The sequence below is a fragment of the Notamacropus eugenii genome, chromosome 6 (assembly GCF_028372415.1).
Source record: "Notamacropus eugenii isolate mMacEug1 chromosome 6, mMacEug1.pri_v2, whole genome shotgun sequence".
Classification (NCBI taxonomy): Eukaryota; Metazoa; Chordata; class Mammalia; order Diprotodontia; family Macropodidae; genus Notamacropus; species Notamacropus eugenii.
Window position 1 is genome coordinate 349929754 of NC_092877.1, and position 72089 is coordinate 350001842.

Here is a 72089-nt window from a genome sequence, read left to right on the forward strand (position 1 = left end):
GACAACAGAGACACCCCCCCCCCCCCAAAGGGGCAAATCTACCAACTATCCCTGGCCCCTAGGGGAAAAAAGTCACATGATGTTTTAAGTTACTCCAACTTTAGGGCCTGGGTCCTACTGAGTTCCTCCAGTCTTTCTTCTGGTGGCTCACTGAATGACGGGATGGCTTTTCAAAGCCAGGTGGCTATTACCTTGCATTTTGGACTGAAGTGAGTACAACAGAACCATGCCCAGCAGTAACACTGGGTAGAAGACATTGTGATCTAAGCTGTATAAACAAACCAGTGCCTAGGGCAGCATCACACCCTGAGTTCTTTAAGGTTTCTGGAGAGACCCTACAATTTTCTTGTTAAGATTGTCTCACCTGATATTCAGTCCTAATAACCAAACTCATTCCTGTAGGGGTAATTGTTTCGGCCTTCCTAAATCCTCTCATAGCTTTAAAAAATGGTCTTTTTCTTCATTTCTTTTCTCAGGGTAATGTCAGACAGACTCCATTTCATTCCAAGGACAAGGTAACTTTTAGTTATAGGGGTACTAAAAGCTGTATATGAACATTTGTACAAATGTGAATGTATATAAGAGTATGCACACATGTGCCCCTTAATATTAATAATGGTATTAGTAATAATGAGAACAGTAATAGCTTTATTTAGTACAGTGTTTTAGAAATATACTCATTTGATCTCCACAATGATCCTGGGAGGTAGATGCTGTCATCTGCCTTATTTTACAGATGAGTAAAGTGAGGTAGACAATTACTTGTCCAGGGTCACACAACCAGAAAGCGTCTTGCTAATTCCAGGTCCAGAGCTCTATCTATCACGCCTTGTACCTGCCTGTTTTATATCAGATTCCCATCAGCTTAACAGAAGGGACCTATATGATAGTTCTGACTTCACACTATTCTACAATATTAATGATGGCTGACTGGTTGTAATTCAGGTATTATCACCTTGACCATCAAAGAACCAAAGCTGAGAATTACCCCCAAAAGGAGCAGATGTTCACGGTGAGCATGTGCAGACTGTGACAAGCAGCTAATGAAGGATGGTTAAAGGAAGGCTGAAGAACAGATGTCATCAGGGAGATGTGGACAGGTGTGCTGGGCCCTTAGGGAAATGGAGGCATGGTCAGTGATTTGGAAGGTCAGTAGAACAGTGGGGGAAGATTTATGGGAAGATATAGGCGAGAGTCATGTAAGATTAGAAGTCAAGGATAGAACACAAGCTACAGCATTAGGGGAAGCATGAACATTAGTGAGATCACAGAACCACCCATGGACTGAAGCTCAGAGATGACCCTCCAGCTATTCTGTACCTGTATGTCATACAAGAACATATATTTTTGCATAGGTGTCTTCCCCAGTAGAATGGTGTATTGTTAATGTATTTTTAATGGAATTAATGTATTTTTAATGGAATGGGAAGATCTTTCCCATCCATTAATAGGCCTATTTGACTTGCTTAAATCACATGGAAGCCTAAGTCATGTGAGTTTGTGTCACATGAAGCCTATGGTGGGAGCATCTTGCTGAATGGATGAAACAAGGAGAGAACTGAGTGTAAGTTGGTCAGACTAGTCAGAGCTAGGAAGGACAGAGGAAGCAGGCAGCTGGCTGTGAGTGAGAGAAGGACATTTTGCCTAGGAGAACCTATTTGTGGGAAGGCCTGATAATGTGTATAGACTTCTTGGTTACTATGATAGATTTCTTTGCTGCTATGATGGATTTGGTTTTCTGGTGTTGGGATTTGGAATTCTGGTGTTTGAATAAATGTTTTGGTTCTATCATCCATATGGAGAGTCTGTTATATTTTGTAATTCAGAACTGTGCTGGCATATTCATGACCACCATCGGTGCTGTGAATATAACATTGTCCCTACAAATGGGAGTTAGCTCCTTCGGACAGGGATGGTGCTTTTGCCTTTCTTGATATCTCTGTCCTTAATACATCAATTGGTTCATAGAAATTAGTTAATCAATGCTTGTTGATTGACTAAGAGGCTATGCAGGTAAATTACAAATTGGTCTTCTGTTTGATTCAAGTAATTGATAAATGCTGATTAAGTACCTACTATACACTAGTCAATGCTGCAACATTAAGAATAAAGTTACAAAACTGAGATATCCCCTGCTTCCAGGGAGCTTATTCTCTTGTGTTAGAAAATACAAGCACACTGTAATTGTAGTTGGTGATTAACATATTCATCACTAGCAATATAATATAGAGAAGACTACAGTGGGTTTGAATAAGAAGATCCAAGTACAGATCCTGGCTCTGGTATTTATTAGCTGTGTGATTATTTGTACTATCTTGAATAAATCACTTTAGTTTCCACATCTACAAAATGAAGACATTGGACTGAATGATCTCTAAAGTCCCTTTCATCTCTAAATTCTATAATCCTATTACCATGAGCAATTCTCTCTGAGTCTCAGTTTCCTTATCTGTCAAATAGGTATAATAAAGTTTTTATTACCTACCTGGTAGGATGTGTGAGCTACTTGAGGTCAAGGGCCACATTTTCCCTTTTGCTTTTCTATTCCCAGCATTGATACCTTAGTGCCTTATACAGAGATTCTCAGTAGATTCTTGTTGAAATTGAAGTCTTGTGAGTAATGTTCTTTGTAAATGTTGAGGTGTTATCTAAGGCTTAGTTGCTATCGTTATTTCTTGATAAGAGATAAAAACTTTCTAGAGAAGTGTAACTATAAATGTAGAGAAATTGATGATATGAAACCAAAACTCAAGACTGAGAGTCTATGAATTCAGTTATGTCTCTTGGAAAAACCTTGGGTATCATAACCAAATGTGCCCTTTGACTTAGACCAAGGAAAATCAGGGTCATCATCATGTACTCTAATTTAATATGGAGAGAGGCAGTCTTATGAACTATAGCAGGCTAGACCTAGAGAGAGAAAGTCTGGCTTAAAATCCCATTTTTGACATTGTGGATCAGTCCCTTCATTTCTCACAATTTCCTCACCTACAAAATGAGCACAGGGATGATACAGTGTCTCCCTCACCAGACAACCGTGAGGCTCGAGTGCCGTATTGGACATAAATTACTTCACAATCTTTGAAGTGCTAGAGAACTATGCATCACTATTATTGTGCCCTCCTCCCCAAGCTGAGCCAGGAGTTTTTGAGTTTATCTGAGAATGTCAGAAATAACTTGAAGTATTTTTTGAAACTGATTAAAAATCAATACGGAAGAGCATCAGGCGGACACTTCCAAGGAGCAGCTTTGGAAAAGTAATTCATTAGGAGCAGTGAGCCTTTGTAGTTGGCCAATTAATGACAGATTCCTTTCTGAGCCAAGGCAGTGGGGATTTTTAAATAGAAGGGCCAACATGAGTGTGCATTAAGACAAATAACAACATAATAAAACAACATAGTTGTGAATGATAAAACAGAAATAGTTTGCAAAAACACAGCTTCCTTCAATTTCCCATGGACAAACCTATCGTATGGAGGAATAACCAATTCTCTCTCTCTCTCTCTCTCTCTCTCTCTCTCTCTCTCTCTCTCTCTCTCTCTCTCTCTCTCTCTCTCTGCCTGTCCATCTATCAGTCTACCAATATGTATCTGTATATATGTAGGTTATAAAAGTGTGTAATATACATTCATATATCCATTCATATATCTGTATGTGTGTGTGTGTGTGTGTGTGTGTGTATGGAGAGAGAGAGAGAGAGAGAGAGAGAGAGAGAGAGAGAGAGAGAGGAAACAGAGAGACAGAGAAAGAGGGGGAAAGAGAGAAAAACAAGGCGAGAGAGAGTGACAGAGACAGATACTGAGAGAGACAGAGAGAGAGAGGAAGAGGAAGAGGGAGAGGGAGAGAGAGGCAGAGACAGACAGAGAAAGGGGGGAAAAGAGAAAGAAACAGAGAGCAATTTCCAGAGACAGATACTGAGAAAGAGAGAGACAGAGAAAGAGAGACAGAGAGAGAAAGATAGAGGGAAAAAGAGAGAGATTGTGGGTAATTGGTCTGCTAGAGAAGTAAGGAAGGATAGATTTGGTCCCAAGTGATCTAGGACATTGAAAGCTTGAGTGACTTCTCCAAGCTCACCTAGCCAGCACATTTCAGAGGTACAACGAAAGCTCCTATCTTCCTGACTGAGACCAGCCCTCTATCTCCTGTCCCACACAGCCTTGCAAATAAGTCAATATGTGTAGAGAACCCTTAGCACAATACCTGGGATGTTGTAAATGCTTAATAAATGCTTGCTCCCTCTCCTCCCCTCCCCTTCTCCTTTCATATGTACATAGATTTGTATTCCATTTATATCTAGCAATACCTGAAAACAACATTTTCTTCTGAGTCAGTGAGCGAGAGGCCCCAAATTCAAGTTCAAATACTGACCCCAAACCTGTTCCTTGTGGCCAAGTCACCTGACCTCTTAGGCCCATTTTTATCCGCAAAATAAATGTATCCAATCACAGGATATTTTTGAGGGCAAATTAGATCACACATATGAAAACATATAAGAGATTTACTTTTAACACTTAAAGCATTTGCAATTATAATGAAATGCATGGATGTGTGGATTTTGTTTTATAACTTGATACCCTTCAGGATATCACTTTATCACTGATATGCTCTAGGATCTACTGATTAAGGAGAAAGTAATCCCTGAAAATTAGAAACTTGGTGCCAAATGTGTGTGTGTGTCTGTATTTGTAAATACACAATACACATATATGTATGTATAAGTATGTATACAGGTATGTGGATATTGTACAAATATATATATAGAACTATATATATACACATGCATATATGTAGTGCTCCAGGTGGGGAGAGTCTTGGGCCAGAATGAGGAAAACCTGACTTGAGTTCAAATGTGACCTCAGTCACTTACTAGCTGGGTGACCTGACCAAGTCCCTTAACCATGTTTGCCTTAGTTTCCTCATCTGTAAAATGAGTTGGAGAAGAAAATAGTAAATCACTTCAGTATATATTCCAGGAAAACCCTAAATGGGGTTGTGAAGAGTCAGACATGAATGAAACTGAGCAATAAGAACCTATGTATGTATCCAGATCCATAAGCATGTATATACATACACAAACACATGTAAATACACATGACCAGACTTTAGAACAAAATAAGGGATAATAGCTTCAAAAATCTTGTTGGGCAGGAAATGCTCACTTTATCAAGGAAGGGATTGAGGCCTGAGAGGTTAGATGATGCAGTGGAACTTGAACTTGGGGTCTGCAACTGACCTTTTCATTCCCTTCTACTGCCCAGATCATTAGTGATAAGTATTGAGGCTAATATCTATATCTCATTTCTAATTCTAGAGTTTCTCACTGTTACATTGTAATTGTATTTAATTCACAAAGAAAAACCAGCAACTATTCTATGTGTCATTGCTACTCAGTCGTGTCTAACTCTTTGTGATACCACTTGAGGTTATCTTGGAAGATAAACCAGAATAGTTTACAGCTCATTTTACAGAGGAGGAAAATGAGGCAAGCAGGGTGAAGTGACTTGCCCAGGGTCACGCAGATAGCAAATGCCTGAGCCAGATTTGAACTCAGGTAGAGGAGTCTTTCTGACTCCAGGCTAAGCACTCTACCCCTAGCACCACCTAATTGCCCATTTTGATGTGTCTAGAGAGGTCAAAACTAGGACCAATTGTTAGGACGTCGAACAAATTAGATTTTAGCTCAAAATTAGAGAGAACGTCTTAAGCGTGAGCACTGGATGAAAATAGAATGTCATTGGACAAGCATGGGCTCTGTAGCTACTTGTTTGGGACAGAATAGTGGGGCTTCATATACCAAGTTAGAGGTTATCAGGTTGATCTCTTGGAACTAGTAATATTCAATGATTCCAAGAGAACCATACTGCAGCAGTTTTAAGAGTATATCTAGTGACCCCTGAGGGTCCCTACTATTCCTTCAGGGGATCTTTGAGGTCAAAAGTGTTTTATGGTAATACTAGGATAGGTAAAGTTCTAATGCAGTGGATATTGATAAATACAACCAACATAAACGACAAAGTTTTTTGAGTATCCACAATAATTTTTAAGAATGTGAATGAGTTTTAAGACCAAAAAATTGCAAGTAGCTAAATCAGAGTCATCGTGCATTCTAGAAAACATCCACGAGCAAGCAGCCTATTTAAAGCAAGAACATGTTAAATGGTCCTTCTGTTAAGTGGAATGGGGCGAGCTCTCTTAAAAGAATGAAAAACCGTGCGTGATAGAAATTTACCACTGAACACATTTGTTAATGGAAGGAAAATGCATTTTTCAACGAAGAGAAAAAGACTGTATGTACAATCCCTTTACTCATGCTCTAGGAGAGACTAATAAAGTAGCTAATTTGTGAAAAATGTGGCCTGACCCGGTTGAAACATAAGGCCTCATTGGGTGAGGCATCAAATAAACTAGCATGAAGCATCTACTTCCAAATATTTATAGCATCCCTGGGAGTTTGGGAATTATTTACACTCTATTCTAAACCTGAATGGGGGGTATGTAAATTAAAGGAAGAGATAATTATTACAACATCAATGGTGTTACTATGAGCTGAGCTGTGGAAGATCTAGCTTGATATCTTTAGTGAATTGTATACAATCTTTTACCCTAAATGGATGGAACATATGCTTGTTAATAAAAGCAGTATTTCCCAAGAATGTGTATTCCTAACAACTTTGAGAAACCAAAAATCACAGAGGCAAGTCAAGTGGGGAAATTTAAACCAAGTTAGAATCCTAGAATCAGATGGAACATTAGCGGCCATCCAATAAGCCCCAAAAAACAAGAATCTCCTCTCGGTCCTCCACCTTACATAGTTGTCTAGCAACTGTTTGAAGACCATCCATTAGGAAAAGCCTATTAATTTCTTAAGGGGCCCATTTTGATTCAAGGTAGCTTTAATGGTTAGAATTGCTTTCCTTCCTTCCTCCTCTCCTCCCCTTCCCTTCCTTCCTCCTCTCTTCCCCTTCCCTTCCGTTCCCTCCCCTCCCCTCTCCTCTCCTTTCCTTTCCTTCCTTCCTTCCTTCCCAGCAAGTTGATAATGTTGAAATGCAGGAATTTCTTGACTCCTGCAATATACCAAAAAAAGTATTAATACATTGACCCAAATACTCATGAAAAGCAGGGAAAAAACAAAATGAGTTTCCTTAACATCACGTTGAAATCTTTTGGCTGATCTTTGTACCATCTAATTTAAAAATAGAGAGGGAAAAAGAAATATAAAGATAGAGATAAGAGCCTCTGGCAAGCTGAAAAGTGTTTCTTTATCAGAGCGGCACCCACCACTGCTGTGCTTCAGTGAAGGAGGTCTGTCACTGTTACTATTATAAACCCCATTACTGGCGATTTATAACACCGCTATAAAAAGTTGCTCTGGGCAAATGTGGGTTCTACAAGGTTTCAGTGAAGAAGCTTAAATTGATATACCTATTTTAAGCAATTGGAGTACAAGAATACAACCCTACCCTAATCAAAGGACCTGGAAGGGCTACTTGGATTTTCTTAACTTTTTTTTTTTCTTTCTCCTGCCATAATCCCATGGAGATGCTTTCTAGAGCTGACACCCATGCAGAACACTGTTCCAGATCTTCCTGCTCTCTATTCAATCAATCAAACCTCAAGCACTTAATAAAACTTGCCAAATTCTGTGCTAAGTGCTAGGGATAAAAAGAAAGCACAGTCAGTCCCTGCCTACAAGGAGCTTATACTCTAATGGGAGAGACAGTCTGTATATAAATAGGCACAAACAAGATGCCTACAGAGAAAATAGAAGGAAGCCTTAGCTGTAAATCCATCTTGAGCATTTAATGGTCCCATGGAAACAGCTCTCTTAGTAATTATCTCAACCACACACCACTGAAACTCTGAAAATGATCTCATGATCTCTATCTCACTGTCTCTTTCTCTATGTCTCTGTGTCTCTGTGTTTGCGGTTATGTGTTTCCCTCCTATCTCCCTCTCCCTCTCTCTCCTTCTGTCTTTCTTTCCTTCCCTCCTTCTTTCTTTACCTTCCCCCTTTTTTCTTCTCTCTTTGTGTATGGTCTATGCCCATATTGTATCTTTTACTATCCTTCACTGTGTGCAAATCTTACCCATCCAATGAAAGGTTTTGCTCCTTGAGTAGCGTGGCAGCTGCCTCTTCACTCTTCTTTCTTGGTTTTTCGATTTTGTATCACTAGCTCTAAGCAAAGTGCCTTGCATAGTTGATAGTATATGATGTGTACTGAATTATCTTCAATTCAAAGCACTGTGCAAACCATCAAGAATGAATTTGTTTTAGGGAATCTCTGTTCATTGCAAAAGCTTACCATTAACACCCCTCCCCCACACCCCCATGCTGCTTGACTTTCTAATTGTCTCTACTGCATCATTTGGAACTACATAATATGTGATATTTTAAGGTACATAATGTTTCCTAATTGTTTTATGTCATCTCTCCAAATGGATTGTTAACTCCTTTTGGGCAAGGGTTATCCCTTATCAGTGTAAGAGGCAAGAAGGAATTTGATATCTCTCCCTACTCCCTTTCACTAAGCACAGGACAGGTAGGAATGTATGGATCTTGGTTTGTATCATTGGCAAAGTAGCTACATCCAGAAGATGCCAGATCCATCACTACAGAATAATTAGGCTCTTGGAGGTGAATGGGGCTATGAAGTCTAACTATATCCCAAAGGGAAATCCCTACTATGACATAGACCTGGAAATGGTCTTGCAGTCTTTGTTTAAGGAACTCCACTGAGGGAGAGTTAGGAGCCATTATCTCCTGAGGCAACCATCTCCATTTTTTCCATACTTACAACTACTGAGTTTTCCTGACATCAAGTCTAAATGTTTGGAAAAGTGGCTCTTCCCCTTAGAAAGTTTTCACAACATCTACTATGTTGTAGCACATGGTTCTTTTGGACCAGAATTATGATTTTTGGTATGGGAAATTCCTAGGGAGCAAATTCTCTGAACCAATACTCATCATCACCTGCTATTGATAACTGGCATTTCTACAGCACTTTTCTATTCACAAAGCTCTTTACAAACATCATCTCCTTTTATTTTCACAACAACCTTGGGAAGGAGGAGCCATTATTATACTATTTTTTCTAGACAAAACAAACAAATCTGAGGCAAGCAGAGGTCAAGTGACTTGCCCAGTGTCTCACAGTTAATAAGTGCCTGAGTCTGGATTTGACTTCAGGTTTTCTTCATTCAAGTCCAACGCTACAACACCTACCTGTTATAATATATGGAAAAGACACCAATCATTTCAGATGGACTCTCAGGAAGGTGTTAGAATGATGGACAAGAGTCACATAGGGAAAGAAGGAATGGGTGGCTTATAATCTGTACTGTTGGAGGGTGTTACCCTATTGAAGAAATCACAATTCCATCACATTATTGAGCTAAGTACAAATCCTATTATCCTAGTAGGATATAAGTTTCTTGTGGCCAGTGATTTTATATATATATATACACATATTTTTTTTCCTCTCTTCATCTCCAGAATTTAGCACAGCTCCTGGTAACAGCTGTGGATACTTACATGGATTTGAAATCTCATTAATGTACTTACTCTCTCCATCAGTGCACATCCCACCCCTTCCACTATTTCTGTATTCATTAGATTCTTCTCCATGTCCTTCCTTATGACCTCTACAAGACTTTGGATCACTTAATGTATTGAATAGTCATATTAGAAATTTCTTGACATTATATGAATGCTAGTGGAGCATATGGATTGCCCACTGATTCTTATCACTTTTTCTCATTATGTTTTTGCTGTTAAGTTATTTTTCAGTCATGTCAGACTCTCTGTGACCCTATTTGGAGTTTTCTTGGCAGAGATACTGAGGTGATTTGTCATTTTCTTTTCCGGTTGATTTTATAGATAAGAAACAGAACCAAACAAGATTAATTGACTTGCCCAAGGTCACAGAGCTAGTTAAGTATCTGAGGCTGGACTTAACTTCATGAAGATGATTCTTCCTGATTCAAAGTCCAGTGCTCTATTGATTGTACCACCTAGCCACCCCTGCACTGTATTGTGTGTTCCTTACACATGCTTGCTGATTTGCATTGATTTATGTTTTTTATTATTAAGGAAAATGCTTTAAAACACATTTTCTTAAAAAATACACTTGTGAGATACGTATATGGATTGAGATTAGATATATGATTTTATTGGTATGGGGAATTCCTGGTTGAGGAAACTCCTTCTTACTGATGTGTGCTGACACCTTCTTTGTAACTTAGTCATATAATATCCTAGAATAGCAATATGTTAAGATACTTGTCTAAGGGTGTATGCCTAGTATGCACAACAAATGGGACCTAAACTCAGGTCTTCTTAATTCTTAGGCCAACAATCTATCCACTCTGCCACATGCCTCTCTCTCTCTGAGTTATTACACATAAAGATAATCCAAATATACATCTGTCTTGACTCATTCCATCTTGAATTGCATACCCTCCAACATCAACGGCACTTGAAAGTGGGAGATTTCCCACTTCCCCTAAAGGAAGCTCTATTGATGGAGACACTATAAAAAGATGTAGGCATAAGCTTGTAAGGAAGGATCAAGATGCAGACTATAACTTGTGATTATTTTTTAGAAGTACAAAAATAGCCTTTGAAAGAACAGAGGTCCAAAAATCAAGGAAAAAAATCTCGGATCCTTCTATCTTTAATCTATAAGATGTGGTAGGCTGATAAATAAAGACTTCCAAATCAATTCAATCTGGCTTTCCGATGTTTGAATTTATCATTTTAATGGAGAAGCTGGAGTCACAAATGACATTTCAGTACCACTTTTCAATACCACTGAAGATGTAAGGCATATTCTGCTTCTACATCAGGGCAGTTAATCAGTGTCATGACCATGCTGCGCAGTGAGCAGAATAGAGGAGCTTCAGCAAATATCACCGAAATGGCATTGTGTCAGGAGAGAGAGATGCGAATTGGAGTGATCATCCTTCAATAATAATATCTCTGCCTTTTCCTGAGCTTATTTAAAGAGCGGAACTGGAGAGTCCAAAGCCTCTCTGTGACTTCTCTAATTAATCTCCATAGTTTCTCCACAAAGGGGAAGTTCAGGCTGGATGATATTTTATTTCCATTTTACAGATGTGGAATTGCAGGCACACTGTGTTTCAATTAATTTCCCTGTTGGTTTTGACCTCCAGGTGTTTGACTACCCTTGTTTTTCCCACTTCTCACTCAGATCATTTGGTGTCAGAATTAAAACTAGAGTCTTCATTTAAGGTAAGAGTTTTTAAACTGAAAAAACTTAAAAAAAACAACTTTATTTTAATATAATTAATTTCCTTTGTAATTCTATTAATTTTATGTTATGCATATTTAAAAAAAATTTGAGGACTGTTTAGGCTTTATGGAATGTGATTGGTATCCATAACACATACACACACACACACACACACACACACACATGCACACACATAGACACAGACACACATTTAAAAGAGTTAGGACCTAAGTATATGATTTCATTGTTATCAAGACCTTCCAGGTGAGGAAAGTCCCTCTACCAATAAAGGTCTGTCCCTTCTCTGAAACATACAGTTTCAGCTCCTCTTATAATCCTCTTACATTCACTCTATGTTTCAGGAATCACAGCAGGTACTAGGGATTCAATGACCTAAAGGAAACAAGTCTGTGCTTTCAAGCATTTGCCATTCCACTGAGACATAAACATGTAAACACGTAGTTACATATCTTCCTCCTGCTGATTATTTCCTATTAACTTGTTTGTATGTACAGTTATCACTTCCCCATTGCAACAGAATTCCCCATGGTGATTTTATTATGTCGAGAGTAGGAATAAGAAATTAAATGGGAAGTTTTGAGGAGTTTTGTGAAACCCTCAGAAGACATGCAAAGGCCAGGAGATGACACAGAAAAGGTTTAGAAACTCAGAAATGCAAGAACATATATGTACAGGTTTGGATAATATCAACATATTTTATTTTTTCATGCTATCATACTTCAGACTTTGTCTCTGGTACCAAGGGAAAGCCAACAAATTTTAGGCGAGTTTTCCAGATCACAGGGGCACTGTGCCTCTACCTACTCAGCAATGGGGAAGGGATAATTATCATTGTTTCCATGCTGTGTCTCCTATTAAACTCTGGTGCTCCTTGAAAAGTGGCACTATTTTTAATTACTTTTCTTCATAGTTTTTGCTCTTATCACAATGCCTGACACATAGTAGGTGCCTAATAAATGTGTATTGACCTACTGGTTGACTAAAGAATATACATGGTAATTTGAAGAGAAGGAGAGTGTGAAGGACCATGGAGTTGAGGAAATGCTTCTTCTAGGAGGTGGCAGCAGAGCTAAGGCTTGAGGGAATCCAGGGAATCAGAGGCTGAACGGAGGAGGGAGAGCCTTACAGACATAGATATGGCTTGTGCAAGGTGATGGGAAATGAGGTGCCTCCTAAGGGAACAACTCATATCCCGTGGATTTAGAGTTGGAAGATACCCAAGAGGCCATCCAGTCTAATCCCCACATTTTAGAGTTGAGGGAAGTGAAGGCCAGAAAAGTGACATAGATAGGCTGCTGGGTCTAGAGTCAGAAAGAGAGGCCTGAGTTCAAATCCGTCCTAAGATACTTAACTGTGTGACTCTGGGCAAATTACTTAATCTCTATTTGACTCAGTTTCTCTTGTGTATATGGATAGAATGCTGGGCCTGGAGTCAGGAAGATGAGTCTTTCTGAATTCAGAATGAACTGTGTGACCCTGGGCAAGTCATTTGACCCTGTTTGCAACATGTCTACATCTGTAAAATGAGCTGGAAAGGAAATGGAAACCAGCCCAGTATCTTTGCCAAGAAAAACCCAAACAGGGTCACGAGGAGTCAGATATGAATGAAAACAACTGAACAACAATTTCATCTATAAAATGGTGCTGATAATAACACCTACTTCACTGGTTGCTGCAAGGATAAAAGGAGATGTTTATAAAGCACTTAGCATAGTTCCTGGCACATGAAAGATACTATATAAATACCTGTTGTTGTGATTGATGACGATGATGATGGTGACGGATGATGGCAGGCTTCACCTCCTAGTTCCACTTATTTTAGAGGCAGATATGTTAGCAACTATCTGCTTACTCCTATTTGCCCATTTTGACAAAGTCTCATTATGATTTTAAAAACTCCTGGAACTCCTGATTACCTTCTTTCTCCTCAAAATATACCTCTTCCCATCTCTGTCCCTTAACAGACTGTATCCCCTTTTCCAACTCCAAATGACCTTCCATTTGTTTATCTCTCTGTCAGAACATGTCAGTTACTGGAGGGCAAGGACATTTTACTTTTTGGCTTAATATCCGCAGTCTCTAGCAGAGTGTCTGGTTCAACAACATCTGGGAACCCATGAAGAGCTTTCAGTAAACTAAAATTTCTTCCTGAACCTAACTAACAAAAGCACCTTTTCATTTCTTATGTGCTTCCAATATTATTCTATAGCTGAGGATACATACCACTGATAACATGGTCATTCTGATGTGGTGGATAGAGCACTGGACTTGGGATTAGGAAGACATGAGTTCAAAGTGTCTTAGACTCAAAGCAGCTGTGCATTCCTGGGAAAGTCACTTGGCCTCTCTCTGGCACATTTTCCTCATCTGTAAAAAATGAGGGCATTCGACTTGATGCCCTCATGCCAGATTAACGTTTCTGACCCCACAGATGCTGAAGGATCAAACCTTTGTCCAAAGGACAATGGAGGATACACAGCAGGTATAAAGACACACATTATCACCATGAACTATATGAGAGAAAACTGTTTTAAATGTTATCTTCAAGGAGATGAGTAGCTGTAAAAGAATCTAGGCTGGTGTAGTGGTAATGAGAGTTAAAAATCTTCCCCCACCCGTTAATAGGCCTCATGTGTAGCCCATTGAGGAAGCTTGATCAGGGGAGGCTTGTTTTGTAGAAAGGCTCACACATTTTGTTAATTGTTAATGAGGCACTGGGTCACAAGGATCGTGCCCTCCAGCTCTGAAAAGTGTGTGTATATTCTGAGGTGAGGTTTTGCTTTGGGGATTTACTCTTTGGAAGAACATTTGCGTGATATGACCAGATGAGACTCTGGGTAGCCATTAAGAACCCCCTCCCCCCACTTTAAAAACCCAGATGCTGGTGCTTCTCTCACTGGTAACTATATATGTATGGAATGTTCAGCCAGTTGGATCTGTCTATTGATCTGTGATGTATGTATTGCTTATGGTCAGACAGTTGGACACCTTGTCTCTTGGTCTTTATTTCCTCTGCTTGTATTTTCTCTGGTGGCGAATGTAATTAAAGAAGATTGTTGACTCCTCCAAAGTTGCTTTCCTTTTAGAAAAGCAGATTTAAGAATCTGTGCAGCAGGTCCTCCTGTGTATGCCAGGGTGCTTGTTAGGGCATGTGGTAGGAACAAGGGAGAGCACATGTAAAGGCTACTCTGGTACCTTCATCATGTTAATAGATGCAGAGGAAGGCCCAGCAGATTAAATGGACTGCTTATAGAGGATTCCAAGGAGAAAATGGAAAAAAAAATATCATACCTGCAAAGGCATAGTTGGGTTGCAATCTGTACCACTGAAGGGTGTACACACATGGAAGAGATCACAGACCCATTAAAATATGGAAGCACATCAAATGCCTAACATAACGCCTTACACATTAGTATATTTGTTTCAAAAATTCTGATTTGAATTGAACCACATATTTAACCATGGAACAGAGATCTCTATTTTTTTTCTACTGGATCTCTGAACTAAAAACCCATAATGAATGTCTAACCTCAAAGAAAGAAAATGGACTTTTTCCATGAAGCATCATATGGTGTTTACTCTAGACAGAACAAAAACATGTAAGTGAAAAGAGTGCATGTGATAGCTCACTAGAAGCTCTGGGATACAAACAAGCCAGGAGAAAACTAGAGGGAAGTGCATCATGGTACCCAATGGACTATACAAGTGAATAACTATAAATTAAGGGAAATTCTCAGTAAGGGGAAGCCAACCCCGCGAACATCTGTAGATTCACATGTTAACAAGCCTGGGGAGAAATACTAGCTATATTTTCAAGGCTAAAAGTTATTAATTGACAGGCATAACTCTATAGACCAGAAAATGTGTAGCATTCAACAGAATTCCTTAAATACATGTCGAAGGTTTGGCATCTATCTATATACACACGCATGCATACACATACATACCAATTTGTCTTGCAGACTGGGCAACTTGTCATAATTTATCATCTTAGAGAGGTGCCTGAGGCACTGAAAGGTTGTTAGCACATCAGCATCAGTCCATTAGTATGTCGGCAGCAAGATTTGAATCTGTGTTCCCCAAAGTCTGTTTGAATGCTTATACACTATAGCAGGTTGTCTTTCCCTCTTTCCCTCTCCATCATGAAATTCCTAGTTCCATTCAAGGCTCAGCTCAAGTACAATATCCGACAGGAGCCATTCCTCCAATTTTTATCCCCTGTTCCAACTCCAAATGGCCTTCTATTTGTTTATCTGTCTGTATGTGGGTGCCTCTAAAATAGAGTGTCAATTAGTGGAGGGCAAACACTTTCTATTTTTTTGGTTTAATATCCCCAGTCTCTAGCAGAGTGCCTGGTACATTGTAGACTCTTTAACAATTGCTTGAGTAACAAGGGTTTATTAAGTACCTACTATATGCTAGTCACTGGAGATACTAGTAGAAACAAGGAAATAATCCCCATTCATAATGATCTTACATTTTAATGGGGAGACGTGTGTGCGTGCGCGCGTGTGTGTGTAGTTAAAGTCCCTATCTCTGAGGGCTGTTGTGAGGATCAAATGAGGTAATATTTGTAAAGCACTTAAAACAATGCCAGGTACATAGTAGGTACTCAAATTCTGTTTCTTTCCTTCTTTCATATACATGCATATGAGTGTATATATATTATATATATGTCCATATATATATATTTACAATAAATGATACTGATTTATTTTTTAAAATCATCACAATTTTCCTCATCATTCCTCTCCTTCTTCCTTCCTAGAGAGCTATCCCATATAACAAATAATAAAAAGAAAAAAAGAGGGAAAAAATCAGCAAAACCTTCAAATGCTTAGAAAAAATTCAAAAATATTGTTCAATGTACCACATTCATGACCTCTCACCTCTGCAAAGGGGCAGGATGGGGTTGTCTATTCATAGATCATCTTTGGAATGATGTTCATTCTTTAGAATTTCACAATATTCACTTTACTTTTTTGTGGATTGTTTCCAATTTATGTCGTTACAGTCATTGTACACCCCCCCCCACACACATACATATGAACACTGATATACTTATATGTATATACACATAGGGATTTTATATATATAATTATCAATACATACATGTATGCAGACTTATACATGTATGTATACGTACATTTTTACCATTTGTTGAATTGAACAACTCAAGTCAAAAAGGATGCAAGAAATCATGATTTTCCTTTATAGATGCCTTGAATTCTCAATTACTTGAGAATTCACCAAACTGATTCTTGAGGGCAGGCCCAACATAACACTGGAAAAAACTGTCTGAAGCTTAAAGGAATGTCTAGACAACTGAGCTTCTAATCATAAATATTCTAATAAGGCACCCCCCCCCCCAAAAAAAAGTTAGGGATTCCAGCTAAGACAAAATAAGAATACAAAAGAGTGATTGTATTTCAATATTTTCTTGCAGGAATCATGCACTTAGCAATCAAGCAACAAAGCCAACCCCATCCTGACAGATGCTGGTCAGATAAAGCATTAATGAAAATGAGGTAGCAGGTGAATCTTGTGGAGTCATGGCTGTCACATGGTAGTCTGGCAATGTGAGCCCTTCTAAGTTCAACATCTGACACAAAAGTTGTTGTGAAATGCATCCAACTATTTGCAGTTTTCTCATAACAGACAGGATTAAAGTTCTCAAAAACTAATTAATTTTTCAAATAGCAGGAGAATATGTACAGAGAAGTTGATGTAGGGAGGAGAATGCTATTAACAGGGGAATTAAACCATAATTATTTTTGAAACAATAGATAAAAGAGCTCATTAGGTTTTCTAATCCCCCAAAAGGACAGTGATAACTACAGACTATTTTCAAAGGTTATTGTTTAAGGGCCTGTTTCCTCTTATGTTTTGATTCACATCTTTTTCCCTTTCTAAATAAGCATGTGGGTTCTATAGATTTAGCAGAAAGGGATAGGCTAAGCTGACCCCTTGCCATCCTTTATGAATTTCTGCATGCAGCCGTACAAATGATTCAGTAAATATGCCCTTTTCATGTATTCATATACACACATACATACAGACACACACACAGAGATACACACACACACACCCCAACTGGTGAACACATCGACTTAAATCAGAATATTACTTTTACTTTGGGAAATTTTTGGCATGCAAGCTTAACTATTGTCTTTTTTGTCTTTTACTCATAGCTTTATTAAGACATACTTCAGATTCTGCTTAGAAGAGTTGGCCATGTGATGAAAGCAAGGGACCACTCATGGACAGCTCATCTATTTGACTGAAGATAGCAAGAGAACTTAAGGAAAATGTTCAACATGCTGAAGGGACCCACAGGGTGAATTTCTGAGAGGACATGGACATGAGTCTTATAGGAAGGGAAGGCATGAATAAGCTACATGGTTGGACGGTGCATGTCCATGACATGAAATATCCACTAGAATAATGGAATATTGGCAGACTTCTTAATTTGGGGCAAACATATTCATTTACTTACTTTTAGTTTGTTAATTGTCCAGGGTTTTCCAAAATTCTTAGTGCATTCTAAGTTATTAAAATTTAAAAACTGCACTAAGACTTTTGTATCACTTTGTATTTCAATGTAATTATTTCCCCTAGAATCTTGTTTTATTTATTTATTTTAAAATTAATAATGAAAACATTCTGAGAAACATCACATGGCTTCACCAGAATGCCAAAGAGGTCTCTCAGAGTATAGGATTTTGTTACCTCTATCAACTGAAAAAAAAAAAAAACCCAAATTGAACAGATCCAATTTTTCTTTATGTTGAGATATATAATCCTCATATTCAATAATGCTACATTACCTGGCAGAAAAAAAAGTCTTAGATTTTGAGAGTACCTTGATTGTATTTCCCCCATACCCTTGTGACCTCTGCTTAGATGTGATCATCCTTTATAGCTTAGAGGCAGCTAGAGAATAGAGTGGACAGAATGCTGGGTCTGGAGTCAAGAGACTTGAGTTCAAAACTGGCCTCAAACACTTGCTAGATGGGTGATCCTGAGTAAGTTGCTTAACCTCTGTTTGCCTCAGTTTCTTCAACTATAAAATGGGGATAATAATAGTACCTACCTTCTGGGTTTGTTGTAAGAATAAAGGAGATAATATTTATAAAGTGTTTAGCTCAGTATCTGGCATAGTAGGCACTATATAAATGCAATGATGATGATGATGAGGATGATTGTGATGAAATTGTATCCTAACCTTTAGGATTCTTAGGAACTCTTTTACTATTTTACTATTACTCTTTTACTATTATCAAACCCTTTGAATATAGATGAACTTGCTAACACAACTCATAATAGTAAAACAAATGGCAGAATCATAGATGTGAAGAGAGAAGTGAACTTAGATGCTACTAGTTCAAGCCCTTGATTTTACAAAGAGGGAAACTAAGGCCAAGTGCAGCCAAGTGATTTGCTTCAGGGTATATCAATAGCAAGAGTCAGAGAGATGGAATTTGAACTGAATTCACCATAATAGACATTAATTAAATGTCATGCACAGTCCTAGACCCAAATCTTCCCGATTCCAGATCCAATTTTGTCCACTACAAATACTGGAACTAAATGGCAGAACCAGAATTAAAACCAAGGTCCTCTGACCATCCTATCAATTCCAAGTTTGTTTTTTTTTCCCCTCAGGCTAAACATGCGCAGTTCCTTATGTATATATGACATTATATATGACAAGACCAAGCAATTTGTCCTCTCTTGGATTGTTTCATTCTTTGTTTTTGAAAGCTTGTTGTTGTTGTTAGGCAGCATACTTATTCCAAAACCCTGTATTTTCTTACTGACATAGACAAAGACCTTCAAAGTACTTCTGTGATCATAGATCCCTAGAAAGAGAACAATCTATAAAAAAGACCCTTCCTTTAGATATAGGCAATGACTCTACTTTGCCATGGTGATGTTTTTTAAAGAGGAAGCATGAGATTTTGTTGAAGATATGCATGTTTATCTGGATACTTGTCTACCTTTTGAGAATCCAAAATTCTTTGATGAGCTTATACAGAGGAATTGTTTTAGACTATCTCCTCCACCTCCTATAAGACACTTCAAGATTGGATTGGTGGGGGAGGGGAGGAAGAATTAAACCTTTTTTTGCACTTAGTCAACTTGAGGTTTAATCAAAATCTTTCTTGAAATATCTCCACAAATGTGATACCACAGGCACTTCCATTTAGGAAATGGAAATGTAACCCTGACTAGCTTTGAATGCAAATAAACAGAAATGTCAAAACAATATGGATGCCATGAGCCCAACTTTGAAGTGAAGAAAGATTTACAGTGAAGGCTGACCCCAGTTTATTTTATAGCTGCCATATGAGATTGTATTTCTGGATGAAAGCTGCATTGATAAAGAGGTTTAATTGTCTGTCAATGTGCCTTATGGTAAAGTTGCTTCTTTTACTTTGAGCTGGAATCTCATTAGCCATTCAATTCTCCAGGCTCTACTTCATCTTGAGGCAGGGGCTTAATTAGTGTAGCCTTGGCAATGCAAACAAACTCAGTCTGCTTTCTCTCACCCCCTTCTCTCAACGAATCTAATAGACTATCGATTTTACATCCTCAAAGAGATCAGCTCCATGTTTGCCATTCAGTCATGATCGGAGCTGTCCATTACCTTGAATTCCCCCATCAGACAACAATCTTAAGACTGTGCAGTCGACCAATCAACACCTAGATCACAACAGCAATTATGTATCTCTTTCAAAAAGTAGGCACAGAATTCTGTTCTTTTTTTTCCCCTTCCTTCCCCAGAAGTTTCTATCACTACCATCATTTTTCCCCTTGTTTAGCATTTGAATACAGCTTTCATTTCCTAACTATGAAATTTGGAAAAAGGTGTTTGCCTTTCAAAGGTTGATTGTGTTATATGCCTGTAAGCCATAATTTTCCTCCAAACTAATATTACCCCTTCCTCACACCTGTAACATTTTGAAAATAATCTGACAGTACAAACATTTAGAATTTGTCTAAGCAAATACATCCCTCCCATTTGAGGGGAGAGTTAATTAATTTCAGCTGTACTGTCCCCTTCCCCTCAAGAAAAATCACGGTGAGAGCTAATTACAGTATTGTATTGAAAACCAAGGAAAAGGTCAATTCCTCCCCACTCCTTCCCTCAACAGCCAACTTTTAATCATAGAAAGAGGGAAGAAAAGCCAGAAGGATGGAATAATATTTTTAATTGTAAGTTGACTGAAGAGGAATGTCTTGCCCAGGAAAGTGTTATCAACTTAAAATCACAGCCAGATTAAGACCGCCTTGTTTAGAAGAATGACTTTCTTCTAAGAATTATATTGTATTATAGAACATTTATAACAAAACATAGATTTTTAAAAACTTTACTTTGTAACATAATATCCATTATGAACTTAGACCTAAGTGGGTGCTAACTCAATTTAACAAATATGTATTAAGCATCAGTCTCTAAATTAAGCACTAGGTCTATGAATATAATACATTCTGGTAATTGGCAAAGTCAAGTTTATTTTTATACTTAAAAATTACTATTTGTAAAAACTCATTTTATGCTAATGTGCTTTGAAAAGAAATGTTCCTTAATGTACTCAAATTAATTGTGGGATCCTGGAGCTCAGCAGCAAGTGAAAACCGTAAGGAGTCAGACTTGAGTTCAACACTGGGAAAATCTTCCTAAGAACCCAAGATCAAAACAAGTAGTACAGTTTCCTATTTGGGTCGAGGACTTCTTAGTGTTGCCAAACCAGATTAAAACATGGAAGATGTTTAGAAAAATAAGTAAAAGTTTAGTAAAACACATTTAACATTACATTGTAAAAGTTAAGACAATAGGCTTTGTGGGAATCCTTAAGTATGATCTGTGATTTCTATTTGAGTTTATAGCACTATATATAACACACAAGTAGAGTGGTTTCCCAGCCTTTATTTGAAGTCCTGGGGGGAGGGTGGGTTGGCAAGAAATGACAAAACTGAAATCCAGTTCTCTTCCAATGACAGTCAGTCCTCTTCCTGCCAATCACAACTCCTAGCTCAGCACCTAAAGTCCTCCTGTGGGCTGATTCTTCTGCTAGAATCTTGACTACATGTTATCTTCTCAAATCATATCCCTTTAACTAATTCTTCCAACTTTACTGAAACTTTCAGTACAGTGGCTTAAATCATACCAACTTGGTCCTAGTTTTTCGCAAATAAGGTAAAGCTTATCAACTCTGCCTTTTTGTTCCTCATGGAATCAACATTCCATATTTAATTGTTCCATAGTTGTAGATAGTTATTTGATTTATCACATTGTGAGTTTTAACTTCTCAAACTTTAAAAAGTCACATGCAAATTAATGGATAGACCACAATGACTTGCAGCCTCCATGGTTTCTCTGTCATCCACTATGTGCTCTTAATTCTCCATTTACTCTAACACTCTGTTTCTCTATCACATTTTACTTGAAAACTAATTCTTTACCTTTGGGTTTTATGAGTTTTTCATATGTAAAAATCTCTTTTTAACTGCCCTCTTTTACAACCAAACTGTTCAGATATGAAAGGGGTCCTTCCCTACCATCCTTTATAAATTGATATAATTATTTTGGTTTATGTAACAATTAATTTCCTACACTAAAAATTCATTTTCTATCCCCATAAATAGCCAAGCAGCTCACATATGAAAGGGGCACTATCTGACAGAAGATAATGTGAATAAAATGGAAGAAGATTCGAAAAGAGAAAATGAAACTTGGTGGTAGGCAGGATCTTGATAAATATTCTCAAATACTGAAAGATTCTCATTTGGAAAAGGGATTTAGTATGTTCCCCTGGCATGTGGAACAGAGGGTACAAACAGTAGCCTCTTGTTTATCCCTTAGGGTACATTGCTTATTGAACTAGGCAAGCTTGTCTGCTCTGTCTATGGTAACTGGTTGACATTTGGTGAGACTGGTTGGCCTTTTTTCAGGATGATGCCTGTAAGAGTTGGGCTAGTGGCATGACTAGTGTTCTCAGGATTGGGGGTGGGTATAGTGGGGGTATTCTTGTGCCTAGATTCTTATTGGTGGCCCTTGATCAACAGTTGCTGTTGATGTTGAAGTGGAAGGTGGGCACCCTCTCTACAGTGATTTCTCCCCTAAATGATAGCTGTGGGGGCTGGGAGAGAAGCATATCTGGAGTTTTGTGGGGAACTGACATTGCCATGACTTTTAGGGTTAGGGCCTGTGCTGATTCCATCAGAGTAAGAGAAGAGGAGGTGGCCAAGGTATGGTTGTGGTTTGACTTGCATGGCATATGTTGTCTCCTGTGTCTCCCTCAGGGTGCCTTGATGCTTTCAATCCCATCTATGCCTGAGATTCTGTGACTTCAGGTTAAATAAGGCTAGTGGGAAGAACTTATGAAATGGTCCTTAAGGGCAAGGAATGTTTTCTGTTTTGTCTTTTCAGCCCAGTGCCTATGTAGGCAGAAGTAGGCACTTCTCTTCCTCCTCTTTCTCCTTCCCTGTGATTTCCTTGGCAGACAGACTTCTAGGGAGAAAGCACCCTCTACCCACACAGAACTTTTCTCTACTCCCCAGTCTTGACAGCTTTTCCTGTTTCAGCAGCATTAGTTGGAGTTGTGTAGTCTGAAGCCATGTGCCGTACAAAGTGCACATGCTTTGTGTTCAGAACCAAGGCTATAGTGAAGTTGCCAATGCAACGTAGACAGGTGCTGCCAGAAACACCTCAGACTCATTGCATCTTTGATTTTAAATCAATTTTTGGTTGTTGTTCATTCAGAAACCTTTTACTGTTGCCAAAACTGTGACCCCATATGGGGTTGTGACCCACAGTTTAAGAAGCATTACAGAAGAAAATGGATAGAATAGGTGCTTAATACATACTTGTTGGATTGGATTGGGTTAGATACCATTGAAAGAACCTATTAAATTCCACAAAAAGTTATAAACTGCATCTTTCCTCTTTCAAACAACCATTGCCATCACTACTCATCCTCTCTTTGTTCCATGAGTTTAAGGCCTCAAACTCAACTGCCTTACATATTTCTCCGCTTTAAAGATGAGGCAGCAGCCGAAGCTGGAGAGGTGCCATGAAGAAGCATGGGTTCAGGAGGCACAAAAGAGCTAGGGGCATCTCATCCTCCTGTGAACACTTAGAACCACACTAAAAACCCAAGAACAAAAGGCCATCCTTCTGAGAATGCCATCTGCAGATCGCATCCTTTAGAGAGCTATGAGTAGATTAACAATGAGCTTTCTTTGGCCTCCACTTTCTTGTCACTCAGGAGCCTACACTCATGCTAGCAAATTCTTCTCAACTTTCTGTTTCTGAGATTGACTGTACAGCAGTCCTCCCTTAGTATGCCCTTAGGGGGCTTTCCACAATGACACACGAAAATCAGAGACTACCTAAAGTAACAGTCTATTCCTATCACTAAATAGACTTAAATCTTCTCCATTTTACATCACAGTTTGACCTGAATAGAGAAAGATATCCTTTTCCTTTAGACCTTACATGCTCAGTGAATGCACTCTGCCTCCAAACAAAGCTGAGCATCTCCATAAATTCTCTCACATTTATTCAGAGGTAGCCTTTGAGATACTTTGGGTGTCTTGGGTCCCAAAGGATTCCTGGAATGCTTTTCTCTCCATCAGCACCCTTCTGTCACAATTGTTTTATTTTTTTTACTTCCCTTACTCCTTACCTCCAAAGAAACAAAACAAACCCTAAGAGAGTCAAAAACCCGTCATGTTGGGATCATCAAAGCTCGGGGGGTGACAGTGGTACACATATGGTTAATCTGGGCCTGGAATCTAAGGTAGATTGACTCCCATTCCTGTTGTTCCCAAAGAACTATCATGTTTCCTATTTATATTTATTTTATCAAGAGTAAGCAGAGGAGACAGTGTGGTCAAATGAATAGAGGTCATTGTTGGAGCCGAGAAGCTCTGGATTCAAAGGCTGCCTCAGACTCTCGCTAGCTCTGAGACTGTCAATGCCCCAAGCAGCTTTCTAAGACTATCTGTAATGAGTGAGTAGAAAGACTTTCCATATCAAGAATCTCTCATACTTATGAAATGGCAGGTCCAAACAAATCACACACACACACACACACACGAGCACATGCACACGTCTCTAGCACGTATAGAACATATATGCCTGTTCACAGAAACATAAATATAAATACATAATGGGTGTGAATAAAGTCAGAACGTTGTATTAGTTAAAACAAATGAAACCCAATTATATGTCTATTTATTTTAAATAAATTTGATACATATGTACATGAACATATGTGTGGATATATATGTATATATGTATGCATATATGTGTACACACATATGTACACATACACTTTATTTTTTTCAAATGATATCTTACTTTGTACCAGATTCATTATAGTCAATGGTAAATTTAGAAAAATAATAATCCATTTTGCATATTATATGTATGTATATATGTATGCACACACACATGCATATATATGTGTACGCACATATATACATAAACATACATGCATGTATACATGCAAATAGAGAGATGACATGAGGGGAAATTAGTCATTATCTCTGGACGTTAGCCCCTGTTTTCAAAACAAAGGATTTCAGTTGTGCTTACAAATGTCATTCAAACAAGAAGTTCAAACGGAAACCTAATTTATTAGATCACAGACTCAGAACTAGAAGGGACTATAGAGGTCATGTATCTCACACATTTCATTTTGGAGGTGAGGGACTTTCTTGGGGTCAAGTTCACAGAGATGATAAGGGACAGGACTTGGAATGTGGTCCTAGCTGCCTGGATCTGAAATCCAGGGACACACACACACATGCATGCACACACACACACACACACACACACACACACACACACACATACACACACTCTTTCTCTCTATTTGATTCTCTCTCTTTCTCTCTGGCTTACTCTTTTTCTCAATGTGTGTGTATGTGTGTGTGTGTGTGTATGTGTGTATGCAACACAACATACATACACCCGATTTTGTTGTGTTGCATACACACATATATTTACTTATATTCTTCACTATTATATGTGGGTAGCTAGATGAAGTGCCAGGCTGAGGGACAGGAAGTCATTTTCCTGAGTTAAAACCTAGTCTCAGACACTTTACTAGCTGTGTGACCCTGAACAAATCATTTAACCTTGTTTGCCTCAGTTTCCTCATCTGTATAGTGAGTTAGAGAAGGAAATAGTGAACCACTCCAGTGTCTTGGTCAAGGAAACCCAACATGGATTCACAAGGAGTTGAACATGATTGAAAAATGACTTAGTAAATGAACAGAACTCTTCTATATACTCTATAAAGATATATATATAAATACAAAGATACATGTAATACAAAACAGCTGTGTGTATATATATATATTCTTAATTCGCATACACACACATATAAACTCTATACATATGCACTTAACTCATATATATATATGTGTGTGTAGTGTATATACATGTATATATGTATACACATATATACATATATATATATGTTTGGTTGGTTGTCCTTTGTTCTTGAAGAAGACCAAAGTGGCATCACTATGATAAATTCAAGTTTCAATGTGTCTGACTGTCGCTGATCAGACCAATATGAGCTCAGAATGCTCTACCACAGGTTGGACACAAATAGCCCATGTGAACATTTGGGGTGGATACTCCAAATTTGCACATCTTATATTTCCTTTGTGCTGTTTCAATTCTGCTTTGCTCTTAGAGCACAGCACCCTTTCTGATGTGGGCACACCATGCTGAGCAGTCCTATGCCAGTGTCTCCCATGTTGCCCAGTCAAATCCAAAGTTCTTGAGAGAGACCTTCAGAATGTTCTTCTATTGCTTCTTCTGACCACCATGTAATCACCTGCCCCATGCGAGTTCTCCATAAAATAGTTTTTGTGGCAAGTGTACATTTTGCATTTGAACAACATGGACAGCCCATCAGAGTTGCACTCTCTGAAGCATAGTTTGAATGCTTGGCAGTTCAGCTTGAGCAAGGACATCAATGTCTGGTACCTTATCCTGCCAGATGATCCTCAGAATCTTCCTAAGATGGTTCATATGGAAGCAATTCAGTTTCCTGTCATGGTGCTGGTAGACTGGTTTGATGAAAATGATGGGGAAATTCAGAAGCTGCCAAATGAAAAATGAGAATTCCACAGGATTTACCAGCAGGATAGTTCATCCACTTCTAAGAAGGCAGCATTTAATTCCATCAAAAGCAAAGTACGAGCAAAGCTTAGAGAGCAACAGGATTCCTGGCTCAGTAAGAAGGCAGATGAAATTCAGTTTTATGCTGATAGTAACAATTCAAAGTGCTTTTATGATTCCCTGAAAGCTATTTATGGACCAAAACCCTATGGTGCATCACAACTACTCAGTGCAGATGGAGCCACATTGATTAGTGATAAGGACATTATCCTGGAGAGATGGGCTGAACACTTCCATAGCATTCTCAACAGATCATCATCAACCAGTGCTGAGGCCATTGAATGTTTACCTCCGGTTGATGTCAATCCCTCTTTAGCTGAACTTCCAACTGAAGAAGAGGTTTTGAGGGCCATTAGGCTCCGTTCATGTGGCAAAGCACCTGGTGCTGATTCTATTCCAGCTGAGATTTACAAGGTAGGGGGACCATTGCTCATACAAAAGCTGACTACAATTTTCCAGGTTATATGGCAAGAGGAGGTTATCCCTCAGGAGTTCAAGGATGCCTCCATTGTCCATCCTCTATGAAGGTAAAGGGAATAGATTGTCCTGCGACAATCACAGGGGTATCTCTCTCTTAGTAATTGCTGGCAAAATTTTTACTAGAGTCCTCCTTAGTAGGCTGATCCTTCACCTGGAAGATGGTCATATACCTGAGAGCCAGTGTGGCTTCAGAAAGGGCTGAGGAACAGTTGATATGGTGTTTGCTGCCCAACAACTCCAGGAAAAATGTCAGGAGCAGAACAGAGGTCTGTACAAAATGTTTATTTATATATATACGTATGTGTGTGTGAGTGTGTATACACAAACTTTATATATGCAATGTATATATAGTATATGTCACATATGCATTATACATATAGAGTATATACATACATAGAATACATATATATTTATCAATTTATTTTTGTTGTATATACTGGGTAGTATGAATTATGCTATTGTGAGGAAGAAGGCAATAAACTGTGATCTCAAGGTTACCTGAATCCTTGTCTCTCATCATACCTCTGATGAAGACTGGTCGAGGCAGATATGTCAGGAACACACAAACACACATGTACACACATACACACACATTCATGTACAACTTTTAGTAATTCATTTTTTCTTTCTTTTTGTTAACTGGAAAAGTTGACTTCCATCTCTCAGTAGTTACACACTTTCATCTCTGTGATTACTATCTGCATTGGTGGATGACAATCTGGGATTTCTGTCTGTATCCTCCTATAAATCCCCCGTAGTCAGTCAGTCAACACACATTTATTAAGCTACTGCTCTATGCCAGGCACTCTTTGTAATGGAATGGAATAGAGATCTTCCTAAAGTTCCTTTAACATTTCATCATGTCAGTTAAGCCCTGGAATGTCCACCTGATTTCCTGTTGTGTTGTCACATGATTGGAGCACCTTCTTTTCTGACCATATATATTCAATTCTTGATGTCTTTTTACTACTTTTTGAAAATGTCATTTTTGGCAGTAAGCAGCAGTAACTTGAATCCATGTTACATTTTCCTTTTGTATGTTGGCACATCTTTCATTCTCATATTGCACCGTGATTTTCAGTCATTTAACATCACCAAGAGAATACTGATTCTAATGAGGGGGTTGTATAGTTCTAAGAACAGTGCACCATTATTAAAACACTTTCCAGTTGCCCAAAATTGATCTTGCCCTATCTCCTCCTCCATTTAATTCTACCCCTGGCTCATTGTCTATCAAAAACGTTTGTCCAAGATAAGAATCTAAAGAATAATTCAGTGGGCTGCCCCCCTGAACTATGTGTTACAAGCTGTTCAGTAAACATTCCTCCTCCACTTGGATTTTACCCATGTGTACTGCTAGGCTAATATCTTTTGAATGGATATAAGTTCAGTGGAGGAATTCTGGAATCTGCCATGTTTTCATGTAGTCAGCTCAGTTTCCTCTGCAAAGAAATTCACCATACTTACACAATCCTCAGTAGAGTTAACATAGCTTCCAAGAGTTAATTATTGGTCCACTGGGCAGTTGAGAATATTTTGAGCAAGGTTACCACAAAATCCTCATGAAGCAAGACAGGTCCCTCCATATATAATTTCATTTTAAACTACACTAACAAATGAGTAGCAATGTTTTATGGTGAAAAGAAGAGCAACCTTGAAGTTGGGAAGTCCTTGGTTCAAGCTTGCCTCTGATTCATACCAGCATTACAATCTCTCAACGACCCAGGTAACTCAATAAAAGCCTAAATTAATAAGTTACAGACAAGTTCTTGATTTGCATCAATGAAGGGGAGTTTCCACACTGGATCTTTATCCATACAATTGGAAGTTAAAACCCCAAAGAGCAACGACATTGAAAAGCCCCTTCCCACTCCCTTCAAAAAAAGGAAATACCACAAATAAGAGTAGTCCTCAATTAAAAAATATACATACACATACATTATCTATCTATCTATCTATCTATCTATCTATCTATCTATCTATCTATCTATGTAAAGATAGGCATTCTAAGCTAATACTTAATGGAAAAACATGTTTGATTCAGCAAATGACAAAATATTGGAGCAATACCTCAGAGGTGTTTGGAGACTTGACTGATCAAGCTGCAAAGCTAGATGCCTGATTCCAGCTACACTAGTTGATGGCAGGCAGCTTTATTGGTGACTGTACATCACTTATCCACTGACAATGAATCATGGCCTTATTAGTCTGAACTAGTATGAAGTGATAATGAGAGAGTACCCTCGCCTTTAATTAAAGCCTTCGCCATACCTCTGAACCACTTCCATCAGCATTTGATCTCTTCATGAAATACTGGAAGGTATTTCAGTGACTCTTTAGAACTCCTTTCTCTGTGAGCCCTGGGCAGGGATTTTCCTTTTCACGCTGTGATTTTACTCCCAGCTGGATGCAGGCCTCCAAAACATGATATAATTGTGCTCTATACTCAAATCAATAGAAATAATTTCTCATTTAATGATTGGCTATTCAGGAGGCTGATCCAGTTACTTCATGAATCTCATCTCTATCACTATGGAATGCTCTTGGTGGAAATGATGTATATGCCAAATTTCAGCCAAAAGTAAACAAATTCCTTTCAGATCTGCATTTACCCAAGAACTTTAAAGGTTCTACTTTGGGGCATGAATTACCCATTGGACTATCTGCATCGAACAAATCAACATGATAATTGCCGACTTTTTAGTGTACACAGCCTAAAGTGACTCACATTTCATTCATTCAATTTTCACTCTGAGGAATAAATACGAATAATTCTTAGGAGGTGAACAGAAGTTCATCTCTCAAGCTCTAAGCAGAGCTATACTTAAAATTGTGAATAGTTACAAAAAGGAAATGATTATGCCTTTGAATTTCCTTGCCATGAATGGAAATTTCCCATCTGCTTATTAAGAAAACATTCAGAAAATTGGATAATAACGATAATTTGTATGTAGCTAGCATCTTTCCTCAATGACATTTATAAGCCCATTATTTCACAAATCCCCTCAGCATACTTGTGGGGAGTGCAAACCTGAGATCCTCCAAATTACCAGTGGTCACACCCATGGTGAATAAGTGATGGGAAATAGAAGGGCAGGTGTCAATCTCTACCATGTTCATTCTAGAATGATACTGCCTAGCTACATGCCCAAGTTGGTGATTTTTCACAATATCATTCATTTTGGAATTCTTTTTTTTTTTTCTCAGAATCACAGAATTTAAGGATCAGAAGGGACTGCAAGTGGCCATCTAGTTCAAACTATATATCTGGAGGAACTCCAACTTTAACACACCAGAAAAATGGTGAACTGGCCTCTGTTTAGAGACTACCAATGAGTAGAAGCTCATCAGTCAAACTGTTGAAAGTTTTTAGAGATATCTTCAAATTCTGCCTCATTTTGATTCCATCCTTGACTCCTGGTTATCTTCTCTAGGTCCAAAAAGAACAAACTAAACTCTTTTCCATATGATAATGTTCCAAGTAATGGAAGTCAGTTGCAAAGCTCCTCCTCTGTGTTCTCATCTTCAGCTGAACATTCCGATTTTCTTCAACCCAAATACTCATCTGGCAAAATTTTAATTTCTTTTCATGTTAAAAGTATTAAGATTTAAGTAAAGATGTTGGAACACATCTCTATAATATCTTTTAAGAATGATCTCCGTTAAAAATCCAAACAAAATCATACCTAGTCAGTAAATTTGTTTGTTTTCTCACGTTTAAAAAATCATACTATATTATAATTCATGTAGTCTTTGTCATGGTCCTTCCTCGGTGATTTGTGTAACTTGTAAATTAAAAATAATGGAGCTTCAGAATGATGCTCCATTCAGTTTCATACTCCTGAAAGAATTTTGCCTGGCAGGTTAGGCATCGTGTTGTGATTAGTGTTACAAAACCATTCCTTCCAAATCATCAAATTCATTGACCTCTCTTGGCATCTAGAATTCTCACCATTAAAACCATTCTTTTTGGTTGAATAATTGCCCCCCAAAGGCCACCATTAAAATATTCACATTGAATCATTGATTTAGAGCTGGAAGGTGTCTCAAAAGTCTAACCCCTTTATTTTATAGATGTGGAAGTTGACTTGCCAAAGGTCATATAGACCATCACAGAAGAGACAGAAATTGAACCCATGTTCTTTGTTTCTAATATCCAATACCTTTTCTAATGTACCTTGTTGAAATTCCCTTATTTCAAAGATTATAGTTTTAAATTCTAAAAGCCTTCAGAAGCTGTCTACTTCAAACCCCTCATTTTATGTATGGGAAACTAGGTCTAGGGAGAATAAATCACATATTAATGTCAGATGTAAGAGCTGAGGTTCACACATAATTCCCCTGATTCCAAATCAAGCCCTATTTCCACAAAACAATGTTGCATCACCTAGAGCATGGAAGGAAACCTGTGAAGTAGGCTCAGAGTTACCAATCTTCCAAGAGCATATGAGACCTTTTACTCATCTCTATGGATTAGTTTGTCACGTTAAATAAATTCACATGGGATAATAGTGTACAATGCTTTGTAAACCTTTATGACTTTTGCTATTATGGAGCAGCTAGGTGGCACAGTGGAGATAGTGCTGGGTTGGTAGTCAGGAGGAGTCAACTTCATAAGTTTAAATCTGGACCTCAGACACTTACTAGCTGTGTGATCATGGGCAAGTCACATAATCCTGTTTGCCTCAGTTTCCTCACCTATAAAATGGCTGGAGAAAGAAATGGTAAACTATTCCAGTATCTTTGCTAAGAAAATCCCCCAAATGGGTTCACAAAGAGTTGATCATGACTAAAATGACTGAACAAATTGCTTTATCATTGTTATCGTTATACTGGCATTTATTATACTAGCATTAGTTTTATTACTAGTTATTATTATTTTATTATTAGTCACTATTATGTTAGCACTCTGGCAATCAGAGATGTTGAAGAAGTAAGGCATAAGAAATGTATATTTATAGAGGAGAAGTGAAGGCAGAGGAGAGACTCAAAATAGCGTTCTCTTGGAGCAGAGTGGGGAAGAAGGTGATCTTGGGGTATGGTTAATTCGCTTAAGATGAATTTGTCATAGCAGTTCACATTTTCCCTAAACCTAGCCAGTATTTTCTTCCTGAACTGAGAGAGAGAGAGAGAGACAGAGAGAGAGAGAGAGAGAGAGAGAGAGAGAGAGAGAGAGAGAGAGAGAGAGAGAGAGAGAGAATTGATCACATAAAATCAATAGTGCATAGAAATAGCATTACTTTGTTTCAAAGTGACTCTGGCATGTGATTTATTACAGATCCTCTTGGCTGACAAAAATCAGAATCCATCTTCCACATTAAGCCCTTTCCCATATTATCATATACTCCTGTAGTTGGGTGTGATTTCTGTACCCTTACTGCAACTAGTTTGCCACTCCTACTGGAAGGAGCACAAAGTAGGAAAAGCGAACACCTGCTTATATCAACTGATGATTCTTTAATGTTCACATCCAGTCATCTCAATTTATACTTAATTCTCTTCTGCATGGAGGAGGTAGTGAGCCAGCAAACACAGTATCTGATTGACTGATGGCATGCTTCTGTGGAAGTGTTAAAAAGGAATTACAGCCAACTTAATGAAATTGGAGCCAGCCACTTGAAGGAAGATACTGGAAAAAATGCTACTGATATAGCAAGAGGGAAGGGAGAAAATACTTGTCAGTATGAGAAGATATTTTCTTCTTCTTTCATAGTCACTTAAAGTCAACTATCAACTACAGCTACCTCTAAAAAGAAGCCACATACATGGTATATGAAGCTTGTGGGAACAATAAGGAAAACCACCACAACAAAGTGATTTTTGCCTCAAGAGGAATCACAGTTGTTCCCTTCCAGTATAGAACAGAGGATATGGCACTGAGCTTGGGGTCAGGATGGCCTAGATTCAAATTCTTGATACTTGCCTGTGATACTTGCCAACTGTCAAGGTAAGTCAACAAGAAATTACAGCCCCCTATGTGCTAGGCACTGTGCTAAGTGCTAGGAATACAAAGAAAGGCAACTGGTTCACTGACCCTGAGACTGTTTCCTCATTTCTAAAACAAGATCACAGATATGGAACTAGTAGGGATTTTAGAGGTCATGTAGCCCAAACCCTTCCTTTTTTATATGAAGAAGCTGAGGCCAAGGGAAGTTAAGCTAAGGGAAGTCATGACCAAAGTCACATAGCTAATTCATGGAGAAGGGAGCATTCAAACCCAGGCCTCTGAATCCAGAAATAGTACTCTCTCCAATGTACCACACCAAAACAGTCCTTAATTCACATAGATACTGTGAGGTTCAAAAGAGATAATATGCATATAATGGGAGGGAGAGCTGATCAGGATTTATCTGAAAACCCAAATTATCTCCAGTCCAACTGAACCACTAAAGATAAGGGAGAGGGAAGAGAGATAACTGGGGGTAAGGATAAATAAGTAAATATAAATATATACACATACATACATACATACATACGTGTGTGTCTTTATAAGGTGGGAGGAAGTGTTCAGATCAAAATTGATGGAATTAAAGGATAGCTCAGTCACTGGATGGCCAAAGAGTAACCATGTTCTCATGGCTGTTTACGAAGTAGGGTTCTCTCTCTAGAGGATAGAGACAACTTTCAAGACAATGACCTTCATGAGACAAGGAGAAAGCCAGCCATAGCTATCAGAGGTTGAGCTGTAAAGAACAGTGTGGGGGGTGGAGTCAAGATGGTGGAGTAGAATGATGAACTTGTAGAAGCTCCCCCACATAACCCATAAAGTACCTGTAAAAAATGACTCTAAACAAATTCTAGAGCTGCAGAAGCCACAAAATGACAGAATGAAGGAGACTTCTAGCCCAGGACATCCTGGGAGGCCAACAGGAAAGGTCTATTGCACTGGTCTCAGAGCAGAGTACAGCCCAGCATGGACCTCATGGCGCATCAGGGGCAGGACCTGGAACAAGCTTCAGGGAGCCTTCAGCAGCACCAGTTCCCAGATTACTCAACCCACAAATGCTACAGGCAGCTTCAAAGGTCAGTGGAAAGGCTCCTTCATTCAGGAGAAGGGAGCACGGTCTGGACCACTGGCAGCAGCCACTGCAGAGGCAGCATCCATTTTTGGATTCCTCTTCCTAAAGCCCCTGGGGAAATTGAGTCCCAGATCTGAATCTCAGCCCTGAGTGCAGCCCTGGGATGAGGAAGATCGCTGGTGTGGTGGAGCTGGAGGCAGTTGTGGAGAGGGAATTCTACTTGCAAATCCTGGGCAGAAAAGTTTTTGGTTGCTCCAAGACCAGTGCACAGGCCAGAAGAGGAGTAAACTCCTCTCCCTTGATTGTGGGAGAGAGGGCACTAATAGGTGGGAGGGAGACTTTATGTAGGAGATTGTGCTTAAGCTGCATCTTAAGAGGAGAGGGACTTAAAAGAAGCAAACTAATGTTCTTATGACAAAAGACTTTGCTTTGAGTAATTGTGCCTACTGTCTGGCCAGTAAAGGTAAGTGCATTGGTGGCATTTCCTAGGGTTTAATTTTAGGAAAGTAGACCCATAGAGGACGTTGGACCAAGCCCAGCTGCCCTCTGGATGACCCATCTAGTGAGTGTGATTGGGAGATGGTCAAAAGGGGACACCAAAGCCACATGCTATAAAATGCCATAGAAAGGTTAGTTGTCATTAATAGAATCGCTGTTAGTCATTAATATCATTTTCTAATTAGTTTTACTTCATGACTTCCCATTTGCTTCACCAACTGTGTCTATTTGTAGATTTCATGAAAAGGCGAGTGATAGGAGGACTCATGTTACTGTCACTCTGACCTTTAAATCATTGACCACAATGAAAAGTTGAGCTAGATGACTTCTTCCAAGGTCTTTTCTAATTCAAGATCTATGATACAGTGATCTTCTTAATTTAATTTTATTTCTATCCAAATATCCAAAATGTGAAGATAAATATCACCCATGACTTCTTCTTTCAACAAGTTATAGAAGAATAGGAAATGAAGAGATGCAGGGGATGCAGGTGATCTTGATCAAGATCAGAGTTTTAAAGATGAGGGATGGAGGTCAATGGAGGCAAAAATGGCTTATTCAAGGTCATGGAAGTAGCAAGCAGAAGAACAAGCAGAACTCTGGTCCTCTTACTCTAAATCTACAACATTATTCAACTCAACAAACATTTCTTGCCTCTTATGTTGACCAACCTTCAATACTCCTCTTCAGTTGTTTAGCATTTAAATTACAGACCATGTTAGGAATCTTCAACTTCTAGCCATCCACACTGTGAGTACAGTGGCCTCTATATGCATTGTGTTACTTGAGAGTATCTTTCGTCAGGTAGCACAAAAAAGGCCCATTTTCTTAAAACCACATCAGATAGTCCAAAGTATTTTCCAACATACTTTTCAAATATGTCTGCCAAAATATTTGTTGAATTGAGAATTATAGTATCTCAGATATGGAAGACTTTAGCGAGCAATGATTCCACATCTATGGATATAGGAATCTCTTCTACAACAAGCAGTGATCTTGATCATGATCCTCACAACGAAATACAATTCATAAGATCAAAGTATCATAGGTCTAGAATTGGAAAAGGCCTTAGTAGGCAAGCTAGCTCACCAACTTCCTCATTTTAAACATAAAGAACGGAGGCCCACAGAGATTAAATGTCTTACTTTGAAATCATGGAAGTAGGAGAAGCAGCAGAGCCATCATATCCCCAAGTGAAAGTTATACTGTGTATCCATGCCACCTTTTTCTGGAGTCAGATTTCCATAAAGGGAAGTCAAAAACCAAATAGTCCATGTACAGAACAATAAATCCACATTGTTGGTGCAGTCTCTCTCCCTAAACATGGAAACATTCATATGTGACATTCTGTCAGGTGCCTTCAGGATCTACCACCTTCAGTGTCAACAGCATGATTATTTTGTGAGTATTCAAGTGCATTCAGGGACAGTTCGCAGAATATCCCATCCGTTGGCTTTATTGGATTGGTACCCAGGATAAGGCACAGAAGAGATGGTGTTCACAAAGACAGAGACTTTGGTGTCTTACTACTGGTAGTACTGGGATGCCACTGGGAGTGATCAAGAGGAATTGTAGGAGGAAACTGGGGAGAACAAAGCTTGAGTGAAGGAGAACTCTCAACCTTACAAAGCAGCTTTGCAAGGACATTTTCCCTTACGTTGACATACAAGTTTCATCTTGACATTGTTTCTATGGGCCAGGAACTTAAGCCATCTTATAAGATTTCTTTTTTAATTGATAACTGGGAAAGAGGATATGGATGATCTGAAACTGTGATCCCATCAATGTGGGAGATTGCTAGAATGGAAATATAAAAAATTCGTAAAGCAAAGAAGAGCTGCAAATTCTTAGTAACTTATAGCACCTCTTGGTCTGGTGAAATCTATGGACCCCTTCTCAGAAAAAAAATATTTTAAATAATTGAAAAAAATGATAAATTTCAGCTAAAATCAGCAAAAATAAAAATTTCGTATTTTTTCCCAATCAAGGTCTCAGACACTTCTTAGCATTCCAAGGACCACAGGCTAAAAAGTCCTAGTTTAGAGAACTGCCTGGGGCACCGAAAGGGAAAATTACTTGCCTCTGTTTGCAACCGGTGAATGTCAGAATCAGCACTTGAACTCAGGTCTCTCTCACTCCAAGCTCAGCCCCTTATCTTCTATATCACTGGGCCTCTCATATAATACTGCTACAATGGGAAACCTCAGACTCCATTTACGTCATGTCAACTTACATTAGCTTTTCTTGAGAAAGAACTCACAATCAGGAAGGCTTTCCATAATTTGATTTACATTGTCTTCTTAAGTCTGAATTTAGATTATTCTCCTTAAATCTGACCTAGATCCATGCCCATTCAACTCGTTCCCTGCCAAGCCTCCTTCATAAGCGTTAATCAGAATTTTCTACAAAAGGTACAGGAAGCATTCGTCTTTTGTCAGACTGTGTTCTAGTGCTTTTAGCACAAGTGTTACTAAATCGTTGTAAGAGTAATATCGTCCTTTGGAGAACTTACAGATCATTGCCTTATTGATCTCCTTGCTCTTCTTTCAAAGCAATGGAAAAGGTGGTATACTGAAACTGAACCATATTCCAAGGCATTTAAAAAATGAAGGAAGGATAAAATTGGATGGGGGTACTTGTCGAAAAGAGCCTTCTCCTGTAAACATGACTTTTTATTCCTTGCCCTTTTTAATTGAATCCAGATCTTTGCATCTGGTTAAATGATTTCCAAAGGAAATATTAGTTTTGTTTTTTTTTCCTGTCTAGAAAAGCATGTGTATGTATGTGTATGTGTGTGTATGTGTGTGTGTGTGTGTGTGTGTGTGTGTGTGTGTGTGTGTGTGTGTAAATAAGGTCTGCTTGTTGACTCAATGCCTGTCTGGATAATGCAAATTAATCAAAGTTTGTATTTCTGGAGATTCCTAATTTGTCATTCAAGGTTAATGCTTTGTTCTTATAAGAAAACTGAGTTTTTAAAAGCTGTTCTAGAGTGTGATTGATTTTTTCTCATTCAGTTTCTTTAGGTAGGGCTCTTGCATCTAGATGCCGCAAGGGAGTATGAATGAGATAGGGAGACTTTCAAGTCTAGAATCCTGGCAAAGTTTCAGCTTACCATGACAATTTCTTTTTTTTTTTTTTTTCCTTTCTATTAATTTTTTTATTTTTTTTAATGTTTAACAATCACTGCCATACAATTGCGATTTTATCCCTCCCCACCCACCCCCCACTACCTCCCTCCCTCCCCACGACTGCATACAATTCTGTATAGATTCTACATAAAGTTTGGCAATTTCTAAGACAATACAAATAAAAATCCAAATTTGAATTGGAAAGCTTCCAAAATTTCTAAATGAATATTAATAAGATTAAGTTCTATCTTGCAATGAAGGAAGTCAGAAATCATCATCATCATTTTCATCATTATGAATTTTCATGCATTTATTGAAAGCATTATGTACATACAATAGATTTAAAGTATGTTAACACATAGTATTTCATTTATTCCTATAAAAATCTACATAGTAGATGAGCTAGTTAGTTTCATTTTTATTTTACAAATGAGAAAACTAAAACTCAAAGAAGGAAAACTTTGCTAAAGAGGATCATTGTTGGGAGGGGTCTTAGAAAAATACATGTATTCATATATATGTATATGTATGTATGTATACATATATATACACACACACACACACAAACATATATTAGAAGGGATACCTCTGTAGGAAAGGGGGAGGGGAGAGACATAAGACATGGCTAGACAATGTACAAACAGGTGATATCAATATAAATCGATTTAATTTAAAAAAAATCATTCCTTCAATAAATTTAATAAGCCAGTCTCTAGAGTCAGGGACTGCCTTTAACCCATACTGGCCGTGTGACTGTAAAATAGCTTCACTTCCCAGGGCCAATACAATTCTGCAAGTCTCTAAATTGCAGAGTGGGTGCCTATCTGCATTGACAGAGTTCTTTCCTGATAAAATCAGAGGCCCAATCAAACAACACCATCAAGAACAAACAAATCGCCGTACAAAGTATGGAGAGATGAACTTATCAAAACTTCTCAGCTTTTGGACCTCTCTGAAAGTTGGATGGGCTTTCTTGAGAAGTAGGGCTTCCATCTTATGAAATGACTACTTGTCAGATTTGTTATACTAAGGATTCCTTTCAAGCACAGCTTGGACTAGATGGGTTTTGAGATGCTTTCCAATCTATAAAATCTTTGATTCAATCCAACTTCCACCTTTATTTGTTATCAGAGATTAGGCTCCAAGATCTGGCCTTCTGATTAATACCAAACTTGTTGTACTTCTCATTACTTAAGACAGCCTCTGCGTTCAGGAAGTATTCTAATGAAGTCACATTCAAACAGATCCTGACTCAGAACATGAAAAAGTCCTCTCCTTTGGCTTCAAGGAAAACACCAAAGGGAACAATTAGGAATAAATATGACTTATTCTCTTAATAGTACTCTTTTGGTTTTAGAATTAATAATGTGACATCCTTGACCAGCATCACATTCATGCCTCTCAGTCCCCAGAAGATAATTTATTTGGACTCATAATAATTTTTATGCAAATTAAACTCAATAGGTAATTATGTTCCATGCTAATAGGGTCCAGGGACAGTGTGGGTAGTTCAAATTTATTGACACTACAAAATTCTCTTTTTGGTTCATAAGCTTCAAGCTCCCACAAAACTTTTCTAAAATTGTTTTAAAAAATGCCTGTCATAAGTAAAAATGTTCCAAATGCTGAATCATAGAATCTCAGGATGGGGAAGGATATCAGAGACTTTCTACTCCAACCAGTATCAGAAAAAGAATCCTTTCCATCTCATAATCCAGATTGTCCTCTCCTTTCTAAGCTCAGAAAACCTAATTAGTATTCTTTGCACACTCTTTCTCCTTTGCGCCATCTCAAACATGCCTTCCCTGTCAACAATGTCCTCCTCATTCCATTTGGCCAACTATAACCTTTCCCATCTTCAGAAGTCCATTCTTATTTCACCTTTTTCATTGAAGCTTTCCCAGTCCATCCCTAACAATGAATTAAGTAACTCTTTAGCTATGAGGGATGTGAGGAAACCTAAGGCTATAGAAGTGGATTGGAAATTTTGACCTGATAAGCTCTTCTTCAGCATTTAAGTCTACCAAGGCACAATAGAAATAGTCAGTTGGTCTCTGATCCTATCCTCTTTAACATTATTTTTTGTCAAGAATTTGGAAGAAGTCAGAGGTAGCTTACCCACTGAATTTTCAGATGACACAAAGCTAGGAGAAGTAGAACACACTGTAGATGACAATTAGCATCTCCAAAAAGCTTAACAGGTTGATTCTAACAAAGAAAACCCCTTGGGCCCTCAGATTTGGTGCAACAATCAAATTCTCACTTCTTACTGAGTGTGATTTTTGTGGCAATAGCCTTTCTCAATTCCTAGACTTGGGATTTCTCAGATAATACCATGAGGAATCCTCATCCTATAGCAAAGATAGGTGTTCTAATTACTCTTCATGAAAATGTCAAATTCAAATCAAATTCAACTGCATCCTGGACCATCTCCAGGTGTTCTGATAGATATGTGCCTACTGGACCCAGATGACTCTGGTGGAGAAAGTGAGGCTGCTGACTTTGCACAGCCTCCCTCACTGAACTCAAAGTCAACTGCAAATCATGTCTTTGAGAACAAAGGACAAAGCACAACTCTTCCTGATCATTTCTCAGTCGCATTTGGGGAGGAAGAGAGGTGTGTTAAAACAATATATGGATAGAAATGTGAATATCTCTGAAGTCTGAAAAAGCTTATGAACATGCATATATATATTTTTTAATGTGTTTATAAAATTTTGATAGGTAAACAACACAAATTTTGTAAAATTCTTTAAATTCATGGCTTGTTAAATTTAAAGCTCATTAAATTCTGAGAGCTACCACTCACTCCATTGTCCAAATGATCCTTTACGTGCCCCACAATTCTGCCCAAATTTTATTAGTTCAATTTCTCAAGGTTCCTTTTTTGCGCTACTCTCAAATAACAGTCATATCTCTCAGTCCTCAAGTGAATTGGCTTCAAGGGTTCTTGGTTTGTTTTAAAACAAATACATCTTTCATGGCACTTCAGACAACAACAAACACTTCTCCTAATTACCGCTACATTTTTCCCCCTAAAAAACTTCCTATAATAAAAAAAAAATGGTTTGAGTTATGCAAATAGAATGAATGCTAATATGAAGATGCCAATGCCTATACACAGGAAAAATATAATGGCTTTTTGTTTGTTTGCTTAGCAAGACAATATCAGCTGTGGTTGGCCCTTTACTATCAATATAATACCCTCAAAAATATGAAGAAAACATTTCAGTTTCCCTCAACTGTAAAGTTTTAAGGTCAATATATCAAAAAATATATCAAAAAACTTTTCTTCATGTAAATATTAACCACATTCTAACTTGCATTATATTACAGATTTCACTCTTCCCAAACCTTAATAGAATATAGCCTACTTTAAAAAGCTCTGTATCGATCATTCTAAGAGCTTAACATGGTTCTCGTACATAGTAGGTATTTAAATTAATGTTGAATAAATAAATGAACGAATGAACAAATGCACAGCTTAGCAGTTTTAATGTAAGCCTTACTAAAATGGATCTTTCTACATCAAATTCCTCTCTCTAGAGATAAAAATTTTTAAAAAATTCATGAAGGTCAGAAAAAATAATCTTCTTCCTTCTCGCCACACACCAACACTTTGTCTAGATTGTAACCTAAGCTTGATGAGAGAAAAACATAACTCAAAATAGAGCCAATGTTGAGTGGAATGGGTCACGTCAGCAGTTCGTGGGCACCCTGTTCCCCCCATTGCTTGAGATCTTTAAGCAAAAGCTAGGTAACCAGATGTCAGGTGTTTTGGGGAGAGGGGACATGGTTTTTGGTTGGAAATTCACTGAAGTTGTTCAGATCTTATATTTTATGATTCTCTTATCTTAAACTCAGAGAACTGTGACTTCCCTCATGTTTTGTAGGGGAAATAAAAGATTGACCAGGTAAGTATTTTGCCCACACTAAATTCATGTGCGGCTCTGCCACTAATATGGACAAATATAATCCAGAAAAGTACTTCTTGGATGTAAATGGATTAAATAATAACTATTAATGTAATTTTACATTTATAACACAAAGCTCCTGGGAAAGACTTATGGGAGTTATTTGTTTGTTTGTTTGTTTGTTTTTCTCTATATATTACTATGTAGATATCTCCACTGGGAGATCTTTTATGCTCAATACAGTAGCAGAAAATTTTGTTTTATGTATGTTGAACGGGTAAAGAATATCAAACTACAGTCCCCTAGTTTCAACAAACTCCAAGGATGGTGTTCTAGCTTCTGAGACAGTTAATAATCATTTATTGAGCACTTTTTGTGTTTCAGACACTGTGATAAGTTTGATTCTTATCCTCAAGGAGCTCTCCCTCTCTTCTAGTAGAGAAGAAACATGAAAATTTATGTTATATCCATACACATGTGTGTGTGTGTATATATGTGTGTGTGTGTGTATGAATGTGTGTGTTTGGTTAGCGTTCAGTTCTTTCAGTCACATCCAACTTTTCATGACCTTATTTTGGAGGTTTCTTGGCAGAGATAGTGGGATGGTTTGCCATTTCCTTGTCCAGCTCATCTTACAGATGAGGAAACTGAGGCAAACAGGGTTAAGTGACTTGCTTAGAGTCACACAGTTAGTAAGAATGTGAGGCTGGATTTGGACTCATGAAGATGAGTCTTCTTGATTCCAGGCTCAGAGCTACATACACTGTGCCTCCTAGCTGCAACACACACACACACACACACACACACACACACACACATTTGTATACACATAATATAAACAATAGGTATGGAATGTAATCTCAGAGGGAAGATGGGGGGATTGGGAGGTAATGGGAAAGGCTTCTTGCAGAAGGTAGGACTTGAGCTGCACCTAGAAGGAGGTCAGAGAAGTTAGGGGTAAGGAGTAAGGAGGGAGAGTATTTCAACCACGAGTAACATCCAATGTAAAGAAGCAGAATTGAGAAATAGTGTTGTGAATGAGAAACAGCCAGGAGGCCAGTGTAACTAGGTCATAGAATGCATGGAGGGGAGTAACGTACAAGAAAAGAATTAATAAAGTGAGGGTCAATGGTGGGAAAGAATTTAAATTCAAACCAAAAATTGGATCCTAGGAGATAGTTGGGAGCCACTAGAATTTATTGAGTATGTATGGGAGAGGGCTGTATGTGTGTATGTGTGTGTGTGTGTGTGTGTGTGTGTGTGTGTGTGTGTGTGTGTGCTGATGGTTTAACTTGTTCTTTAAAAAGAAAATCACTTTGGCAGCTGAGGATAGATTAACCTGGAGAGAGATTTTAAAAAAAGCTGATACCTTCTCCAGGAATCAGAAAATTAAGAAGTGGTGATGGTTTGGGAAGAGAGATAATGAATTTTATTTTCAATATGTTGTATTTGAGATACCTAAGGGATATCCAGTTTGAGATATAGGGTGATAGCTAGCAGAAATGGTTGTAGCAAGTGTGTTTAATTAAATTCCATTTACTGAAGCAAAATTGAAGGCAAAAGTGAAAGCTTTTAAAATCATCATTCAGTACATCTCCAGTGTTCCTGGGGGTGAATTTGTTTTTAACCTCATTTATTTATCTATCTATTCATTTGCTTCTTTATTTATTCTTAACAGTATTTTAAAAATTGAGCCCCAAATTCTCTCTCCCTTCCACCTCTCTCCCACCTATTGTGAAGGCAAAAAAAATATTTTTAATTATACATGTTAAATCACATGAAATATTTTTCCATGTTAACCATGTTGCAAAAGAAAAGGAAAGAAAAAGTGAAAAAAAAATACTTCAATCTACATTGAGACCCCATCAGTTCTTTCTCTGGAGGTAGATAACATTTTTTTTATCATAAGTCCTTTGTAATTGTCTTGGATCATTATATTGATCCAATAAAATAGATCTTAATATCTTAAGTCATTCACAGTTTATCATCATACAGTATTGCTGTTACTATTTACAATGCTCTCCCAGTTCTGCTCATTTCATTTTGCATCAGTTTATGTCTTCCCAGGTTTTTCTTGAAAGATGATTTTTTTCTTTCCTTTTTTTTTAAAGATGCTAGTGATATGAGTGTTTGTAGGCAGCAGGAAAGTAGTCAGTAGGTAGGATAGAGGGAAGTAAAGATTAGAAAGTGAGGGGATGAAAGAAGGAACATTCACCTGGAGAAAATGCCATTTACCTACCCTAAGCACTGACTGAGTGACCATAGGCAAGGCTCTTAATCTCTAAGTGCCCCAGATAAAACTCTAAGACAGGAGTTCTTAAACTTTCTTTGCTTCTTTCTTACTTTTTTATTGGGGGATGGGGGGAGGAGATGGATCCCTTTGACAGTTCAGTGAAGCTTATGAGCCCTAGATCCATGAAGCTAAAGAATGGAAGATACACATCTGTTTATCTTCTATCTTTAAATACATATTCACTCAGTACATCAGAACACCTATGACTTCATGAAGGTGGGTATTACCTTCAAATTAGGGGACATAACCAGCACATGTCTTCACTCCTTTTGCAACTCTTAGCTATGTTCTCACATGAATTCACAAGTGATACACCTGGTATGGTGGGTGCCTCCCTATAGATTTCTGTAACAGCAAGGACCCCAACATACACAGGGGTCCTGCTATCATGGGTTCTTAGATCTGTATTCATAAAAGGAAAGAAACTTTCAAGGGGTTAACATTCACCTTAATCAAGCACATGTATTGTTCTTTTAACCAAATACATATATCATTCACCCAATTCAGGGGAGTCAGAACTCTGACCTTCAAAGAAAATACAGAAAAATAAAAAAGTCAGCATATATGACTTCCTCTGCCTGACCATAATTCAACAGACAGGGTCACTGTCTGACCATAGTTACAGAGAAGGAAGCACCAACATCTGGGTTCTCAAAGCTAGGAACTCCTTAAAACAGCTTCTCAGAGTCCTCATCTGGCACTTACACCTTTACAAAAACTAAGTTCCAAAGTAAAACCTCACCTTCAGAGCATTTATATATTTTTTAGAGCCAGAGGGCATAATCCTCTGACCCAGTGCCTCTACAGAAAAAAACCAAAGGTACTTGGGACTCTCCTCCAAAACAACTCCCCTAATCAAGCTTCCCACAATAGGCAGGCCCATCAGTGGGTGGGGAAGCTCTTCTTTAATCACATTATTCAATCAGAGGTACTTTAATAAAACAAAAACAGCCAAAGATGCTAATTGGATTGCATCACAATTTCTTGACATTTCATGTAGTCCAGTGAAACTCCAAGGTTCCACAGTTAGCTCTCTTGTTCTTGGTAGATGACTGGGCCATCTCCTTTTCCAGTTATGTTCTTTTCTGAGGTCATCTTTTCCAGGGTTTGCAACAATGGTATGTACCTATCTATACATTTGTTTCTACAGTTTGGTCCAGATCTTTCATTTCATTGCTGAAATATAACGATTCCCCTCTCTCCAAACTTTCTCCACTGAAGCAGATGTGCTACAGTTGGTCTATAAATTATAGATATAAGAATTTAACAGAGATACTGAGAAGTTAAGAGACAGGGTCATGGTCACAGAATAGGTATGTATCACAGGCAGGACTTCAACCCAGGTCTTTCTCATTCGGATGTTAACCTTCTAACCATTATACCATGTACTATCTCATGCATAGAGATATACAGACATAAGTATATTTACATATGCATGTAATATTTTTATTAACCTCAATATAGATTTTATATAAAATAAAATATCCTTATAAATTAGGTACAGAAATCTGTTTTTCTAGTAGAATCCAGTGTATAATTAAGCTATATTAACATTTGATATAAGGGCATTGAATTTTTGTTTCCATTTTCACATTTGGCACAAGGCCCTAATGCTCTTGGAATATCCGCAACAGACTCTCACATCCAGAAAAAAGACCAATGTGTCACAGTGATGGTGGTAATGGTGGCAAATGATATTCATATGGTGCTTGATGGCTGGGTCTCATTTGTTCTTCATAACTACCCTTTGCAGCAGGTAATTTAAGTGTTATTATTTTCCTTTGAACATGAAGAATGTGAAATTCAAAGGCATTAAATGATCTGGTAAGGCACCATGCTAATAAGTGGGAGAATTAGGACCTAATCCCATCTTTTCCTACTCCACAGCCAGTGTTTTTCCATTCGGCTTCATTGCCTCTCCAATTCTGCTGCTGTCGTACAATTTGAGAAAGGGGGAATGGTAACAGAGAGCAGGCTAGGTAAAGAACCATAACCTGAGAATGCCTAGAAGTTCGTAGGGAAAATACCTTAATCAAATGGTTCTCAAGAGCAGCTATCTGCTTATTTACGGGGAAAGGCTCCTCATCTTTTCTTGTGGGTTAAAGGCCAATGAATACTAAGCATGCTTTAGTTTCTGAAACTGTATGCATTTAAATTAAAAAATATAACAAGTACAGTATCCGCGGAGGTGGGCTCTATTGACTGTATCAGTAATAGCTGCTTTTTCATTTTCCCTTTTGTAATAGAAGTCATTGTATGTATTCAGGACGGATTTTATTAATCTCAGCAGCAAGGCTGTTTGGGGCTTTGCAAGCTATTGATTTCTTTCTGCTTAAGATGGTATTCCTTTTCTATGGGCTTCTCAAGTTCTATTTCAAATCTGTCATAAAAAGGAAACATCAATTTATAGGATAACTTAACCAGTGCTTAGTGATCAGTGATGTGTTTCAAGTCCCACCTTTAACATGAGTTTTCAAGGGCTGGGTAAAATTTCAGTGTTCTAGGTCTACATAAAAATGTCATTTGTTTAGTAGAGTTTTTTTCTTTCATTTTTATTTTGCCCCTTCTCATCCCTTCCTTGCCCCACCTTACTCTCTTTGACAGACTGATGAGTATAACTATTGGAAATTAGGAGCATAAATGAGAAGAATTAATATGTGGGTTTCTGTCGGCTAGTTCATTGCTTCCCAAGGTCTTATCCTTTGCAATAATCTATTTTCTATACCCCCCATACTTCTTTTCTTTCACTTCTACTTATTTCTTCACAGTTCACAGAGGCTCTCATTCTTTATTAACCGTAGTTCTCAACTGTTCTAAATTTTTCATTCCTCTGCTAAATATTCAGGTTTTTTTTAAATAATATCAAAGCAAGATTAATCTTTTAAAAATGGGTTCTTCATTCTAATAATTAGGGAGTACAACTGAGTTTGTTGTACAGGACTGCAAAAGATGTCTCCAAAAGTTCTAAGGAGGGTAGCAGATTTTTGGGGTACTAAGCCAGCCTTCACTAGTATCTAAAAGTAGGGAAACGCAAGACACTGGCCTGGAGCGCTGAACCTTGCTTTCATACAGAGACTGGTCAATTGATTGGACTAGAATATATCACCATCAAAAAACTACCATGATGACCATTGCTGAATTATAAAAAAGCAATTTAGGTTTTACAAAGCATTCCACATCTTCACAATAGCTAGCTTTAAGATTCAAGAAGCATTTTACATATATTATCTCAAGTAATTCTCACAGTAAGACTTGGAGGTAAGTTCTGGGGAAATTGGGGCATGCCAGGATGACTCAGCTAATAGATGTCAGAAGTGGGAACTCTTACTCAGGTCTTCCTGATTCTAATGTCATTATTCTTATGCCTGTGGTAGCACCATGACAAACCTCTGAAACTCAGAGAAATCTAGTGACTTGTGTGGCTTTCTAGCTTATCTGTGTTTGTTGTGGGTGGAAGAGTCATGGGCATTAGATTATACTGTAAACTTCCTGAGGTCTTAGAGATCAAAGGGTCAGGTGATGATGACTTTGTATCACAGGGTCCACAACAGATGAACACCTTCTAAATCCTTCTACATATTATTCTGTCAGTAATCTCAGGAACTTGAGAAGAAGGTATGAAATCCCTCATTTTCCTATTTAGAATTCAAGAAAACACAACCTTTGATGAATTCCTACTTTATCTAGTAAGACCAAAAAAATGACAGTTATATTCATAACATTCCCAAACAGTTTACATTGTGATAACTGAACATCAGTGCGTAATCTCAATAGAATGCAAACTATGATATTAAAATTCTTTATTTATTCATCCATTTGTTTGTTTAATTAGAACTTGCTTACCAATGTGATATTTTGGAAAGGCTCTGGAATAAGAAATAAACAATCTTTGTTTAAGTACTAACTGTAGCACTAGGTGGGGCAGCCTTGGGCAAATCTCTTAAATCAATGAAAGAGCATTTATTAAACACCTATGGTGTCCTTGAACATGATGCCAAGCATTGAGAATAGGAAAACAAAAATGAATCAGGTCCTGCCTTTATTGTATTGAAGGAAATGATTGACATTCAGATAAACAAGAGCTTCATGTTCTTGAGGCTTCATTTCCTCATATATTTAATAAATATATTTCACACAGGGGCTTTCCTGGTCCATTCCCTCCTGTATCTGCTAGTCCCATGCCCTGCCCACCTCACACTCATACTTTTTATCTGTTTTGTATGTATTTTACAAAAACCTATATACTTCCATGATGGATTCCTCATTAAAGTGTAAGCCCCGCCCCATGAGGGCAGGGGCAAGTTTGCTTTTCTGTATATATCTCCATTGGCTACCATATAGTTTTATACATGAATGTTCATTCATTCAGTAGACACTTATTAATGTCCTAAAAGCTAGATATTATGCTAGGCACTTCGAATAAAATGGAATAGTCCTTGACATCAAGTTTACCCCATGTTAGGAGAACCAAAAAAAAAAAATAGACATATATAGAAATACAAAGTTATAAAACAATTTGTGGAGTCACTGGAACTTGAGGAGAGGGTTGGAAAAGTTGAGCTGAGAATTCATTAGGAATTCCAGGAATTGGATATAAGAAGGGACATCCAGGCATGGGGGCAGTTTGTACATAGACGTTGAGATGTGAGATGGAGGGTCACGTGTAAAGAACTATGAGGAGTCTAATTGAGCTTCTTTTTCCAAACCAGAGATAAGTTAAGACTATCATCTCTAACTAAATTTTGATATAGGAAAGCATGAAACCATATATTTATTCAACATTGAGAAATGGTAGCCACATAGTCAGTGGGAAGAGTGAATGCTGAGTAAAGAATGGAAGGGATGCCCTCAGAATTATATGAGCATCAAGCATAAGTTATGGGATGTGGTGGGAAACACAGGAGTCGCTTCAATTCACAACCCTGCAAAATCTAGGAGAATGATAATGTGTTGAGATCAAAGATGGATGCTCAATTGGCATGTGGCAGGTTGTGATAGAGTTTTTTAAAGTGTGTAGCACTAATCATTCCCCTTTCATGCTATACTTGTTATTTTGGAAGACAGAGGCATACATACAGCGACTTTCTACTTTTTGCTTTCAGTCTTCATTCTGTAGGGAGAACATTATGATATTTTTTCACCCTTGATATAAAAAATGAAACGAATAACAGGATACAAATGTTCCTCATAGCCATCCTACCAATACTTTTGAAAACTTTATGGTTTTTCCCCATATAAGAAAACACCACCCTGCAAAGCGTTTCAGTGACATATCCAGATTAATTAAACTGAGGCAGAATAGAGAGAACTGAACACCATGATGAGAAGCTTATTCTCCCTTCAGAACAGCAAATTGAAAATAAAAGGTTTTTTGAAAAATAAAACCCAATTTGTCAGATATTCTACAAGAGCTCTCATATGTATGGTGTGTGTGTGTGTGTGTGTGTGTGTGTGCATGTGTGTGTGTGTGTATGTGTGTGTGTGTTGCTGGGGGAGACCATCACCAAAACTTTCTTAAGGCCATATTACAAAGTTTTTAATGAAAAAATGTATTGAAGTGAGCCCCAAATCTCATTTTTGAGACAGAGAGCCAAAATCCAAAGCTTCTAGCTCAAAATAAAAATAACTGCAAGTAGCCACAAAGCGAAAAAACACGAAATCTAAAACAAAATCTGAGTACAGAGAAGGTATGGCCAGTATAACACACAATTTAGTAGCCCCCCAACATGGAGGAGCAGAGATCTTGTAATACAATATTTGAAGATTAAAGATGCAGGCTTATAATGAAGAACAACACCCATTAAAATGGAATATAATTCTATGGCGGCAGGAGGAATGGAACTTCAATGAAACAGAGGGAATCTGAGAACTTCTGGTAAAAGAACAGAGCTGAGTAGAAACTTTGTAATGCAAACATAGGATTTAAGAGAAGTATAAACAGGTAAACGTGAATGAACAGTCATATAAGAATAAATAAAGATAAAATGTTTAACATTTTAATATGAGGAGTAATATAGGTATCCATTCAGAACTCTCCCAGGGATCATAAAGGAAATCTTAGTAGAATACCAAATCTAATTTATTGGGAAGAATTACTTGCTCATGGGTAGGCCTAGCCAATACAGGAATCTCAAAAATCTGAGTGCAGTTTAAGCTATTACAGATTAAATAGATAATAATGCATAAAATATATGTATAAATAGATGAAATAACTAAAAATCAAAGGCCAAATCTGCAACAGTCACCTTCTAGCCTGAATTAGGCAAAAATATTTTCTTTACAAAGTCAAATAGGCTTCTTTACTTATTTTACCTACAAAATGTCATTTGACTAAGGTTTTCATTTTTTAGTTGTTTTAGTAATAGATAAAGAGCAACAAACGCTATGATTGAGGGCAAAAATTCACAATTTTAGCTCCTTCAGATAAACCTTTGCCAAGTTTATTCAAACAATTATTTCAATCTGACATTTTGTTTACAGAGCTTATTCATTTCTTCTATAAATGGAGGTCCATGAAAGAGAAATGTTGGTAATGATAAAACTGAATGGAATTTTTTGTAATTTAAAAAAATGATGTAATTATTGGTATTGGACAAATAGATAATTTGCCAATTTTTAAGAGACATTTTATATTCCTATATGTGTATGTGTACTATGAGTCATCACTCTTTCAGTAACCCAGTTCATTTGAACACAAAATGATTAGCATTTCAGTGGATTCTATTTTTTTTAGCATGAGAACATGAATCATGACTGCCATACAGTTGAGCTTTATACTTTTATAGCAGATAAATATAGGGAACAAAGATTAGAAAATGATTTTAGAGCATTATGTGTGAGAAGCAGAATTTTCTCAGGGTACTGAGAATCCCTCTCAGGGTTATTGTGAGTACCAAATGAAATAATATTTGTAAAACTTTCATATAATTCTAGCTCTTATTTTTATGGGACATATATTGCTGCTCAAATATTAAAAGATTTGTTCAAGTAGTAGAAAGCAAAAACTTTTGTTCCTGTTTTTACTTTTGTTTATTTTTATCCTTTATTAATAGATTTTGAATTTCGAGTAGCCTGGCCTCAGAAGCTATCAAGTTCAACCCCCTTGTTTAAAAGAGGAGGAAACTGAGGCACAGAGTCATTAAATGATTTATTCAGACTACACAGGTAGTGTCTAACGTGATTTTAACCCTGCTCTTCTTGACTCCAAGTCTACTGCTCTATGAAATTTACTAGAATACTGTTACATGAGCAAAATAAAAGTTTGTGAATCATGAAATATGGTACTACCATCTTGCCCCAAGAAAGAGGTGAAAACTATGAGTTCTTAAAAGAAAAAAACCAAACCTATGGCTTGTAAAAACTAATCATATATCTATTCCTCTCTTGTTTTTTTCTCCCAACAAGCTTAGACACATTCCCATAGTGTAACCACTTTATCAAATGGCAAGGACACACTGAGCTGTTTTAATTTCAGTTTTAGAGACACTATATCCCTAACTCTATATCCCAAATCTTACCCTAACAGTCATCATTTATTAAATATTTATCCACATCTTTTACTGATCAGATACCCACAACCTTACGATCCTTGATCTGAGTTCATAAATAGAAGACTTGATAAGGTGTTTTTTGGGAGGTGGCATTCTAAGTAATTTAGGATTAATATTCATTTAAAAACAAAGCCTTATTTATCCAGTGTGGCTATTGAGTGAGATAGTCACATTAAGGGGCAGACGAGTGAAGAGCAGTTCTGCAGTGGACATAGTTCAAAACCCACCTTTGGCGCTTACTACTCATATGACTTTGGACAAGTCACTTGTCCTCTCTGGTCTGTTTCCTCCACTCCATGAAGAGGTCAGATTATATGACTACTGAGGTCCTTTCTAGTTCCAAACAGGCAGAGCCTATATTCTCTTTTGGTACTGACAAAAACCCTGTGAAATATTTTCTCATTTCTCAGGATCAGAAACACGCATGAAGATGTTAGGAAACTTGGCCATTGTCACTCACTTAGCATTTATCTGAAGCAGGATTTGAGACTAGGTCTTTTTGGTTCCAAGTCATCCGTTGTTCCTTGCTGCCTCTCAAATATTTAAATTTCTGGATAGTCTAAATAGTAGCTTACAAAAATAATGTTTTGGTTTTTTTTTTTGCCTTAAGAACTAACACTTTCTATAAGTGAAACCACTATTTTGGATGACTATAGTTTGGATATGCATAACATCCTGAGTTCATGTCTTTGCAAGCAGGACTTATTAAGCTTAAGTTATTGCTAGTGACTGCAACAGAGGTAGAGCAGTATAATAAATATATTGTCCATTTTGCTAAACATAATAATAAACAGAGGAGTCATTTAAGGCTAATTGTTCTTCTTGATTCTGTTCTTGTTTCATTCCTTTTCTCACATAGGATGTATTATCTTTTCTCTCCTTTCTTTGTTTTCACTGATGACTAGAGGACTCTCCTTTATTTTACTTATCTTGGAATTCCCTCCTTCTAGCTTCCTCTTCTGTGCAAGACCTTTTCGGGTCTTCCTAATATCTAGTGTCTGTGAGATATCTTGTGTCTACTTGTATACTGTCTTGTATATTTTTATATATGTGTCCATCCTTTCCTCTGTTAAAATGTGAGCTCCTTGAGGGCAGGAAGGATTTCATTATTGTCTTTGTGTCTCTAATGCTTAGTACAATGCTTGTAGCGTATAGTAAGTGCCTAATAAATGACTGTTGATTGATTAATTTGATCTCCCATCCTAAAAAAATCCACTCCCCTCATATCATTTGTAGCTTTGAGTTTTGGAAAGTTGTCTGTGGCACTGAGATAATGGACATGTCTGTGATTTTACACAGCTAGTAATCACTGAACAGAGAAAAGTTACACCTAACATCTGGTTTTGGGCAATAAAATTTATTTTAGGGAATTAGTCCATATATGGACCCTTGCTAAATATAGGCCACAGTCAGGGGTGTGCTGGAGCTAACTCATATTGGTTCACTGAGAGCTGATTGTTAAATTTTCAGTGTGAGGATTTACATCTCAGAAATTGACAAATGCTGAAAGGTCAGGCTTGATTTTTTGTTTTATTGATTGTCTAGACTTAAGAAAATGATAGAGAAAATGTTAAAAATGCAGATTGAACTTAAACTCATCCATAGTACATCCTTGAGAGCTGATTGTTATACATTCAGCAGCATACCATGGGCCCCCATTCCTGAAATCATGTCTATTTGAGAACATATACACATGCTACATACATATGTGTATGTAGTATGTGTACATGTGTGTGAGAGAGAGAGGGAGACAGAGAGAGAGAGAGAGAGAGAGAGAGAGAGAGAGAGAGATAGGTAGGTATAAGGTGAAAAATACTGTTAATTTTTTGCCTTAATCAAGTTTTCAAAAAGCTAGAGTGGAGAAGAGGTGCTGTTTGTATTCGAACAAATATGATTTATCATTAAGTTCTTGTTAATGCAACCACTCCAAATATAGCCTTCAAACTTTCTTCATTTCTTCAGGCTTCAAGACTAATATAATGTATTAGAACAGTCAAAAAAAGGTTATGAGCTGAATAAGGCACTGGAGGTTCAAAGGGAAAATTTACAGTTTAATTATCTTTCTTATTCCAAGTCATCAATAAGCTTCATCATCTGCTTTTGCTGAGATGAGTGTATGTCACATACAGCAACACTTGTTTTTCCAGCACCCAGATTGAACTTTTTGTCACCCATAGAATCAGATGGAGTAAAAGCTAGAGATCACCTATTTAGAAAGGAATGTAGAGAAGTCAAATTCTCCAAACTAGAGTTTCCACCTCCTCACCAGCCTAAACTAAAAGTAATCCCTTGCTATTTTCTTCATCTGTGATAATCTAGCATTCAGTTCAGTAGCCTATATACTATGGATATAAGTATATATATATTCATACTCCATTTTCCCCCTCTGCTGGTTGGTCTCTGAAACTAATACCTCCAAACTATGTCCCACTTCCTGTTTCTCACTGCATCACCCAGTCACTCAAGGGATTTGCTCTGACACCTGATGGAGATGAGAGAAAAAGAGGAAGAGGAAAGGACAAGCTATCATATTCCTCTCCATTTTTCTTGTGAGTATAACTTTGACAGTTTACAATTACCACCTTGAATTGTAAAATTGCTAGGTACCCAAGGCTTTGCCCTAAACTCACTTCTCTTCCTACATTTTCCTTTGACAATCTCATCAGCTTTCATGAATTTAGTTATTTTTTCAATGCAAGGACTCAAAGATATTATATGTATCTCTCTTCTCTCTCTCTCTCTCTCTCTCTCTCTCTCTCTCTCTCTCTCTCTCTCTCTCTCTCTCTGCATCTCTGTCAGTCTCGGTCCATCTCTCCCATTTCCAATACCAGTCTCTCTCCTAAACTTCAGTCATGAATTCTCAATTATTATTTCTAACAATGTCCTGGAGAAATCTGAAATTCACTATGTTTTCCTTTCCAAACCCATCCTTCTTCTAAACTCATCTTTTTCTGTCAAAGATATAATAACACCCTCATTTTCTCAGTTTAGTACCTTGGCATTATCTTAGACTCCTTACTCTCCCTAACATCAGTGTTGTTAGCAAATATTGCATGCTTATTTCTGTAATATATTTTTTCATCTGCCCCTTATCTGTACTGCTATCATGTGATGAAAAGCAAAATAGGATCTTTTGATGTTTTGTTTTAGTATAATCAAGTGTCTCTGATTAAATCTTGCCTTTATGAACCAAGAGTCTTTACTAGGAGTAAAGTACAGAAGCAAGAGTTTCTTTAACTAGAAACAGTATATGTATTTGTATTGTTAATTATTTTAATATAATTAAAGATATTCCCCACCCATTAATGGACCTGGAAAGATTTGTAGGAAGGCCTACACCTCTTGTTAATGAGGCACTGGTTCTCAAAGATTGTGATACCTTCTGGTTCTAAAAAAGGTATGAATACTCTGAGAGTGAGATTTTACTTTGGGGATTACTTACTGGAAGTGTTTTGTTTGACCAGATGAGACTCTGGGAAGCCTCTAAGGAGCCCACTGACTTCGAAAACCAAGATGTTGGTGCTTTCCTCTAACTATGGTCAGACAGTTGGACCTTTCTGTTGATCTGTGATAAATGTATTGATTATGATCAGATGGTTGGAAGCCATGTCTGTTGGTCTTTGATTTCTCTCTTTTTTTTCTCTCAAGCTCTGGGTGCTGACTTTTCCCGCTGAACTAGGCCAGTAATGTATGTGCTTGATTAAAGAAGATTGTTAACACCTCAGAAGCTGCCTTTCCTTTTATGAATGCAGATTTAAGAACCTGGGATAGCAGGTCCCCTTGTGTATGTTGGGATGCTTACTGATACATAACACTATACAGTAACTCTTGCAAAGATTATTATAAGGGCCTTCTAAATGGTTTCCCTGTCTCAAATTTCTTAATATAACCATTCATCCTTCACGCTGATGCCAAAATGATTTATCTTAAAGGCAAATCAGTCTTCCACATCAGTCCTCTACTCAGTAAACTCTGGTGGCTCCCCGTTGTTTCCAGAATACTATATAGATTTCTCTCTTTGGCTTTTAAATCTCTCAATAACTAACTCCCGACTTATCTTTCTAGACACATGGTGAATTATTTCTCCTACCTCCTTTCCCCCATATACACACAGGGATTTAGCTAAACTGGACTTTTGTTTTCTTTTAACCTGGGACACTCCATTTTCCATATCCATGCCTTCGCATGGGCCATCCCTGATGGCTGGAGTACTTTGTTCTTCCTTCTCCTTCATAAATATCTTTTTTACTTTCAAGATGCATGCCTGGCATATATTAGGTACTTAATAAATGGTTATTGTCTGGCTGATATCTTCCAATTAAGGATTCTTTTTATCTCCCATCAGCTAATCCCCTTGCTCCTAAAAATAAAAGTAAAATCTTGAATTAAACATAGCTATCTATATGTATGTGTGTGTATACACATATGCTACATACACACACACACACACACATATATATATCAGTCTATGTAAACATGCATCTTTATTTATTATAGATATAGAGAATAGATATAGGTATGCCACCTCTACTAGGTCTATTTCTAAAGCGAATTAGGGAAAAAAGAAAAAGAACATACATGCTTTAAAATATTTATAACAGCTGTCTTTGTGATGCCAAAGAATTAGAGACTGTGAAGATGCTCATTAATTTGTGAATAGCCGAACATGTTGTGCTATACGATTACGATGGAAAAGTACTGTGCTATAAGAAATGATGAGGTTAACGATCTTAGAAGAAACATGGATGGACTTGCATGAAATAATGAAGAGCCATAGCAGGACCAAGAGAACATTGCATATGGAAAGAGAAACATTGTTTAAGAATAACTTTGAATGGCTAAGTCATTTGGGGTATTATAAATACCTAAATTGACTACAAAGGACCTATGAGGGAAGACTCTATCAGCATCCAGAAAAAAAAAAGATTTGATGAATAGAAATATGGATAGAAGGAGTTTACATATACAATATGTATTATGTAAGTATATATATCATATAAAGTTTTATATACAGTTTAAAAATATATAGATCACATATAGGTATAGATATAGGAATAGGCTATATAGATGTATTTCTTGTCTCCACCGTTAGAATTTAAACTCCTTGGGAGTAGGGATGATTTTATTCCTCATATTTGTATCCCTAGTGCCTATCAGGATCCCTGACACATAATAGGTGCTTAATAAATAGCTGTTCATTGACTTCTGAGGTTATCTAGTTTAAATCTTTCCTTCATTCCATCCACTCACTTTCCTCAAGGCCAACTTCCAACATGAGTCACTTTGGCTCCAATGCAGGGTCCTTCAAGTATATTATGAGTTAAGGAGACTTTTGTGGGCTAGCCTAGGAATCTAATTTCTTTGGGGGATAAAAACCAAAACTATGTTCAGGACCTCTATGCTATGAGGAGAATCAAATATTTTAACAGCTTTATACATATTCTGCCAAACTCACTAAAGGTATCAAGGGAAAGTGTCATAGTTTAAATATTCCCTTTTATCCTGGGAACTAACCATCATGTATAACATAGATTTTGTAGAAAAATGTGTTCTGAGATTCAAACAACTGCCTCACAAGTGCACTTCTGGAGGAGAGCCCATTCATAAATGGAGAGTTGCCCACACGGAAGAACCTTTCAAAACCCTTGGGCTAAAAGCAATAGCATTCTGATCTAACCTGTATAGAAAAGAAATGAGAAAATATTTATGCTATTTTATTGTACTTGGGCTAGAATTATAAAAACAATGGAATTTTCAATGCTGCTTTTCAAGAAATTCCACTTTAACTAAAAGGCAGCTATATTTTTAATGAGTTTTTCTGGATAGCTTTTGTTTTTATATGACCCAAATTTCTCCTGATTCCTTCTTCCCCTCCCTTCTACAGTCATCACATTTAACAAATAGTTTTTTGAAAGAGAAAGTGGAAAAAGGGAAAAAAGAATCAGTCAAAAAGATCAATACATTAAAAAAAATCTGATAACATGCAATATTCCATACTCACAGACCCCATATTTGCTAAGTAGTAGAAGATGGGAAGTGATTTCTTTTACTTTCTGCAGAAATCATTTCCAGTTGTTTGCTATGAACCCATATTTTGGGGAGGTACATCATACTTGTTGTTTCTAAATTTGTAGCATTAAATTTCAATTGTTGTGCGGTTGGAAATTTCATTTATTTTGCTGGAGTCACAGTGTATATTGTTAAGGTAGACAATTTCAAAAGAATTTTTTCACAATTTTGTGATTAAAAAAAAAGAAAGATCCTTATGAGCCACTCTTAGAAGAGAGTTCTATAACACTATGGCCTCATATACATATATATATATATGCATATGTATATGTGTGCATGATATATACACACCTATATGTACACCTACATGCATATATATGTGTGTGTATATATATATATGTATATATATGTACACATATTGTGACAAACAATACAATAATCACACATTAGAAATAACATTTCTTAGTAAAAAATAAAAAGCCAACTTTCTAGGTATGAAGCAGTAGTGAATAACCAATGGGCTCTAACCAAAGCAAAGGATATGACCAATGGTTGGAAAGTAGATATTTGTCTTTAGGACTCATTGCTCACCAATTCAGACCATCTCTCATGACTCTAAAAGATAAAGCTTCTTGCCACATTCTGTTCCCTTTCAGTAACTGAGAAAAGAGCAAACTCACTACTCTTTGTTTCACCAACCTTAGATTTCCTCACACAAATGAGCAATTATTTGTATTTTTTAAATAAAAGACTACAAACTTCACAGACACCCCAAAAGCATTTCCATCTACAAAATACAATTAAAAAAAGAGGATTTCATAGGAAACCAAGAATCTCTATCATGCACAACTTGTTTTTTTTAATTTTTATTTTAGTAATGCCTTTTGTTTTTACATGGAAACCCTATTCAGACATAAATGTCCCTATCTTAGTCCCCAGTAATAAAGAAAAACAGATACACAAAAATCAATTAACACAATGGAAATGTTTGGCCATATAGACTATTTTTGACTTGCTCCTCTACCTCTCCAAAAAAAATAGGAAGGAGATACATTTTGTCACCTCTTCTCTGGAGTCAAAATTGGTCATTCTGATTCATTTTAATTTTCTTTTCATTTCAATTTACTGTGTTTTTTGTATATACAGTTTTCCTGATTCTCCTTGCTCACACTGCATTCGTTTCTAAGTCTTTCCATTTTCTCCTGAATTCATCCTATTCCTTTTCCCATTCTTTCCAGTTTGTTATGAGCTGATTTTTTTTATCAACATCACTCAGAGTTATTGCCTAGTGGAGGTCATACCCAGTATTAACCAGAAAAGTTTCCTCCTTTTCTACTCCTCCAGAGCCATAGTTCTTATTGGGTTATAAAGAGAGAACATGCAAGTCTTGCTCTAATCCTTCTGTATTCTTAGTTCAAGTCAGACGGGAGATAAGAAGGGATGGGGAAGAAAGGAGCAGGTTTTACTATAGCAATCTATTAAAATGACATAACATGCCTCTCTCATATATCTTGAATCGACTAAAACATTAGAACTGTATAGTCCACTTAAAAAAAAATCCCACAAACTTCATAAGAAACTAAAAGTGTTATTTTCAGAGCTTTCCTGTTTGTTTCTTCTTTTGAACATCCTTGTATTCTCTTCTGTGTATTTTTGAAATGCTTAAATCAATCTTTTTATTATTATTATTATTGTAGCTCACCTCTACTATAATGGAGAAAAGTGTGCATTATGAGGCACACTCCATCACTGGTCAACAATCCATTATTTCTACATTTTTACTATATAGTCCAGAAAGCCAGATCCTATTCACCAACACTTTCCTAGTTGGCTCACGATTTTGAACCCCTAAACCTGCTATGTCCTCCCAAAACCACTTCAACAGTTTCTCTCTTGCCAGGATACTGTTGGCAAGCCAAGGCAGTGCTGAATCAAACTGTGATGAATTGGAAAGCATCAGCAGAAGACTAACTAGTTCTCGGTGCTATCACTGATCAGGATTTAAGAACCTTGAAATAAAAAAATATAAATATAAAATATAAAAAATAGCCACCTTTCTCTTATATTCACTCATCTTATTTATCACCTAATAAAATCATACCATTTTAAAACTGCAATACACCTGAAGGGTCATTCCATTCAGACTTCTAATTTTGTACCTGCAAAAGCTGAAGTTCTGGTCACATAACTACTAAATGGTAAAACCAAAATTTGTACCCAGATTAATTGACAGATTAAGTGCCTTATTTTCTACAATGATATTGTCAGGATATCATGTTACTTAAGGTATTCATAATATTTTAGGTAAGATATAGACATAAATATATGTGTGCGAGTGTATATGTATACATACATGTATGTATGAATGAATATATATGTCTTGCTTACTGTTAATTAATAGAGTAGTTTACCATGGTATCTGACCTCTCTGCGTCCCAGAAAATAACTTAATATTTCATTATAGAACATTTCCAGAACTGGGATATTTTGGTCTCTTTCTCTGAGGCAAGACTGCTATGTAGAAGCAAACATGGATTCCCTCCAGGGGGATTGTAGCTGAGAACATGATAAATTCAGCTGAAGACATAAGAAATAAAGTAGCCTATGTCTTAAGATCAGGCCACTTTCCAACTTAGATATTTTTGATGTGAATTGAATGTTTTCCTCCATACCAATTGAATAGGTTACTTTGCAGTTATGTTCATCTGCTGAATTTTCCCCCAAAAAAAGTAGACCTATGGAACAGAAGGCTTCTTAACTAGGCTGTATTTATAAAGTAAAGACATAATACCCACTGATAAGGTATTACGCAGATTTGAGCTTTCAAATAGGATACTAAATAACCTCTCACATTCAATGGAATTTCCAGACAAGAACATAATATTTCCAAGGAATCATTCCTTTCTTAGTTATTTGTTTCTTCTTTTCCCCTCCCACAATGAATTCCACATAACATCACTTTAAGAAGTGAATGGGATAATTTTCTAGAGAAAAAAAAATCACATTTTCTCCTTGATTTATCACTTAATAAATTCACCAAAATGTCCATGAAAGAGCAAAATTATGCCTTAGATTTATAGATAAACTTCCCTTTGTGAATGTCAGTTCTATAAATCACCCATTATCTGATGTTATAGCAGAGAACCGCAGCTCCAGATTCCCACACAAGTGGTGTCTCCCAAGGCCCATCTTCCATCTTAAAATAAGTCCTTTGAATAATTGCTGTGGTTCTTAGTACCAATCCAGTATGTCCAGGACCCCAGGGCCATGGAACTTTGAGTTACAAGGGCCCTTGGGATCATCTACTCAAACCTCTTCTCTCTCTACTCAATAGTTGAGGAATATTGGACCCATGGGAGAGGGGAAGAGAATAGGCACTCATATTTTTCTGATTCTGTAGCAGGTATTGTGCTAAGTGCTTTTAAAAAATATTCTCATTTAATCTTTACAACAACCCTGCAAGATCAGAGCTATTATTATTCTCATTTTACAGTTGAGGAAACAGAGGCACTAAGTGCCATAAACTATACTTGTAAAAAAGAGATGTGTAGTGGGGACTTGGTAGGAGATAGAGTGAGGGGAGTGAATGAAGTGAGAAAGTGGATTTAGTAGTACGGGCACTCGTCTCAGGTAAGATCTGTAGCGTCCATACTATAAAGAAGAAAGATGTGGGGTGGAAGTGGAAGGTGATCTCTATGCAATAGCTGGAAATGAAAGGGATTTCAGGAGGGCACAAGCCAGTCCACTATCTCAGTCAGATAGTGACTGAATAATCAACATTGAAGATTTTTTTTTTCCCCTAAGAATTAGGCTCATTGAATTTTTTTAATCTGCAAGGAACACTTATTTCCAGGCTGTCTAGTTCGGCCTCATCATTTTGCAGCCAGGTTCTAAAAAAATAACAACAAAATTGAAATTTAAGCGAATTAATCTAACAACTAAAACAATAAGCCACTTTCAAAAGCACTGGTCTCATTTTTTTAAGAGTTGTAAAATAACGAAGTAAATTGGACAGACAATTAAAAATAAAAATTCAAGTTCAATTGGTCTAGCAATCATGAGCTAATTGAATGGTACAGTGTGGGCAGAGATGTCTAAAATCCAATGTTGTTTCTTGGCTTAATTAAGATCTCAGATGTTGGTACACCCATAGTCATTTTTCCTACAACAATGTGAATTATACTTTTAATTTTAAGTAATCCATTTCCATGCATGATTCAATGCTGGTAAAGTTAATTAAAATACAGAAAAAATAAAATATTAATATGTAAGACTGATTGAGTTTAAAATTCAATATGTGGTTTAAAGAGTTATAATTTTTTTACTCTTAACTCTGACATGTCTAAATATTGATGTCCATAAAAATCAATAATCCATGTCTGGGCTGTTTTTCTATGCACTCTTTTTTTAATTTTAGCTTTGCTAATGAAGACTCTTTTATGTGACTTGGATTCATCCCTTCTTGCTCAGAATGATAATATATAGTAAGGTCTCAAAATATTTATCAGGTCAGATGCTAATCAATAGTTGCTCTCTCTCTCTCTCTCTCTCTCTCTCTCTCTCTCTCTCTCTCTCTCTCTCTATCTCTGTGTCTGTGTCTGTCTCTGTCTCTGTCGCTGCCTCTCTAATTTTAAGAAGCATCTAATTATATAATAACAATACCATCATGAGAATTTTTGACATAGTGTAAGTAACAATAAGTTTTCTACCTCAGCTAAATGTCAAATGTAAAATAATCATAGCAGTATGGTGATTGATTGCATCTGAATTTCAATTAGAAAAAGATGAAAATAGACAACAACCACACAACAGTAACAACAATGCTTATATTTTTTCATCACTATCTTTTGTGAGCCTCACAACTAGTACATGACGAAAAGCCTGTGGTTGTTATTAGCCCCATTTTATGGATGAAGTATCTGAGGCTAAATTCCTTCTTCAGGGCCACAGGCATGGTTTGAATACAGGTCTTTCTGGCTCTAAGACCAACATTCGATCCTCTGTGCATACATGACCAGGATCTGTTTGTCTTCAGTAGACACAGGCCATTCAGCTCATAACGTTGGGACCAGTACTGAAAGCAGCCTCTGATTTGTCCTGTGACATTTTCAGTCATGGCCTACATTAAGTGCTTTTGCTTTAGAGGGCCACTTAATCAAAGCTGTTTCTATTTCAGGGGTTCTGATTATCATTTAAATTGATTTATCAAGATTATTCATGTCAGCTAATTGATGAATGATCATGAATCACCTGTATCATATAGTTTTAAATATTTACCTACATGGGATCATTTATCTTCAGTAGATGCTGTCTCAAAATGTGGAATTATTGATCATAAATTCAATTTTCTCTGAGACCCTGGACATGGAATGGGAATGCGTTTTTTAATTAAGCCAGAGGTTAATGTAATGCAAAATTTTTTTTCTCATTTCTTGTCCAAGTACAGAAAATAAAGTTCGAGTGGACAGATGGACAGCTTAAGAATAACACAATATTTTGTAGACATTCATAAGTACCTGTGAACTTTTACCTCGCCCAAGACCCATGACTGATACCAAAACGTTTGCTTGAGTCCCTGCCTCGTTGCTACTAGGGCAGTATTTACCATCTCCACTTATAAATTCAGCCCTATTGCAAACTGTGCGGCTTTTGGACAATCACTTAAATTTTCTGAGACTCAATTTCCTTATTTGTATTTTCAAGAGGGTTGAATTAAATGCCTTCCAACATCCTTTTCTGGGAAAGGATATGATCCAATCAATCCAGACTGTAGGATAAAATCTATCTCTCAGTAGGGGAAATCTAAGAGGCTCTGGACCAGTATCTCAAGAGCTCATCCTCTATTGAGGCTGGTGAAATCATACCTGCCAATCATGTAGCTCCCTCTCTTATAGATTAGCACAATTGTATATACATTCCTCCTTTCCCTTATTTAATTGTAAGTTTCTTGAGGCTCAACACTGTGCTTTATGTACCATTGCAATTACTAGAGTCTCTAGAAAGGTGTCCCATATTGCATGAGTTCAAGAGATGTTTGTTGAAATAAACATGATTCATCTGCCTTTCCACTAGCCCTCTCCCATGCCTGGAATACCCTCCCTCTACATCTCCATTAGAATGAGAGAGTCTGCAGTCTCTCTTTAAGAGGCTGCTTAAGAAACCCATTTTACATAAGCATTTCATTATCTCCCCAAACCTCAGTGCTCACCCTCCCAAGTCACCATGTACTTAACTACTTTTACCATTTGTAATTATATTGTTTCTATTTATTGTATATACAGGTATATGGCTCCTTGCAAGTATGGGTGATACCATTCTTTGTCTCCCCAGTGCCAGGGACAATGCATGGCATAATTAATGACATATTTCTCCCGTGTCCATTCTGATCTTGAATTCTGGTTCCATCAAGACTAAAGCAGAGAATTTTAGCAGTGGAACAGATACAATCCTCTTCTTTCCTGAACAATCCTTTCTCCAACTTGCCTAGTAGTGGTCAGTAAATCTTTCTCTGTTGGAAGATCTCTAGTGAAGGAGTTCTGGAGATGGGCCATTTGTATCACTTTTCCATAGCAGTATTATAGTTCCATCAACTTCTATCAACCCTAAGCCCATCCCAGGTGCATCTGACACCTGCTAATCTTAGGCTGGTCCTCTGGAGAACAGCAGAAAAAATTCTCATCCCCCTTCTACGTGGAGGCCTTTCCAAAACCTGAAGATGGCTTTCTTGAGAAATTACCTTTTCTCTAAATTAAACACCCCTAGTCCCTTCAACTAATTCTCATATTATGAACTCAAGTTTCTTCACAATTTATTCTGGTTGACCTCCTTTGTACTTATGAATGCCTTTCCAAAAATATGGTGTTTAGAATTCAGTGTAAAACTCCAGGCATAATCTGACCAGAAAAGTGCACAATGGGGCCATAGTCTTCTTAGCTCCAGGCACTATACAATTTTGTTTGCATTGAGACAGTGAATGTATTCCTGTGTGTGGTCAGTCAGTATCACCATGGTTTGCATTACTTGGAAAACAAAAAAAAAAGCAAGCAAAAAAGAAAGACAAGAAGGAAGACAGGAAGGAAAAAAAGAGAAGGAGGAAGGAAGAAAATATGAAAAAGATTTCTTTTTGATAGTTAAATTTTTGAGAAGTGAAAACATTTAACATTTTTTTCTTAATGCAGACCAAGTTTACATGCACTTTTTTGACAGCTATCCTATAGCTGACCAATACTGAGCTGAGCGAATTCCACTAAGACCTTCAGATCATTTCAAGATCAACTGCAGAGTAAACTTCTCTCCCCCATGTTGCAACTGAAGTTGACTTTTTAAACCTAAGTATAATTTATTTACATTCATTCTGGTTATGTCCTTTCTGAAGTCAGCATTTGTTTTATCTTTGTCAGTGAATCCCAGTGGCTAGCACAGTGCCTATCACATAGTAAGTGCATTATTAATGCCCCTTGACTGATTGGTAGTTTAAATTATATTTTATTAAATTCAGCCCAATATTGTCATCTGTCAATATCTTTTTGAGTCCTCCTCTATCATCCAATGTATTAGCTATACCTCCCAGCTTTGTCCAGTATGATAGTGGGACTCTTGTTTTGAACCTGGAAGCAAAGTCATGAAGTTCTATGATAATTCCACTTACTGATTCCCTATATTGTCCCTTGATATCTGAGTCTAATATCTACTGGCACATTTAATAGTGTGCAGTACTTGGAATCAAGAAGATCTGAGTTCAAATCCTGCCTCATTTTTCCTTATCTACACAATGAGGATTAATAATGGCCCCTACCTCTCCAAGTCGGGAGGATCCAGTGAGTTAATATATGTAAAGTGCTTTGCAAACCTTAAATCTCTATATGAACGCTAGTTACTATGATATAATGTTAGCTATTAGTATCCTTGTGGTTTTGCATTTGTTTCAGGCAGAATTTGCAAGGAAGAAAAAACTTTCGACCCCTTGATTAATTAGTCATATCTGCAAAACCCTCTTTTGAAAGAAATGTCTATCTGTTTCCATGTTTATATTTCTACTAACAGCAAGAATTTCAATTATGGGAAATAGAAATGACAAATAATAGCTAAATGAGAAAAAAACTTGCTTATTAATATTTGTACACCATCATTTCTGCCAATAATAAATTCACATTAATACTTATTTGCAGCTTGTGTTTTGCTGATTCTCATTATTTGCTGTGGTGCTTAAATTAGGCCAGCCTCAAACAAATTCTAGAATAAGCTAAGTAAATCTTTGACATTCCTGGATGCTGTTCTTTGGTGCCCTTTCCATCCCAGAGGCTGCCAGTAATCTCATGCTGCCAACTGTATAATTGTGCAATCCATCAACAAGTATTTATTAACTATTATTTACTAGGCAATGCACTAGGAGCTGAAGATTCAAAGACAGTTAAACAGTCCCTGCCCTTGATGAGCTTATGATCTGGCTGGTAGAGAAAAAACGTTCATCATACCAAAAGCACAAGGAGCTGGGGGGTTGGAGGAAAGATCAAGAAAGATTTTACTGTTATAAAGTGTGCTGAGATTGGAAGGAAGATAGGAATTCTAAGAGGGGTTGGGGAGAGTGCCGTCCTGGCATGACTGGTAGGAGGGAGCATGCAGGGGAAAAGGTAGAAAGATATAATAACCCTTGCCAACTCTGTCCTTCCTTGGGAAGCCTTCAGACTTCTACTCTTCTCTACTCATGGAAGATGCCAACAGCTAGAGAATGTGGTCCAGTGGACAGATAGCATAAGGTGGGGTTAGGAACAACTGGTTTCTAATCATGCCTCTAACCTTGATTACCTGTGTTACTCTAGGCTATTAGTTGCAGTTTCTACATCTGGTACATGGACATTAGATACCGATGGCATCCACCTGACATGGTATTTCGGAACCTCCAATGAGATGATGTAAAGTGCTTTGCAAATCAAAAGTACTTACATACTACTTGCGTTATTATCCCTGTTATAGCTGTTATTTTATATTATAGACATAAGAGCAAAAATAGCTAAGATAATAGAATAATAATGTATCACATTATAACCACAATAATATATTATAGCCACAATGTAACTATTATTGTTGTTACTGTATCCGAGTCCTCCACTTTTCCTTTACCAAAACTTAAATCTTCTCCCTGTCTGTACTCATATCCTCCTCTTTCTCACCTCACTCCAAGTTAGAGGACATTCTGTATCTTGGGAAGTCAAAACTTTCTACGCCCTCTTTCTCCTCTACATACGGATATTTTTCTATCTCCCCTCCTAAACTATGGCTAACTCCACAAGCCATTTTCCATTTCTTTCTTTCTTTCTATTGCTGAAGTCTTATGAATCATCTCCACTTAGTGCCTTCATTTTCTTTGCACTCATGCCTTAATCTTGTATAATTTGATTTTCACTTTTTAACAGACTGAAAATCTTTTCTTGAACACTAGTAATCCTCTAATTTTCAAATCCAGTTAAGTCTCAATCTTCAACTTTTTTGACATCTTGCTACTTTGTTCCTGACATTCTGTCCTCCTTCCATGACACTGAATACTTGTGTTCTTTCCCCTCCCTCTTCTTCCCTCCCCATTTTATAGATGAGATTAAGGCTGAGAAAATTAAACTTAGTTGCTTAAAAATCCTTATTAAATTGAAATAGATTCTTCAAATATCTTTATGCTCCCTCCTTCTCTTTAACATTTCCTAGTCCAGACCTCCCTTCTATTCCAGACAAGTTCTGGGCTTGTGTTCCACCTTTTAGGAAGGCCACACATAAGCTGGAGAGCATACAGATGATGATGACTGGTGCTGGTGACCTTGAGTAAATGCCATATGAGCAGTGTTGGAATAAACTTGCAATGTTTAGCCTAGAGAAGACACTAGGGAATCTAGTAGCTGAATTCAAGGATTTGAAGGTCTGCCCTATGGATAGGGGATCAGCTTTTGTAGCTGCATGGCTCTGGGCAAGTCGCTTGACTAGAACTCAGACTGTACAATGAGGGGGTTGGACTCAGTGGTCCAGCCTTAGAACGCTGCTTTCATGTCCAAACTTATGAGTCTAAGGCCCATTATGTCCCATTCAATTAAGGCATCTTCTGACTCTGTAACTCTGAGATAATTTAAGCATTCTTATATGCCATATAATATGTATCAGTCAGAATTAGTGGTTTCTTTGATCCAGAAAGGACCTTAGAGATTATATTCTCAAACATCTCTGACTTTTTTTTATGTGAAAACTGGAGCCTAGAAACTGGAAATGTTAAGGTTAGTAAGTGGCACAGACAACATTCATACAGTTTTTGGATGGATGTCTCATCTTGCGGTCTTTACAGTACACCATGTTATTCTCCTTTCCAAATATATCACACTTTCCTACTTTAGAGCTTTCAGTAATACCATCCTTTTACCCTGGAATTCTCTCCCTCATTATATCTCCAGATTTCAGCTCATTCATGAAGTTTCCATCTCTTGACACCAGTGCGATGACATCTCCAGCTTTAATTGATCTTCTCCTTTTGTAAACTTTCAGGAAATTCTGATTCTAATCTTGTATGCTTATCGTGTTCAAGGGATGGGGAACCTCTTGCCTCCAGGCCACATGTGGACTTTTAGGTCCTTGAGTATTATCTTTTGATTGAGTCCAAATCCTTTTATTAAGGGGATGTGTTCTGTGAAGTTTGAGTTCAGTCAAAGGGCTGCACTCAAGGACCTAGAAGACCACATGTGGCCTGGAGGCCAGAGGTTCCCCACCCCTGGACCATGCCTTTTGTTAGAATGTTCCTGATCTCCCATACTGGCTGCTAGCCCATTTCCTTCTAAGTCACTTCCTAGTTACTCTGCATAAATTTTTATTATTTAATTATCTATTTATTTTGTTCCTCCCAATACATCATAAGATCCTTTAGGGATTTATTCCCTGTCTCATCTCTAGCATAGTGTCTGACACAATAGTAGGTACTTGATAAATACTTGTTGATCAAATGAAGTATTCTATAGTGTAATTATTTACATACCAACTTCTCTGTTAGAGTGGAAGTTCCAGAGGGCAGGGTTCATGTGTTATTTCTTTTGATCACACTTAGCATACAGGATTGTGTCATTGTCATAGCAAGTACTTAAAAATCATCAGAGTTAAAACTAATAAGAAAAGAAGGTGCAACCTTCCTGACAGGTGTGACCAATGAATTCTTATAAAGGCTCTGATATAACGATTTAATTTCCTTATCTGCAAAATGAGGGCTTTGGACCAGGCAGTTTCCAAAGTCTCTTTCAGCTAGAATAATCTTTGATTCTATCACTCTTAAGCAGAAGAAACATGGAGATTTATTTTTATTGATTCAATATTCTCTTGAGAAATCAACTTAAATAGTTGGATTTAAATGCTGTCTATTAATGCCATACAAACGCTACCTAAAAAGCTACTGGAGTAATGAAGTCGTTTGAAACTTACATAAAATTCCGCTCAAGAATGCACGTTTTATATACAGGCTTCAATTTATTAATGAAGTAAAATTATACCCGTTATGCACTGAACAGAAATATATCTCAATGGCCTCTGTTTATGATGTTTTTCAACTCTACTTTGTAGATGAGATTTCATTTGCTCAAGTAAATTAATCTACTGCTTCATCTTCACTCAGACCATTGGCTACCCTATAGCTACACTGGAAACCATCCTGACCTTGAACCCTGAGAGGGGTGCTTCTGCATGGTCCAACACCATTACCCCTTGACTTTCAGACTGTAACCGAGGGGCAGAGTACAGTCGGACAAAGTCACAGCATTGCAGACCTGGCCCGTTTCCAGATTCATGCTTTCCAATTCAAGTTGGCCCTCATCACTGCTCAGCACTCCTGGTTTGCATCTATCCTCTGTTGACTCCCTGACTCGCTCTCCACAGAGGCTGGATCAGACTTGACACCCCAACCTCCTCCCCTACCCCCATGACCTTCTCTCCCTATATCCCTTGGGCCAGTGTCCTCACATCACACTTTCCTGTAATCTGTCATTTCAGTTTCTGTTCCCAGCTATCAGTCATCTCTTGAATCACAGCAGGAAGAGACATGCACCTTCAAAACCAACCCTTCATCTCAGTTCTGAATTCCATGTTTTCTTTCTTTGTGAGGGAACTGACTCCCATACTTGCCTCCAAATAGAATCCTTTACTCTGCTGACAGACCAATCTTCTGGAAATATGACTTTTGCCACTTCCCTCCCTTCTAAACTTAAGAAATCTTTCCCTACTGCATACAGAATAAAATCCCAGCTCCTTAGTCTGGCATTCTTTGATACCAAGAAACTAAATCACACATTCCACTTCCCTCCTCTACTAGAGATAGGCCAATATTGATATTTTTATATTTCATCTTACATTTCATGGCTATTTCCCTTCCATGTTGGCCCTGCCTACTGGTTATTCTTACTCTTCCTCTCTACTATATATGTAGTTTGTAACTGAAGGAAAATAGAGGAAAAGGTGAGTTAATTATAAATACTCTTATTTATAAGTGTTAGGGACTTGTGATCATTGATGTAGAGCACTCCCAGGTGAAGAAACCCTCTCAGCAATGCAGGTTGCTACCCTTTCTGAAGTCAGTAATTAGTCTTAAATAAGAGTTGCGTACATATCAAGAAGTTGATTAACTTGCCCAAGTTGACCTAGGCAGTATGTGTCAGATGCAGAACTTGAACTCAGACTTTCCTGGCCCCTAGGACAGCTTTGTAGCCGTTATGGTAAGTTCTACCTCATACCCATGCCATACTCTCATGCGTATGAAAGCTGAAGCAGATGGATACAAAGACCAACGACTGTGATGGGATGACTTCAAGCCATTTCTCTAAAGCTGAACCATACACAAAACCAGGGTCATTGAGTATTACAAGCTAACCACAAGTTTGTAAATGAAACATTTTCAATGCACTATTTAGGGCAAGCCGATGGCACAATGGTTAGAGTGCCAGGCTTAGAGTCAGAAAAACTTATCTTCTTGAGTTCAAATGTGATCTCAGATGCTTACTAGCTGTGTGATCCTGGGCAAATCACTCAAACCTGTTTGCCTCAGTTTCCTCATATGTAAAATGAGCTGGAGAAGGAAATGGTAAACCAGCCCAGTATCTTTTCCAGGAAAAACCCAAATCAGATCATGAAGAGTCTGACACAACTGAACAACAAAAATTATCTTTTAAGGGATTTTTTACAAAGCAAGTGATCCCTTGCTCATTCATCTTTCAAATAAGAGGTTCACCTGAATTGAACAGTAGCAAAGTGAAATAAATGAAGAATACCCCCCAAGCCTTCTAGAATAGAAAGGATAAAATATTTAATTTGGTAGAGAAGATTCCATAAAGACACTGGTTGAGGCAGTAAATATGGTCATAGCTTGTTTTGAACCTATTATTCTGAGTATCAGACTCAGAATCTTGGAGTTAAGATGACATCAAGGAGGATATTCAATTCACACCATGGTGAAATTCAATTCAGTTCACTAAAGTTGAGTATAATTCAAGAAACCTTTGGTAAATGCAAAAGACTGTGATTCATGTTGGAAACATAAAGACAAAAAGAACTAGGCTGTACTTTCAAGGAACTAATAGCCTACAGGGATGAGGAAATGGTACAAATAGCTAAGTGAATATATAATCGGGATAAGTGAGTATTGACAACTACAGGTACCAGGAGCTGACTAGTGTGACAGGTGGTGATTACTTGGAGCCTTGAAGGGAGCCCGCCATTCTCAGAAGTTCTGATCACGAGGAAGTACTTGTACATACGTGTTTTTGTTTGTTTTGTTTGTCTGATCCATGTCTATCTAACTTGGAAAAAACTGAAAAATATCATTGTAGTCCAAATAGCCTCCATAACCAGTAATGATATGGCTCTCCTATTTTTTCTGATTTGATCAAATCTTTGAATGTTTGCTGTGATTAATAGAACACAGGAGGTAGAAAGGTGGATTCCTCAGGTTCAGGGTCATCTCTGGACACTGGGAGAGAAAAGGAGCAAGGCTATTATTCCTTCTGAATATTTTAGCCGGTATGAAATTGTTGGCTGCCATTTGTTTAGAATTTAGGTTTTGTCTGTTGTTATTTTTGTTTACTCTCCTCAGGGGTTACTTCAGGCAACTTATCTTATTTTCTCATCTCCTGTGGAGAAACTGTTATATAGCCATAAACCAGAAAGCTCAGATGAAGAACAAAGCAGTAAGGCCACCAGAGACCTGACTACCATCAGATACTTTACTGTTGGATTATTATCAAGGGCCTCCTGGTGTGGGAAACAAACACGTCTGCTTACTTGAGGATTTTAGAAGAACTTAATATCTAACTCATCTTGTAGCAGAGGAAAGAAGACCAAGATAAGACAGATAGCCAGTTTAGAGTCTGGGTGTGCAGGTCACATTTTCCAATATGAGCACTCAGATAGGAAGCCACGCCAAAGCAGATCTTGCCCAACAAGAACCGATATCAGTTTAGCGTGAACAAAGGATGGTGTTTCCATGCAGTTTTGACCTCTGAATCATGTCCTAGGTAATTGTTGATGAGATGATCAGCAAGCCTTCTCTGAGGGATATGACCAGAGGGCAATCATAGAAAATAAACCATCATCCCTAACTTTTACATAGGAAATGGAGAGGAGGAAAAATAGTTCTATTATAAACCACCTGGGCATTATTTTTATATAACATTGACAAGTAGGCCTTGTGAAAACCTAAATGAAAAGAGAAG